Raw genomic sequence first — 72,089 nt, 5'->3', positions numbered from 1 at the left:
GCAGAGGTTCTCTATGAGTGCTCTGCCCCAGAATCAAACTTCTGTCTGGACATCCAGGTGCTTCCATACAGCCTCTGAAATCTAGGTGGAGGTTCCCAAATCTCTGTTCTTCTGTGTACCTGCAGGCTCAACACCACATGGAAGCTGCCAAGGCTCTGGGCTTGCACCCTCTGAAGCTACAGTCTGAGCTGTACCTTGGCCCCTTTTGACTATGGCTGGAGTGACTAGGATGCAAGGCACCAAGTCCCTAGGCTGCATTCAGCAGTGGGGCCCTGGGTCTGGCCCACAAAACCATTTTTTCCTACTAGACCTCTGTGTCTATGATGGGAGGGGCTGCTGTGAAGGCCTCTGACATGGCCAGGAAACATTTTTCCCATTGTCTTGTTGATTAACATTTGGCTCCTTGTTACTTACACAGATTTCTGTAGCAGGCTTGGATTTCTCTGCAGAAAATGGGGTTTTCTTTTCTATTGCATTGTCAGGCTGCAAATTTTCCAAACTTTTATGTTCTGATTCCTCTTGAATGCTTTGCTGCTTAAAAGTTTATTCTGCCAGATACCTGAAATCATTTATCTCAAGGTTAAAGTTCCACAGATTTCTACGGCAGTGGCAAAATACCACCAGTCTCTTTGCATAGCAAGAGTGACATTTACTCCAGTTCTCTATAAGTTCTTCATGTCCCTATGAGACCTCCTCAGCCTGGACTTCATTATCCATATCATCATCACCATTTTGGTCAAAGCCATTCAACAAGTCTCTAGGAAGTTCAAAACGTTTCCATATCTTCCTGTCTTCTGAGCCCTCCAAGTCTCTAGGAAGTTCAAAACTTTCTCACATTTTCCTGTCTTCTTCTGAGCCCTCCAAACTGTTCCACTCTCTGCCTGTTGCCCAGTTCCAAAGTTGCTTCCATATTTTTGGATATCTTTACAGCAGTGCCCTGCTACCCAGTACCAATTTACTGTATTAGTTCATTCTTATGCTGCTAGAAAGAGCTGCCCAAGACTGAATAATTTATAAAGGAAAGAGGTTTAATTAACTCACAGTTCCACAAGGCTAGGGAGGCCTCAGGAAAGTTACAATCATGGTGGAAGGGGAAGCAAACAAGTCCTTCTTCACATAGCAGCGGGAGAGAAAAGTGAGTGCCCAGGGAAGGGGGAAGCCCCTTATAAAACCATCCATTGATGGTTTTAGAACTAACTCACTAACACAAGAATAGGATGAGGAAAACTGCCCCCATGATTCAATTATCTCCACCTGGTCCCTTCCATGATGCATGGGGATGATGGGAACTATAATTCAAGATGAGATTTGGGTGGGAACACAGTCAAACCATGTCATACTCTAAAACTGTCTTTACACTGGGACACATTGCAGTTAAAGCTTCATTAGCCATGAAATGGACTTCACTAGAATTGATTCACTTTTTCTGCTAAAAGAAAGGGAAAACCATAAAAAATACAGCAAAAAATCAAATCATTGGAGAGTTTTGATCTGTTGAATTCATTTCAACACACATTTTTCAGGTTCCTAGCGTGTGTCAGCATCAGAAACAGAGCTATGATGAAAAAGACAGAATACCAGCCCTGGGAGGGATCATACAGACTCCTAATCTGTTATTTTTCCAATTGTAAGAACAGAGACCCTCCCAGTCAACTCAGGAGATAATCAACATTAGAGTATTATTTGGGTAGACAACTGATATACCAAGGAATTCAGAAGATCCTTCAGCCAGCTGTAAAGATAAACATAGGAATAGGGAGGAATTGAATCTCAAACAATTATACTTCAAAAGACTGGATCATATGGGGGCATGGGAAGCTTCAAGGCCTTTCCAGAACACTACATGAGTACTGTAACTATCTCAGCTGCCACCAACGAATTTCTCTTTAAGGCTCAGACACTATGCCAAACGCTTTTCAATTCTAATAATCTTCTCGATTTTTCATATCGTCTACTCCTCCTTGGCTGTTATTTTAGCTTTCTTTACTTACGTGCATTGGTTTCTGGCTCTCTTACTGATTTCTTAGCTCTTTGTGTCTGGATTTTAAATGATCATAGTATACTCTAATTCGTTCACTTCATTGAGTCATTTAATATTTAAAGTGCTCCTCTTATGTATCAATTTTGGGCTAGGTTCTGGGGATTCCAGATGTAGTGAGAGTGTTGTGGGTCCTAGAGTATGTAAGAGAGAATGGAGGAGAGAGAAAGGAGAAGAGAGACAGAGAGAGAGACAGAGAGAGAAAGAGAGAGGGAGGGAGAGAGAGACACCAACCAATAAACCAACATAATCCAGTTTTTGTGTTTTAAGAAGGTTCTGTATGTATGAAAAACACATCAGGGGTGGGAAAGGAGGCAGCAAGAAAGAGACAAGAACAGGCAGGAGCCTATTCCAGGAATGCAGGTGAGAATGATGGCATGAATTACAGTGTTAGCAGTAGAGATTATAAAGAGAGGAAAAATGAGATAGCATATTAGGAGGTAGTACAAGCCACTTACTGGTTGCTTAGATGCTGAATATATGTGAAAGGGAGACTTCTGATTTGATCAACTGAATTGATGGTGATAAAAGTTACTGCAGAAACCCAGAGGAAGAGAGGTAAGTGGAGAAAAGATCTTAAAATAATGAGTTTTGGACATTTAAAATTGTCAATATCAGAAAGAAAATGTTAAATAGGTTTTTTTTTTTTTTTGACAGAGTCTCACTTTATTGCCCAGGCTGGAGTCCAGTGGTGCAAACTTGGCTCACTGCAACCTCTGCCTCCTGGGTTCAAGCCATCCTCATGCCTTCACCTCCTGAGTAGCTGGGACTACAGGAGCACACCACCATACCTGGTTAATTTTTGTGTTTTTAGTAGAGACAGGGTTTCACCATGTTGGCCAGGCTAGTCTTGAACTCCTCACCTCAAGTGGTCCTCTCACCTCAGTATCCCAAAGTGCTGGCATTACAGGCATAAGCCACTGTGCACAGCCAGAAAATGTTGAATAGTTGAATTAGGAAGAGTGAGCTCAGAGGAGTTATCTGGGCTGGAGATGTAAGTTTGGCAGTTGATACGGTTAGGCTTTGTGTCCCTTCCCAAATCACATCTTGAATTGCAGTTCCCATAATCCCCACATGTCATGGGAGAGACTTGGTGGGAGCTAAATTGACCTGGTGGGAACTAACTGAATCATGTCCATTGGATTTGAAAACGTGAGGTTTGTTGATGGATGATTGTAACAAGAGCAGTTTCCATTGGGTGTGGAGGTGGAAGGCAGAGCAGAGAGCATCACTGAGAATAAAAGAATGATGCTGAAGTCCCCATGCTGCTGTTCTCATGATAGTGAGTGAGTTCTCACAAGACTTGATGGTTTTATAAGGGGCTTTCCCCCTTTTGCTTATTCTTCTCTTCCTGCCACCATCTGAAGAAAGATGTATTTTCTTCCCCTTCCATCATGGTTGTAAGTTTCCCAAGGCCTCCCCAGCCATGCTGAACTGTGAGCCAATCAAACATCTTTTCATTATAAATTACTCAGTCTCAGGTATGTCTTTATTAGCAGTGTGAGAACGAACTAATGTAACAGTTGTAGCAGATAGATGGCACTGAAAGCCATGGTCATAGAAGAGATAATGGAAGGTAAAATCTCCAAAAGAACACTAAGTTCAGGTAGATGAGGAGGAGATTGTCAGGTGACTGAGAAAGATGTCCCAGAGAGGTGGTATATGAAAGCCCAGAGAGAAGCATATGCTAGGTACTGTGACAGACACTGGGAGGCTGAATAAAATGAAGACCAAGTGATATTCATTGGATTTGAAAACGTGAGGTTTGTTGAAGGATGATGAGAGCAGTTTCCATTGGGTGTGGAGGTGGAAGGCAGAGCAGAGAACATCACTGAGAATAAAAGGATGATGCTGAAGCCCTCTTCTGTGTCATGCTTCTAGCTTTATTCTGCTGTGCTCACCATGGTGGCAACCTCTGTTGTGCATTTTGTGTGAGTCTTTTTCACAGATAAATGTCAATTTCTTCTCTATTTTTAAGTCTTCTAGAATAACATAGTAAAAGAACAATAAGGTGAGGTGAGAATTTACACATATTTTGTAGAAATAATTCTTGGTGAGTTTGGCCATGAGTAAGGGATGGAGAGATGATACAAAAACTCGGGGGCAAAGATTTGCCTTTTTAAAGAGGGAGGCACTAGAGCATGTTTGCTTGCTGATGGGAGTGGTTTAGTAGGGAGAAAGAGAGGACTGACTCTATTCCAGGAGAGAACATAAATAAGGAGGTACAGACTTTTAGAAGGCAGGGATGAATTCATGGGATGGAATTCAGAGCCCAAGAGGAGAGTTGGCCTTTATTAGGCCTGAGGACACTTCCTCCATCATAACAGGTTAAAAAGCAGAGAAGGTGAGTACAGATATCGTAGGCTTGCGCATGGGTGGTGAGAAGTTCAGTTTGCTTCTGGTGACTTCCGTTTTTTCTCAAGTGTGAGGCAAGAAATGATATACATAGGAGGAAGTGTGAGAGAGAGAACTTATTCACCTTGGAGTGTGGGAAGGTGAGCCTGTCAGAGAAACATGATCAGCTCTCTGGGCAGTGGTAAAATCCTATTAATTCTTGGGATCACAACATTAACATGAAACCCATCATCTCAGTTGTGCAGTTGTTTCCTCTAGCAACATATAGCTGGTCGGAGACAGCCTCGAGGAGGAAGATGTCTGGTGTTTGCAGGAAAGTCTGATGGAGGAGGATATGAGTGAAGGAGTTGGTAGGATTTTCCAGGAAGTAACTGAAATGATTATTCATGAAATCTAGGATGGACAAGAGGGAAGGGAAGTTAGGAGTGCCATGAGAAAATGGTCAGAATCGGAGGTTGACATCAAAGACTTGTGGTGGGAGTGTGGGGCTGTTCTGGAGCATGTGATCTGGAATGATGGAAGGTGGTGGTCAGGGAGTGGGATGTTTAAGCTTACATTTCACAGATGATATTGCTTCTTTTGATGAGAAGATCCAAGGTGTGACTGTGGGAGTGGGCAGATGAGACAGATTGAAGCAAAGGTGGAGTGGGAGAGGCAAAACCAGGCTGCCGGATGTTGAGACTAGTGATGATGATGACAGGAGTTGGGGTGGACAGAAAACTGAGCCAGGAGTTCAGGTTGTCAGGATTAGCGGTTGTGGTCAGGTCAGTAGTTTATAGCAACAAAGGGAGACTGTGAGTTTGCAAGAGCTTTTGTGTTTTATAAGAGCAAGCGGGGAGAGATAGTGTGGAAGAAGAAATGGAGAGCAGGGACAGCTATCCCATCTCAAGACTAGAGGTTGTGAGTTATGAGAGAACAAACGACCTTCCTCTTGAGAGGGCTACAGGAGAAATGCTGTCTCAGAGAACAGCCCGATTTCAACTAAGGCAAAATATGTAAAAAGAACTTACTAAGGAAAGGTTAGCAGTTCAGTGTGTTTGCTGACCCCAGAGCAGGCATCCAGAGGGTTATAGTGGAAGGATTTGTGGGGAAGGAATTGGATTAGGTTAGATGATGTAACAAAGCACCATGGAGATGTAAATCCACTTACTGGTTTCACTGTGGAACCAAGCTTTCAAACTAGACTAACTCATGGGTAACTGGCCATTCTGTAGGACTGGTTAGGAGTAATCTGTCTCTGGTCAAATTCTCTAAAAGTCAGGGAATGATGATGTGAATATAGAGCATAGCTTTTTATGCTTAGGTAGTTACTCAGAACTATTTCCCTCAGCAAGAGCTGTGGATAGGGGAGGTACTCCTAGGGAAAATAAACTCCTGTGCAAAATGTAGCCAGTCCCAACCCCTTTTCAAAGCAGAAGTTTTCTCTATAGCATGGTCAGTATCTTCTGTTTAAACATATTTAGTCAACGTGACATTGTTAGTAGAGTCTAGTTCATATTAGTGTTGGTAATTTCCAGCATAAATATATTATTGCATTATCTTTAAAAGGCCAAATAAAATGTCAGTGAAACACCATTTCTCCCTTTAGATTAGCAAAAGTAATAAAGATTGGTAGCAACCATTGCTGGTGAAGGTGTGGGAAATGGATTCCACTATATACTATTTGGTGGCTCGTGAATTGGTTCAAAATTTGTGGAGAATGATTTGTGATATGTTACAATTTTAAATTCCCATATCCATCAACACTGAATTCCACTTTGAGAAATGTAATCTACAAAATAAAATCTAATCAACAAAATCTAAATCTAATCTACAAAAAAAATCTAATCATTGTATTTTAGGTACACAAAGCTATATTTTGGGAAATCTTGGTTGCAGTACTATTGAAATAGAAAAAATTGAGAACAGCCTGCTTGTCTCTCAATGGAAGAATGGTTTTAGAATTATCATGTCTTTACCAAGAAATGCTAGACAGCCATTTGGAAGAATGAGAAACAACAGCAAAGACAGATCTGTACCTATTGACATGGAAGGATGTCTTTGCTATATAATTAAGCAAATAAATTCACAGACTAATATATACAGCATGATTGAATTTTTTTGTTAAAGAAAATGCATATGTATATGTGCATATATAAATCTGTATATTATATATCTGTATCTATATCTATATCTGATACCATACTTCATCAATTCTAGGACATACTTTTGTCATATATTCATGTCTCTGAAATCCAAAAGTACCTTATAACATGTGATGTGTAATAGTTTAATCAACAATAGTTTTTTTCTTTATTTCTTGATGGTACAGAAATTTATGGTGTATTTTAGAATTGAAAGAGGCTTAGGTGTGATGAAATATGATAGGTAAATAGATGAATAGAGACAAAGAAAGAAATATGAAAATGTATGCGCATAGGAACAAGGATACCCATTAAATAGTTACTAGAAGTTGTCTTTGGGGTTGGGATTGAAATAACAATGGGTGTTCTTTTTGCCTTCTTTAAAATATTCTATAATTTAGTGTTTTAATTGACGTAAAAAGTATCTAAAGCTTAAGTAAACAGCTAGATGAATTTTTATGGTTACATACACAATTCAATGAAAATGAGTTTTATGGATGTAAATTCCCTCGATAACTGTGAGGGATTGGTTCCAGCTCCTCACCCTGCCCCCCACAGATACCAAAATCCATGGTTGCCCAAGTATCTAGTGTAAAATAGTGTAGTATTTGTATATAACCCATGTACATCTTCCTGTATAGTTTAAATTATTTTTTGATTACTTATACCTAGTACAGTGTAAATGCTATGCAAATAGTTGTTGTACTCTATTGTTTAGGAAATAATGACAAGAAAAACGTCTGTATATGTTCAGTACAGATGCAACCATTCATTTTTATCTGAATAGTTTTGATCCATGATGGGTTGTGAAATCCATAGATATGAAGGGCCAACTGTACTTGTATAACCACTACCCAGAACAGATTTAAGACATTTCCATCACCCAAGGGTTTCCTTCATATCCCTTTCTAGTCAATATTCATCTCCACAATGTAAATTCTGTTCTGACTTTTATCAACACAGATTAGTTTTGCTTGTTTTGAACATTATATAAATAAAATTATACATGGATTCCTTTTGTCAAATGGAGTGTATTTTTTTTCTGGCTTCTTTTGCTTAGCAAAATGTTTTTGAGATTCATTCATATTACTGTGTGTAAAAGTAGCTTTATTCCTTTTGTTGCTGCCTAATTTTATATTGTATGAATATACCATTATTTCTTTATTCAATTTTTCTGTTGATAGGCATTAGGGTTATTTTAATTTTGGGGGTACTTGGAATAAAGAAGCTATAAATATTCTTCTATCCATCTTTTTTGTTGACATATGACCTCACTTCTTCTACAAATATGCCTAGGAGTAGCATGGTTGGATCATAAGGCAAGCATATGTTTAGCTTTAGTAGGTATTGCCAAACAGTTTTCCAACATGATTGTACCACTTTCACTTCCTCCAGCAATATATGAGGTTTCCAGTTGCTTCGCTTCCTCACCAACACTTGATATTGTCTGTCATCTCAGTTTTAGTAATTTGGTGGGTGCACAGTTTTAATTTGGTGGTTATGTGGTTTTAATTTGCATTTCCCTGATGACTAATGATACCATCAGGGAATCATTAGCTTACTGGACATATGGATAGTGTCTTTTTTGAAGTCCTATTAAGTTGTTTTGCTCATTTAAAAATTAGATTGATTTGTCTTTTAAATTGATTTATAGGAATTTGTATACATAGTATTATGAATATGAATCCTTTGTCACAGAACAAAGTTCTTTTTAATCTTTTCTACTCACTTTTGTAATGGTATCCTCTGATGAGCAGAAGGTCTTAATTGTAATGAATACCAATTCATTACTTTTTCTTTTATGATTTGTGTCTTTCATATTCTGTATAAAATATTTTATCTATTTCAATATTATGAAAGTACTCTCCTATGTTTTATCTCAGAAGCTTTATTGCCATGCTGTTTGCATTTATGTCTATAATCTATCTCAAATAAATTTTTATGTGTGGTGTAGGGTGGGGTGGTCAAATTTGATTTTTTTTTACAGATACAATTATTCCAGCATCATTTATTAAAAAGGGCATCGTTTCTACACTGAGACTTTTGTCACAATTCAGATGATAATACGTGTGTTGATTTATTCCATTGACACATTTTCTATTCTTAAGCTAACACCCAGACTATTTTGATTACCTTAGCTGCATAGTTAAGTTGACATCTGATAGTAATGTTACAGGCAGCAAATCTATGTGGGTCTATAGCATCCTCAATTCTTGCCTCCTCAGAAGAAAGAATTCAACTGATGGGCATAAGGCAGAAGGAGAGACTGGGGCAAGTTTTAGAGCAAGAGTAAAAGCTTCAGAGCAGGAAGGAAAGAAAGTACACTTGGAAGAGGACCAAGCAGGTGGCTTGAAAGACAGAGTGTGGTTTGACCTTTTGATGTTGTTTTACTTTGGCGTACTTTGGTTTTATGTTTAACTTTGGTTTTATACATTGGCATACTTCTGGGGTCTTGCGTCATTTCTCCCTTGATTCTTCCCTTGGAGTGGGCTGTCTGCATGCAAATGCTTGAGCCCACTTTCCCAGCTCCTGAGATCTTACCAGGAAGCTGCTGATCATTAGTTTCAGATGTTTTTTATTTATCAGGTGAAGGCCTTTCCCTGGCACCAGCTGTGACCAATTATTATTTTTGAGTGACAGTTAACAATGGCCTGACTGTTATTGCCCATTACCTGATTGTCACCTGACATTTCTGATGTGTGTGGCGGGGCTTGGGGGAGAGTGTGAAGTCGGGGAGAGCCCTCTTCTACTCTGCTCATGCCTGATGAGCTACCTACTATAACAGGAAGACTTGTAATTCGCTAATTTTCTTCAAACTTATTTTGGTTATCCTAGGGTCTTTGTATTTCCAAATAGATTTTACATTTTGTCAATTTCCATTAAAAAAAAAAAGCCTATAGTGATTTTAACTGGGATAACATTGATTCCATGGATCAATTTGGGAAGAGTTCACATCATTTTGTATTTAATCTTCCAACTCATGTGTGTGCCATCTCTCTCCACTAGGTCTCTACTTTTTCTCAGCAATATTTTATAATATTCAGTTTAGAGGCTTTTACATTTTTCATTAGATTTATTCCTAGGTATGTGATATTTTTCAGTGCTATTGCAAATGGTTTATTTTTCCAAATTTTATTTTCTAGTTGTTTGCTGATAGTATCAGAAATAGAATTAAGCAAATAACACAGGAGCAGAATAGCAATTACCACAAGTTTTCAGTTATAAGTGGGAGCTGAACATTTAGTCCACATTGACACAAAAAAGGGAACAATGGGCACTGGGGCTTACTTGAGGGTTGAGGGTAGGAGGAGGGTAAGGATCTAAAAATCTACCTTTGTTAATTACCTGGGTGGTAAAACAATCTGTGAACCAAACTCCCATGACATTCAATTTACCTATATAAAAAACCTGCACATATACCTCTGAAACAAAAAGTGAAAAATAAAAGTGAAAAAAGAAACAGAATTTATTTTTGTATATTTACTTGGTACCTAGCAACTTTGCTAAATTTATTTAATTGTTTATAAATCTTTTGTATTATACTTTTTAACTATAATATTTGTGTCATCTATTAATATAAAAATATCACTTCTTTCATCTTTACATAATTTATTTCTTTTTCTTTCTTTATTACTCTGGCTAGGACCTCCATTTCAATGTTGAATAGGATTGATGCTAACAGATATTTTTGTCTTGGTCCTAACCAGAGGGAAAATGGTTTATATTCACCACTGAGTATGATTTTAGTGTAAGTTTTTAATAAATATGTTTTTTTTTTGTTTCTGAGTATAAAATATTTGAAGAGGGATGACTGTTGAGAAACACTTCTGTTTTCTAGCAGTTTCTTTCATATGAAGGAAGCTCAGTTTAACTCCATGTCTTTCTTTGCTTTTGTTCACTCTGTCACAGGGATGGTGGAATGACTTATATGCTTCATAAATCTGGGAGGAAAAGAGCAGGCATATTCCTTTCAGCTACTCTCTTTATCTTCCTGTACTTGTCCAGGATTCAGTAATTCTATGACAGGCAAGCCTATCTAGATCTGAGATTCAGCTAGCAGAGCTGGTCTTTTTGGCCCCGAAGCTAAGCTGCATCCTCCAGCTTAATCTTTCATAGTCATGAAATTGATATTTTAATTTCTTATCTGCCTTAATATTCATTTTACTTGTCAGTTTGTTCAAGAGCCTGAATGCAGAAAGAGGTAGGTCTCACCACTTCTGAAACTTTAATATTTTAATAGTGGTATTAAGAGATACTTTTACTTTTTTTTTTAGTTGCATTATATTCAGTATTTTAACATAAAACAACTTTTAAATAAAACAATCTAGTCACAAAGAAGTTTTAACATCTGTCAAGGAAATATATTTTTAAAGTATGATTACGTGGGCCATTTAAGCCTCCCTCTTCTTCTGCTTATCCAGCTCTCTTTCCATTACCCTTTCCTTCTCCATGTTCTTCCTTCTGTAACTCAGCTGAGCTTCATCCCTGACGGAAAGCCACACAGTACCCTTCCCTCTTTGAAGTCCTAGGCTTTTTTCTCAGCACCATCAGGTCTGCATGGCTAATTTCTTTTATAGATCTTCTTTCTTCCCTGGCTGGCCAAGGGTGAATCCCTCCAAAGCCAAATTCCCCAGGATTGCTCTCTGGACTTACCACAGGAGTTCTACCACTTAGACATTCCCATAACCTTCCCTGAATTAGATTAGCCCCTCAGGTCCTCTTTACCTTATCTTTGTATTGGGAATAATAATAGGACCAATCTCATAGAATACCTGTGAATATTGAAAGAGTTATTTGAACATAAAAGCACTTAGACCAGTGCCTGGCTCTCAGTAAAACTCCTACTACATGTTAGCTATTCTTATTAGCTTACGTTATTGCATCTGTTGGGCTTTTAAATATATAATTTTATACTTTTATCAAGATGTTTTGTGATAAAACATGACTTATTTTCCAAATTAATTTTTAAGCTTCATAAGAACACATCTGGGCCTTGTGCTTTTCTTGCATTTCCTTTGTGCTAGATGGATTTGCTATCTGCAATACCACAGCACAACAATAATATTGAAATTTTAGTATTTTTTTACCTGTGTTTCTGAAATACTATTAGTCTGATACTTTTTGAAGTGCTAATATTCTAGATATAATGGATGTATCTTAATCATACGGAGATTTTACTTCTTTGAGTATTCGAAGAAAGGGATAAAGAAAGTTTCCCTCAAAATATAGAATGTCTCTGAAAATCTGGTTTAGTGTCCTTGTTACTGCATTTATTTAACAAGTAGGTGATTTTCATCTCTGATTCTGTTTCCCTACATCAATAAAATGGAAACAGTAATGCCTCATTTTTAATGCAGCATTTAGTTTTCTCTCTGTTTCAATATTTGGGTTAAAAATACCAAAATAATTGTATTTACTTAATAAAAATACTATTTTAAAATAGTCAAACCACTGTTATACTATAAACTGACTTTGTAATCACTGGTGTGTTCTTGTATATGTGTGCATATACTACATTGTTGAGTTATTAACTGCAGAAAAGAGTGTGGACCAATTTTTAGTAAAGAGGGTTCTCTATAGAGGATAATTAATAGATGCTGCTTGGTGGAATAGGGGTTATATGTAGATAGAAATTTGCAAAACTGGTCAATATTTATAGAGTGGTAATCAGTTGCATCACATGGGGTACAACTTGCATTTTTATGGACAAGAATTTTTTGCATTACTATTAATTTTCTGCAACTTTCAGGGCTGTAAAACAAATCCCAGAGCCAATGACAGCATAAAATAACCAAAATGTATGAGCTAGTCAGTACTGTCACTAAATTTCAAAGTCTCACAATTTTTCCTTATACTACATGTTTACTCAAATAGAAGGCTATTCTTGTTAATCTTTTATTTAAAAGAAGGCTTGAATTAATTATTTAAAAATATGTGCCTATATAGCTCATTTAAAGAGTATTTGGGTACAATATTTTTGTTTGAAAAAGAGCTTGAACCAAGAGGACAAAATTTCAGACAGAAATTTTTTTAAAGGTAATTGCAGCTTCTATTCAAATCAATAAATATTTCAGGAGAGGGAAGTGGAGCAAGATGGCAGAACAAAAGGCTGCACTGATTGTCCTCCCCTCAAGGGCACCAATTTAACAACGATCTACACACCAAAAAATACCTTCATAAGAACCAAAAATCAGGTGAGTGCTCACAGTACCTGGTTCTAACTTCAAATTGCTGAAAGAGGCACTGAGGAGATAGAAGAAACAGCTCTGAATTGCTGATGCCACCCGTTTCCCACCCTCCAGCAGCCATGATGTGGAGAGTGTCTCTGGGTGCTAGGGGAAGGGGAGCACAGCAATTGTGAGGCATTGAACTCAGTGCTGTCTTGGTAGAGCAGAAAGGAAAACTGGACAAAACTCAGCTGATGCCCACTGACCATGGAAGCATTTAAAACAGCCCTAGCCAGAGTGAATCATGAATCCCAGCAGCCCAAACTTGAGTTCCTGCAAACCTCACCACTGAGGGCTACAGTGCTGTGTCTCCAAGTAAATTTGAAAGGTAGTCTAGGCTGTAAGGCCTGCAAATCTTAGGTGAGTCCTAGTGCCTAACTGGGCCCAGAGATGGTGGATTGGGTGGCATGTGACACACTGAGACACCAGCTGAATTAGCCAATGGAGTGCTGGCATCACCCTTCCCCTAGAGCCAGGCTGCACAGCTCCTGGTTCCAGAAGAGACCCCTTCTTTCTGCTTGACAAGAGGAGAGGAAAGAGTAAGGAGGATTTTCTCTTGCATATTAGATAGCAGCTCAGCCATAGCAGGAGAGGTCACCAGACAGAGTTGTGAGGTCCCTGTCCCAAGCCCTAGCTCTTGGATGACATTTTTAGGCACACCTTGGGCCAGAAGGGAACGCAGTGCCTTGAAAAAAGGACTCAGTCCTGGCAGCATTCATAACCTGCTAACTGAAGAGCCCGTGGGCCCTGAGTAACCAGCAGTGATATCCAGGTACTACGTTGAGGGCCTTGGGTAAGCCTCTGAGACTTGCTGGCTTCAGGTGAGACTCAACACATTACCAGCTGAGGTGGTATGTGTTGGGGCAAAACTCCTTCTGCTTGAGAAAAGAAGAGGGAAAAGTAAAGGGGACTTTGTCTTGCACCTTAGATACCAGCAGTTGGGTAGAGCACCAAGTGGTCTCCTGCGGTTCCTGATTCTAGGACTTGACTCTTGGATGGTGTTTATGGACCTGCCCTGGGTCAGAGGAGAGCCCACTGCCCTGTTGAGTGAGTCTCAGGCTAGTCAACATTCACCACAAGTTGACTTAAGAAAACATCGGCAGTAGTCTGGCAGTTCTCCTTGTAGCCTGGGGTGGTGGCGGCTACTAGGTGAGGCTCCTCTGCCTTTGGAAAGGGGAGGGAAGCATGGAAAGGATTGTGTCTTGTGGTTTGAGCGTCAGCTCAGCCACAGTACAATAGAATACCAGGTAGACATCTAGGATTTTTGACTCTGATTCCTGGATGGCACCTCTGGACTCATCTGGGGCATGGGCAACCTTGCCACCCCAAAGGGAAGGACACAGGCCTGGCTAGCTTTGCCACCAGCTGCTTGTAGAGCTCCAGGGCCTTGAGCAAACATAGGCAGTAGCCAGGGAGTGTTTCAGCAGGACTTGGGCAAGACCCAATGCTGTGGTGGCTTCAGGTCTGACCCAGCACAGTCATAGTGGTAGTGGCCTCAGGGATGCTGTATCACTCCAGCCTCAGCTTTAGATGACTCAGAACACAGAGAAAAATATGTTTGTTTGGGAAAAAATAAAGAGAACAAGAGTCTCTGCCTGGTAATCTAGAGAATTCTCCTGGATCTTGTCCAAGACCATCAAGGTGGTACCTCTAGGAATCTGCAAGAACCACAGTGTTACTGGGCTTGCAGTGTCCCCTAAATCAGATACAGCTTAGATTATAACACCCAAGTCCTTTCAAATATCTGAAAAACCTTTCCAAGAAGACATGTACGAATAAACACAGACAGTGAAGACTACAATAAATACCTAACTCTTCAATGCCCAGACACTAAAGAATATCTGATAGCATCAACACTCATTCAGGAAAGCAACTTCAACAAATGAACTAACAAGGCACCGAGGACCAATCCTGGAGAAATGGAGATGTATAATCTTTCAGACAGATAATTGAAAATAGCTGTGTGGAGGAAACTCAAAGAGATTCAAGATAATGCAAGGGAGGAATTTAGAATTGTATCAGATAAATTTAATTAAAAGATTTAAATAATTGAATCAAGCAGAAATTCTAGAGTTGAAAAAAGCAATGGGCATACTGAAGAATGCATCAGAGTCCTTTAATAGCAGACCTTATCAAAAAGAAGAAAGAATTAGCAAACTTGAAGATAGGCTATTGGAAAATATAACAGACAGACAAGACAGAAGAAAAATGAATTAAAAACAATGACATGCCTACAAGATCTAGAAAACAGTCTTGAAAGAACAAATCTAAGAGTTATTGGCCTTAAAGAGGAGTTAGAGAAAGAGATGGGGTAAAAAGTTTATTAAAAGAGATAATAACATAGGAAGTCAAACTGCTGCTATTTGCTGATGGCATGATTGTATACCTAGAAAACCATACTCATTTAAAAAGCTTCTAGAACTGGTAGGTGAATTTAGCAAAGTTTCAGAATATAAGATTAATTAATATACACAAATCAGTAGTCCTGCTATACACCAACAATGACAAAACTGAGAATCAAATCAAGAAATCAACCCCTTTTATAATAGCTTCAAAAAATAAAATAAAATAATTAGGAATATACCTTACCAAGGTGGTGAAGGACCTCTACACGGAAAACTACAAAACACCACCGAAAGAAATCATAGACACAAGCACAGGCAACCAAAGTGAACATGGACAAATGGGATCACATCAAGTTAAAAAGCTTCTGCACCGCAAAGGATACAATCGACAAAGTGTATTTCCCACAGAATGGGAAAAAATATTTGCAAACTACTCATCCGACAAGGGATTAATAACCAGAAGATACAAGGAGCTCAAATAACCCTATAGAAAAAATCTGATAATCTGATCGAAATGGGCAAAGTATTTAAACAGACATTTCTCAAAAGAAGACATACACATGGGAAATAGACATATGAAAAGGTGTTCAACATCACTGATCATCAGAGAAATGCAAATCAAAACTACAATGAGATATCATCTCACTCCAGTTAATATGACTTGTATCCGAAAGACAGGCAATAATAGCAAATGCTAGTAAGGATTGTGCACTGGTGGTGGGGGTGTAAATTAGTAAAACCACTATGGAGAACAGTTCAGAGTTTCCTCAAAAAAAAAACAAAAAAAACACAAAAATTCAGCTTTCATATGATCCAGCAATCCCACTGCTGGGTATATACCAAAAAAGAAAGGGAATGAGTATATTAAAGAGATATCTGCACTCCTATGGTTGTTACAGCACTGTTTACAACAGGTAAGATTTGAAAACCACCTAAGTGTCTACCAACAGATGAATGGAGAAAGAAAATGTGGTATATATACACAATGGAGTACTATTCGGCCATAAAAAAGAATCAGATTCTGTTATTTGTAACAACATGGATGGAATTGAAGATCATTATATTAAATGAAATAAGCCAGGCACAGAAAGACAAACATCACATGTTCTCACTTATTTATGGGGTCTAAAAATTAAGACAATTCAACTCATGGACATAGAGAGTAGAAAGATGGTTACCAGAGGCTGGGAAGGGTAGTGAGGGGCTGAAAGGGAGGTGAGGGATAGTTAATGAGTTAAAAAAAAAAAAGAAAACAATGAAAGAATGAATAAGAACCACTATTTGATAGTACATCAGGGTGGTTTTAGTCAATAATAAATTACCTGCACATTGAAAAACGATGCAGAGTGCCTCCCACCTGTAATCCCAGCACTTTGAGAGGCTGGGGCGGGTGGATCACGAGGTCAGGAGTTCGAGACCAGCCTGGCCAACATAGTGAATCCCCGTCTCTACTAAAATTACAAAAATTAGCCGGGCATGGTGGTGCATGCCTGTAGTTCTAGCTACTTAGGAGGCTGAGACAGGAATATCGCTTGAACCCGGGAGGCAGAGGTTGTGGTGAGCCAAGATCATGCTACTGCACTCCAGACTGGGCAACAGAGTGAAACGAACAAACAAACAAAAAGCAAAGAGTGTAACTGAATTGTTTGTAACTCAAAGGATATATGCTTGTGGGGATGGATACCTCATTTTCCATGATAAGCTTATTTCACATTGCATGCCTGTATCAAAACTTCTCACGTGCTTCATAAATATATACACCTACTGTGTACCCACAACAATTAAAAATTTAAAAAGGAAAATAAATAGATAAAAGTGTTAAGTAAATATTTCATAAGTATCTACCATGTTAGATGAATAAGAATGACAATGTGTCTTTATCGGGCATATCCCATACTTATTGACCCACAGTGTTGTGGTTTGGCCCTATGTTTGAGCAGGGACTAAACTCATAGGATACCTGTGAATATTAAAATTGTCTGATACTATAATTTCAGATGTCTGGGTAATTTAGCCTAGAGACTAGCCATATATGAGGTTTCGTTATTCATGTAGAATTCACTTAAGTTCCCTTTTTTCATATCCTTCTTCTTTTTTTTTTTTTTTGAGGTGGAGTTTCACTCTTGTTGCCCAGGCTGGAGTACCATGGTACAATCTAGGCTCACTGCAACTTCCGCCTCCTGGGTTCAAGCGATTCTCCTTCCTCAGCCTCCCAAGTAGCTGGGATTACAGGCATGCACCACCATGCCTGTAATTTTGTATTTTTTAAGTAGAGATAGGGTTTCACCATGTTGGTTAGGTTGGTCTCAAACTCCTGACCTCAAGTGATCCACCCACCTTGGCTTCCCAAAATGCTGGGATTACAGGTGCGAGCCACCGTGCCTGGCCTCAAATTCTTCTAAGTCACCATCTGGTCTATTCTAAACTCCCTGGGGTGGTTTATTGTGGAAAAACATCTAAGAGCAAATAATTTTCCTGAAACAGTACATTCTGACTCTATATTTTAGAAGATACTTTTTGATTAAATTTTTTTCATTATTATGAAGACATTCAAATCCTCACGTGTCTGGTTTATTGGTTGTAAAGAAAAAAAAATCTCACATCTCTAACCTCCTCATTTTAAAACACAATCTTTTTGGAAGCTATTCCTTTCTCGCTGCTTTTGGTGGATGTGCCTCTGAGGCCTTTTCTTTTTTAAGTTTACTACTTCTTCATATTGTTAGGATAGATATCAAGTCCATGATCAAAAATCATGCATTAGCCCAAAGAACCTCTTACTCAGCAGAGGCACGTTCTATACGTGATTCCAACAACGTTGGTACTCCCCTCTCACAGCTCACAATGTTGAAAAGTTCAGATACAGACAGTGATCATATGGTTCTCTTTGTGGGAGAATTTATGATGTATATGTGCGTGAGTGTGTGTTGTAAGTGTTTATATCTAAATATACCTGGAGTCACCAGCAATATATAGCAGGTCCATCAGACATTTTCTGTAAACAGGTCCTGGATTCTGGGGCAGCTACTCAACTCTGCCACCATAGCATAAAACCAGTCATAGGCTGTACGTACATGAATGGATGTGGCTGAGTTCCAATAAAACTTTATTTTCAAAAGTAGGCAGAGTCCCCTGAGGTTGTAGTTCAGTGATCTCAGAATACAGTATAGTTTTAGACAAGAAATCAGAATACCAGGGGCTCCCACTCTCAGTTCTTCTCAGCTGAGTGCACAGCTTAGTTTTCTCTTGTGCTATTTGAAAGAATAGTGTGTAAACTTTAAAGTACTATGCAGACATCTAAGATGGTATTCATTTAATCTTTCATTTAATCAAGAAATATATATCAAATGCCTGCTGAGTCAAAAACTTTTCTAGAACAACAAAGTGATTGTAGATAAGAATGAGTCACCTAAATTTTGGAAAAGGTATCAATACTAGGCTGTTGCATGATTGTCAGGTTGGGGTCATAGGGTAAGATGACAGCCTGAGAGGTGGGAGTGGGGTTTTCCTCTGAAAGGAATTGATGTTCACACAGTCATACATTTTGGGAAGTGATTAATTCTGGGAAGGAAATGAGTTGGCACTTTGGGTAGCGGGGTGGTCAGACTTCTTTCTCTCTTTGGGCCCAGGAAGTGTTGGGCCAAGATTCCAAATCATGGACAGGTCCAGATGATTCTGTTTGTGGGGAGTGAACTGTTTATTGGCTACGTGGGTTTAAGGTTAGAGTGACTGGTACCGTCAAGTTCATGACTTTCCTCTTAGCAGTGACAGTGACCCGGGGTAGAAGCAGTTCATTTCTGGAGCAGCCAGCATTATGGTTCAGGATTGTGGAGTCGCAAGTCAGAAGCTCCCCTTCCCAGAGTCTAGGGTATGGTGTGAATGGTGGAGGATCATGCCACAATAATCTGGAAGCAAGAATAACTTTACTTTGTAGATACTGGCAGGAGAGGTATAATAGCATTAGATATTGTTTTTACTCAGAAGCCCATAGTCTAGCGGGAGGCAAACATACAATTATACCATCATAGTCAGCGTGGTAAGTTTTTAGGCAGAAGTGAGGATATTAAGGCCCAGGTTGGATGCCTAATTTAGCCTGGGTATGGTTCTTGAGCAATAATGTCTGAATTGAGATTTTATGAATGAGGTCAAATTAACTAGCTGGGAAAGAAGGGCAAGGACCTTGTGGACAAAGGAATCAGCAGGGACCATGTCAAGTAGCCTCAGGGTAGTGCAGTGTAGTGTGGTTAGAAATATAGCTCTGGAGCCAGACTGCAGTGGTTACGTCTTAGCTCTTCAGCTGATGAGTTGCTGAAACTTGGACATACTTATACATTTCTTCCAGGCTCTGTTTCCTCATCTGTAACATGCAAATGGTCATCTCTGTCTCATAAGGGTGAGGATGAAGTAGACTATAGTGTTTGAAGGCTTTCATGTTTGAAACCTGGTAAGCAAACATTCAGCAAGTATTAGCAATTCTATCTATTTATGTAATATAAAGTGGTTTAAGTAAACACATCATAGTAATGAAGGAGGAGCATGAAAAGACCAGATACAATTGAGGACCGTGTGAGTGTAGGAATGTAACATTGGTGTTAGAAATGTAGCTTGCCTCAGTGTTTCCTTGCTGTTTCCTCATCCCATTGTACTGATCCTGTGAAGGATTGTGGCCTTTCTTCCCTTGACTACCATGCCATATGCTGACTGCCTCAGGCCAGCTGGTAAAATGAGACTCATGAGAACGGAAGGCATAGTTAGAATGTCATGGAGGTTAAGTCATCTACGCCCCTAGCCATGGAAATGAGATGATGAAATACTTCAGCTGGTTTTTGCTTGGAGCCTTCTGGTTGTGAAGGAGGATCAGCCTTCACATGTTCTTGACTAGTTCAGCTGATATCCCTGCCTGGTAATTCCCTCTTCCTGTTGCAAGTGAAATCTAAACATTTCTTGAGTGCTGACTTTGTGCAGGACACTGATCTGGCTGCTGGGATTTGGAGATGGATTCTTATTGCCTTCCAAGTGCTCATTTCTAAGTGGGAAAAGTATTTATTTCCAGTGCAATCCGTGCTGCTTCTAGAGAGGCACAGGGAGAGGATCCTGACACTGTATCTCCCAAATAGTTGGTTATCTAGTCCAGTTTTCCCTGCAAGATGAAAGTATCCTTTGAGAGCTGGCGTCACAGAGACCTTTGTTGATCCAATGGCTGGTTTTTCTGAATGCAGATGAGGACAGGCTTCAGTGAGTTTAAGGAATTTTCATTTCTCTCAAACTTGCATTGATTCATTTTTTTCCTACTCCTTTCCCCAAGGTCAAACTCCTTCACAGATGCTGACTTGCTGACTATGATAAAATACCCCAAGAGTTGTATTTTTTCCAAGCTTATTCTACGTGTTTGTTCTCCCAACAGCTTTGGGAAGGATTGATCATCCCATTGTGGAGCTGAGGAAATTTAAGTTTAGAAAGTCCCTGTGACTTGCCAAGGTCATAGAGTTAGTAATTGCTTGAGCTCAGATTCCAACTCATTTCCAACTGCCAAGGCCACCCTTCTTTCCCATCTGCTACCCTGAGATTTGTTTTTTCTCTTTCCTTGGTTATAGGGAAAGTATAGTCCCCATAGATGTTTCTAAACTGCATCCAAAGCTTTCAACATATTGTCCAGATTCTTCCCACTGCTTGCCCAAGAACCCCAAGGGAGAGAGTTGGACCAAAAGCAGTTGGTAAAAATTCAGTTGTGGCCAGACACCGTGGCTTATGCCTGTAATCCCAGCACTTTGGGAGGCCAGGCTGGTCAGGAGTTCAAGACCAGCCTGGCCAAGATGGTGAAACCTTGTCTCTACTAAAAACAAACAAACAAACAAAAATTAGCCGGGCATGGTGGTGGGTGCCTGTAATCCCAGCTACTTGGGAGGCTGAGGCAGAGAACTGCTTGATCCTGGGAGGCGAAGGTTGCAGTGAGCCAGATTGTGCCACTGCACTTCAGCCTGGGCGACAAAGAGTCTGTCTCAAAAAAAAAAAAAAAGAAAAAAAGAAAAAAAGAAAAGAAAAAAAAATTCAGTGGTGATCATTACAAATGAATACCATCATGTTGACCTGATGCTTTTGTAGTGTTTAGACCCTCACATTTGCTTAAGCAGCGGACAAGGAATACAATGTCCGTTCACGAAGGTCCACTTGGGAAAAACAGAGAAATGTAATGCATTATCAGCAGTCTTCTCCACTTAAAAAAAGTCATCCAACTCGTGTTCTTCAGACTGTAAGGTGCACATGAATCTCTTGGGTCATATTAGAATGCAGATTATGTTCCAGTTTTTAGGTATGTATGAGATGCCTGCATTTTTAACAAGCTCTCTGGTGATGCCAGACACCAGGACATAACTTAGACAGCAAAGATTTAAACCCCTGACTCTTATACTTGGCTTAAGTTTGGGAGCTTAAAATAATCCTGATGCCTGGGTTCTAAATCCAGAGATTCTAATTTAATTGCTCTAGGAAGTGGCCTGGAATTTCAGGATTCTAAGATATACGCAGGTTTGGTCTAAACTTTCTAGTGTATTTCAAAATATCTAGAAGAGAGGATTTTGAATGTTCTTACCTCAAAGAAATAGCTGGTTAAAGTAAGGGATATGTTCATTAAAGGGATATGTTTATTATTGCACAATCTATACATGTATTTAAATATCACATTGTGCTACCTAAATATGCACACAAGTTTTGTATCAATCAAAAATAAAATAAAACTTAAAAAACTTTCTAAAATGCCGGCGTGGTGACTCACACCTGTAATCACATCACTTTAGGAGGCCAAGGCAGGCAGATCATGAGGTCAGGAGTTCGAGAGCAGCCTGGCCAATATGGTGAAAACCCATATCTACTAAAAAATACAAAAATTAGCCGAGCATAGTGGTACCTGCCTGTAGTTCCAGCTACTTGGGAGGCTGAGAAAGAAGAATTGCTTGAACCTGGGGGGCAGAAGTTGCCATGAGCCAAGATCACACCACTGTACTCCAGCCTGGGTGACAGAGTGAGACTCTGTCTCAAAATAAAACAAAACAAAACAAAACGACAAAAAACTTTCTAAGGTTAATCTCACTGTTTATTTCTAATCACAAAATGACTAGAACAGCACATAGATATCTCAGAGGTAGGAAGGGCAATGGGTTGTACAGCAAATGTTCCACACCTTGCTCAGAAAAGGGGTTCAGTAAAGTAAGTGAAGATTTATTTTTTTCCCTTCCATGTTTTCATATGGCACAGGTAGATTCTGCTTTCTAAAAACTTCAACTTTCTCTAATAGGCACTCTTATTTCCTGAGTGCTAAAAATTATTTCTAAGAAAAATAGAGGTTTTCAATTAATATTTCCATATGTTGAAAAGAACTGTTTTTCTTTTTTTTTTTTTTTTGGGCATGGGTTATTTGATATCTTTTCCTTAAAATGAACTCATGTTTAAAGTGGTTTTCTTTGATTATTCATTTAAGAAATATTTATTGAATGGCCATCTACTATGTCCTAGGAATTGGGCTGGGCTGTGAGTACCCAGTGCTGAATAAGATTGATAGGATTCCTGACTTCTGGGAGTTTGAATGTTGGAGAAGAATGATAGAGAGAACGAGGGGTGAAGGGTAAAGTGTCATGCAATTAAGGACGGGAGAAGTATGGAAGGAGACAGCAAGGTGTTATGTGAAGCCAGCAGAGTCAGGAAGACTTCTCTGAGGGGGTGACACTGAAATGGAAATTAGAACAATGATAGGAGTTAATCAGGCAAAAGAATGTGACAGGAGTATCCTAGGCAGAAGATAAATTATCTGCAAGCACCTGGTGGCCAGGCAGAGCATGAGAGATTGGAGGAACTGGAAAGAGTGCAGTGCGATTTGAGCATAGAGAACAAGGAGGTGGGTCTGAGCACAAAACTAGAGAGACATTCAGGAGATAGGGAGAGAGCTGGTGGAATGAGCTTAGAGTTTTGGAAGGCTATGTTTGTAGTGACTGGAGCATGGGATGTGGAGTTAGACAAACTGGGTCTTAAATCCCAACTCTACCTTCCATTGGCTGTGTGACATTGGCCATGCTACTCAACGTCTCAGACTCTCAATGTCCTTATCTGAAGAATGGAGATGATGATGCCTATTTCACTGGGTTGCTTTGAAGATTAAATAAGTGAGTGCAGGAAAAGTACGTAACACGTAAGAGCTTGATAAATGGTCATTATCACTATCAATTCCAAGAATAATGGGGAGATACTATTGCTGTCTGAAGATGGGATTTATAAGAAGTAAGATTGGAGGCAATGCTGTGAGTTAGGAGGTATTCATAGTAGTGCCAGTGGGTGGTGGCTGGAAGTAGGAAACTGGAGGAATTGGATGTTAATTGAGTAGGAAGTGAGAATGATCTTCAGAGACTGGGATAGTCCCTGAGATTTGGAATGTAGGAATAGTGTTAAGTTCAGGATGAGTATGGTGGGGCTGGTTTGTAAACATTGGTGAGGTCAGTTTGTACATGTTGTTATTATATTCATGAGGAATCGGTTGCAGAGAACAGACTTCACTTTAGCTTGTTTGGCAGGAAGCAGTTTATCACAGGGTATTAAATGGCTTGTAGATTTGTCAGGAGGGCTGAGGAAACAGAATCAAGACTGAGCTTTCAGGAGCAACCTATAATGCTACACCTAGGAACTGGGCTGCTATAGTAGCTGCTGTCTCTCCAATAATCTTGAAATCAGGAACTTGCCTCTCTAGAACCACAGAACTGTTGCCGTGAACAGGAAACCACTACAATCAGGAAGCCGCTACTGCTGCCGGGCTCCAGAATCACTGTACATCTGCAACAGACTATATCAGCGGAATGGATGCTTCTCCCCAACCACCCAGGCTCACCTCAACTACTAAGCTAGTATCTGAACATTAAAACCTCTGCAAATGAAGCCGCAGAAAAAACAAAAACCTGTGCTTCCTGGGTGGATGGACAAACATTCCAAAATTCTGTCCATTTCAGGCTAAATAATACTAGAACCCAAACTGCAAGGGAATAAGGAAAGTATGTTTTTAGCATTCCAACATGTGGAGTAGGAGAAGGCACACTGGAACAGTGTTTTGGAAACTGTGGGTTGTGACTTATGAGAGCATCATAAAAATCAATTAAAGTGGTCACAGGAAGTTTTTTTTTTTTTTCTTGGTCCTTGTTGGCAACATGACATTTCTTCTTCTGGGTCATGGTAGGAAAAAAAAAAAAAAACACCTGAAAAGTCATTATACTAGACGTTGAGTGGCGATCTTCCATTATAGAGTTCCAGGAGAGAACCATGAGAAAAGCCCGTGAGGAATATGAACATATGATCTTGGGGGAGAAATCTTCTGGAGCTGTGCTTGTCCTTCACACTTTCTGGTGTTTGTTTACTTTCCAGGAAGAGAGCTAGATCCAGGGAAGCCCCAGAGTGCATTGAAAGGCAGGTTTCAAACCCATGCTAACGAGGGTTGATTCTGCAGTGGCTTGGGAGCGCTATAGCACACACCATGTTGGATTGTAAACTGACCTGGCACTCTCTGGCACTTGGGATATGTGTGTTGAATGAATATACAGAGCAGAGAAGTACTTAAAAAGTATGAAGGAGCCATTCAGATTCGAGACTAAGCTCCAGTTCATAAGCTCTGATCACAGAGCCGTCTAAACCCTTGGTAGCCATGGTTAACAAAGTATCTTTGTGACACCATTTATAATTTTACGAGAGTATTTTTGCTGTATAGAAGAATGGCAACTAGGGGTGGGAGCTGTCCAAGAAGATGTGCTTATATTGTAGCTTTGTGCGTAATAGCAAAAACCTAAAAGCAAATTAAATGTTCTTGCATAAGAGAATGGACAAACTATAGTATATTCAAACAATTAAATATATAGCAGTTACTCTACTGTAACTCTACTATCTAATTCCTTCCCCAAATCCCTAGTCACATAAGATGGCTCGGAGAATAGCCCTGTGGCCTAAGAGGTTTTGATATGGACAAATACTAAAGGGAAGAAGTGCTGAGGGAAGCTGGCAGAATCTACCAAACAAGGGATCCTCCCAGAATCCCAGGAATACCACTTTTTTTTGGGATAGAAGGGACAAACTCCTTCAATAAGAGGATGGAGATGTCAGCCAGTATCATCTCCAGAACACTCCTGAGAGATCTGCCAGACTTGATGCAAGTCCCATTGGTTGGAAGCCCAGCAGGGAGCAGACACTTGGAAAGTCTTCAAGTGTGGTTAGTGAGAGAGCTGGAGTTTTAACCCAGTTTCCTACTCCAATCTCCATTATTTCCCACCAGCCTTGATAGGGCCTCCTGTAGCCTTCCAGCAATTTCTCAGGTCATGTCTTTCCAGCCTTATGTTGGACAGTCTTTCACATTCAGAGGTTTCCTCTGCTCTTCCCTGCCCTCACTCCTGTCACTCCAGGATGGTGATTTGAGCATGAGGCACAGGTGGTCTCTATCCTCTACAGACTCAATACATAGTCAATATGTGATTCTGAACAGGGTTAGGAGCCAGGTGTGGTGGCTCATGCCCATAATCCCAGCACTTTTAAAGGCCAAGGCGGGCAGATTGTTTGAGGTCAGGAGTTTGAGACCAGCCTGGCCAACATGGTGAAACCCTGTCTTTACTAAAAATACAAAAATCAACCAAGTGTGGTGGTGCCTACCTGTAGTCCCAGCTACTCAGGAGGCTGAGGTAGGGGGATCACTTGAACCCAGGAAGGGGAGGCTGCAGTGAGCCGAGATCACACTACTGCACTTCAGTCAGGGCAACTCTACCTTGACTTGTTATTTTTCATCGACTCACTCATCATCTTCCTCTAAAAGTTGTGCAAATACACTGAGTGTGTGTGTGTGGTGGGGAGGTAGGGTTCGGAGGGTAGGAGGAAGGGAAGGAACTCAAGTTGGGTTTTTACCAAAGAGGCATATGTTTTAGGCAGCCTGGGTTCCCAGTTAGATAAATTATTTATTTTACTTGCATAGATATCATTTTACTAGCATAGTATCATTCATTCATAACATTCCCAGGGGCTGGTTAACCCTCAAGAGTAACAGAATTTAGTCTTAAACTTCCTGGGTTGCCCACTCCCTATGTATCTATCAGTTGAATTATTAATGATTATTCTCTTTCATTTTCTTGGTTTGGTTACATTATTCATTTAAATGATGTACCTCTTGCGTCTGTAGGTGTTGCTTTTCTGAGCATTGCTTGACAGACACTGAAATTAGGAACCACTCACAGTGCAAAAGTCAGGTACCTCTGCTCAGAGGACAGTTGGTGAAAAATGAAAATGGAATCTTTCTCGAGTTAGAATGTGAGATGGCAGAAAGTTTGCTTAGTTAACCCACAGTGGGTTGCATATACCTTTTCAAGAATACATGAGTTGGTCTAAGCAAGATTCATTTGTCCTGTACAGTTAATGTGTAACTCAAATGCCAGATGTTTCCCTGCTTTTTCTTTAGCTTTGAGTCTCAAAGTATGTTTTTACCACAGACCACTTGGCTTGCTGAATTCAACACCTTTTTCAATTCCTGCTTCTCCCAAAGAATCTACTCACAGAAAGAGTTAAAGAGAAACGTAGACTTTACTGAATATGTCATAGAGGAGACTTAGGAGAAGGTTGACATAGCATACTGCTCAGCAGATGACTTAAAATTTTCCCTTAGCCATTTTTGTTCTCTCAGGTCCCTCTCATCCATACCACCACTGCTGATTTTTTCTTTCTTTTTTTCTTTTAAATCTTTTCTATCTTTTTTTCTGACAAACTTTGCTGGATTCCTACTCCTTTTCTCTCCTTCTTGAGAAAAATGCAAATTTTGCTCCATATTTTGGTCTAGCAGGGAAGCTTCCATCTTTTCTTACCGAAGCATAACCTCAGGGCCTACATTCCATCTCAAATGGCTTGTCAAGGTCCTTCCACAAACAAGATGCTCCTCCAAAGATGATGTACGGATGCCAAGTTGGACATAGCTAGAGAAATCTCATGTGGCTATCCCAAGCAGGAGAGGAGGTTGCTGTTTCTCAGAAGTCCTCTCCACTTTCAGGATCATTATTGTCTGTCAACAACTTTGTGGGAATTAAAAAACTCTCCACGGAACTGGTTTTCTGAGAGGTGTTTGAAGCAGGAATATATTACGCAGGAGATGCAGCAGCCTTTCCTGGCTAGATGACCACATCACTATTACACACTGATTGTTTGCTAAAGGTGCAATACCTTCCTGACAGGAAATGAAAAATGCCTGCTGCTCAATTATTGTCAGTCTAATTGGAATAGAGTCAGGTCTCATCAGATGGCTTCCCAAACACCCAGACGGTCTCTTAGATTCTGGATGGTCAGTCTCTTAGATTCAGGTGGTCAACAGTAAGTTGTTGTTTTTTTTTTCTTAGTCCTCGTTGGCAACATGACATTTCTTCTTCTGGGTCATGGTAGAAAAGAAAAAACCCAGAAATAGTCCTTTCCATTACATTCTTTAGATTCTGCAGTTCATACCATTAAGCAAGGCACCCTGAACCTTGTCCCCCATATTCTGGCTCTGCTGAGATGAGGTGCAGTCAGATCGTACTAGTGTCTTCAATGGTATACTGTGGTAGGGGGGCCTTATTTTGGTTGGAGAGCTTCCAAAATTGTATCTGGAATCTCAGTTCAAAGGGTCTGGTCTTCTGAGATGGAAGAGGTTTTGAAGCAATTCAAACCCAGTCCTTTCATTTGCTAGGCTTGGATCCTGAGTTCCAGGGAGGGGAAGGTATGGTGAATTGTTATAATTTTATGTTGTTTTGGCATTCATTTTGTATACAAGTTTAATGTTCTCATACCAGAAGCCGGGCTTAGTCACCCTTGGTAGGGTTTTCCAGTTCTACATCATACCTCTGGCCAGAGACAAGAACTGAGAGGCATCTAGACTGAATTTCCCACTTTTCTGTTGCATCCTTCAAACAGACCACTCAGGCATTTGCCAGTGAATTGAGAGTGATCACACCCTATTTATTTACCTAGGTTGTTAATTGGCTTGCTCTCAATGCCTGACTCCTCATTCCTGCCTCATGTAACCCAGAGAAGGGTGACTGCCCTTCAGATTCATTATGCCCTCTCTGTCCAGGATCTGTAAGTAAAAGTCGTTGAACTTGTTTTCCATTGTGGTGGTATATTAAATTTGTGCTTTCCATCTCAAGAACGAGGGGCTGCCCCAGGCATGGTTTTCCCTGGAGGTTCCTAAGGGCGGGGTTGTGTGGAACACAAGATCAGTCTCCTAGTGCCAGAGTGATGGCCAGGCAGGAATAAACTGGGCACGGTTCAGACACAAGTCACAAGGGTATCTGCCAGTATAGAGAAGTTTCCTGTGTGAGAGAGTCCTTTATCACAAGTTGGACAATTAAGCATTCTGCCATCTGCAGATAAAGGAAGTATCCCGTGAAGGGTACACTGTAAACACTCACACCCAGCTCCCCTTCATTTCCCATTAGGGCACGGTTGCTAGCTGCTCTGGTACTGGAGCCCCATTTTATCTGGAGGCTCTCAAAACAGAAGAAATAGATCAAGACCATACAGTGAATTGGTGGTTGGGCTGGGACATCCATTCATCCGTTCTGATTCCCACGTGGAGCTCTGCCCACCACACTACATTACTTCCCTGACTGCTATCTGAAAGACACTTCACTCAAAACTCTCTTTTTAACCTGGGAGCTGTCTCTTCCCAAGAGACAGAAGGAGAAGTATACTATTTAATACCCTGTGTAGTTTGTCTTGGTCTAAAGTTTTCTTTTTGCCCAAGTGTTTGGATGGATGAAATACTGTATGGTAGAGAGGCACTTTCTTCCTGAAGGCCAAGAGAAACTGTTCAGTCTGAACTACTGTATAAGAAGATGGACAACACATTCTCAAGAGGAAAGGTGCTTGTGTCTATGTACTGGAATGTATCCACATTGACCGATATGGTGGTATTGACCAGCAGGTAATCCAGCAAGAATTGAGACAGATTCTGGTATACACTTTTGGTTTGGATTCCAGACTCACACACTGTCATCAGGGCCTGTTTTTTGATCTGCTTGTTGATGAGAAGCTCCAACTTCAGGTCAACAGAATTATTTGGGCATTGTACAAGAAACTGCATTTGGCAAATGATGACGTACCAACCAGGGATCTGGACCACCAGATTCCCATCCTGATATCTGACTCCGTGGACAACGCCATCTTTGTTCCAAGACAGCTTGGTTTGGTTTAGATGCTTTGCAACTAGAAAAGTATAAAAAACAGAATTATTCAGAAGATTGTAGGTACACATTGGAAAACTCTAAGTCTTTATTCAAAGTTCCCCATTCGAGACCCATGTTTTCTGTAACATTTCAATCATCTGAATATCCTCCATGTTACTCCCTCTAGAGTCTCCTTATTATTCAAGGCACAGGTATAAAACCATCCCTCTTCCTTTTCTCCAATGTTCAAAGCTGGAGGGTCAGAACACACATGGTACTTTACTTCTACCTCTTATTGGATGGTTTTCCACTGAATCATTATCATATTATATTATTCTATGATGATGGTGATGATCTTTTCCTTTCAGATTATAAACTCCTGGACTGTTCTCTACAAGGTCAGAACTATTGTGTTCATTTATCATGAATGGGCATTGCAGAGGGTATCAGGGATAGGAAATTCAATAATATTGAGTTTGATAGGTATTGCAGAAAGTACAAGGTAAGACATTCAGTAATATTATTCGGTTAATAACCAATTTAGGTGTGATGATGTCCAGGAGAATTGCAATTAATTTTCACATTAAGATGTATCCTCTAACTGTTCATTGTCTGAATTTTTGAATGTCTCCTTTCAATGGGCAGCCAAAAGTAATTGCATAGGTCCCTCATGTGCCTATTACGGGGCTCTTGCCATCTGGGATTTATTGGAAAGCAGAGAATTAGCAGGCCTTCTAAGCTGACAGGTTTGTGCTGGAAGGTGAGTCTCTGAGTCCTAACGTGAAAATCAGCACTGACTGGTAAGGGTGACTTTCAGAGCTGGGAAGCTGGCATGGGTTTGAATTTCTTCCATGCTTTCCCTTTAAACCTTGTTGCAATTCAACTGAAGAGTGAGAACTAATCTAACTGCAAAATTGAATTTTTAAAATGAGCAGGATGGCCATTCAGAGAATCTTGGCCATCTCTGTAGCTCATTCTTCTTCAGTCTAAAGTGCCCCTTAGTGCTTCATTTGTAAGGGACCTCTTACCTGAAGCACACTGCAATATGCAAATTGGGCCTTTGCTGACATATTCATTAAGCTGTCAATCTGGGGACAAGGTAATTTTGTGGATCTCTTGGGAATAACTTCATGGAGGCAAAGATTAAGCTCCTGCCTCCCTTGCATTAGGAAAAGGGCTGTATACTTTGCTGAAACCGGTAGGTAGCTGAATAAGGAGAGGTGAGGGGTGGGGCTGGTGGTGGCAGTAGTGGTGGGGACCATGAACACCCACAGAGGCCAGGTAGGAGACATAAAAGCTTGAATGGGGCTGAGGAAAGAGAAGTCTTATATATATATATATACTGCTTACTAACAGTACACATCTGCAGGTCACATTTGGCCCTGGAACTCTAACTGTGACTCCTGGCTTAGCAGTTGTTGAAAAGCCACAGAGGTAGTTTTCATATGTTTAGGTTTCCTGGGTTTGGTTACTGACCTTGGAGGTAGGCCCATGACTTCTTGAATGGAGCCCTTTTCAGGATACATAAGAGGTCTTCTGAGCAATTTCCTAAAAATAAGGAGACAATGTATTAAAACATTGCTGTTCTGGGATCTGGAAATATCAGATCTTTTTCTATGACCCTTTGATGGAGATGATTACCATTCTGCTTCCATTTTGAGAATCAAGAGAAAACCTCTTTATTTCTCATTTTGGCATCAGGTGTTTTAGGATTTTAATTTTTTAAATTTATTTTTATTGATTGTTTCCACTTGGGCTTTAATGGAAGACTGTGGAAGTCAGGGAAGAAAACAAATATGACATGCATTCCTATAATGTGTCAGGTGCCATTTTTGCCACTATACCTATTTCATCTCCTTAATCTTTGCAGCAAACTCTATGAGAGAGGTATTATTAAGCCCCTTTCACAAATGGGAAAAATTCTTAGGGACCAGGCAGATGAAATACATTGTTTCATGTCGCCTTGCCAGGCAGTGGTAATGAGAATGATAATACTGATAGTAAATACTGCCATCTTACCTACCACACACCAGAAACTAGTCTGGGTACTTTTATGGCTGGGTAATATATCAGCTAAACTAGTTCTCAGACTAATCCTGCAGGGTTAACTTTGATGCCTAGAGATGGTCAGTATCATCACTTAAGGTCAGGCAAGTTTGCATAAATGCTGGAATTGCCCATGACTAATTCCAGAGGCCAGGATCCTTGTTCTAGGCTATTTTGCTAGACAACAGAAGATAGAAACATCTTTGTATTCAATTTTAAGAGGACACAGGATTAAATAAATCTTAGCAGAAGTCCTACTATCTGGAGCTTCCTTGGCAGAGGCAATATAACATTATGTCATTATTGTATTTAAGAAGTTAAAATATTTTTCTTATATTCATTAGTGATGGTGGCTTAGCTTTTTCTTATTATAGTAACTACTTAATATTCCATATGCAAAGATTCACGTTATACATTTCCTGCAATGACTCATGAATTCAGCTTATTCAGAGCAAATCTTTTCTTTGATCCTTGGATTCCCCAGGTGTAAAACTGGGCAATCTTTGACCTGACATGGACATCTTTTCAAAGATGTCACTGGAGATGACCATTCAGTCTGTCCATCAGAGCCTAGGCAACCAAAGGCCCATTCAGTGGAGCGGCCACACCCTGGGATGTTTGCTTACTGCATCTCCGAGTAGTGCCTATTGTGCTCACAACCTTTCCCATTGCAATCTCTGCCCGGCCCTGATAAAGTCCCTCCTGGTCAACCTCATAGCTTCATGGGGGCTTTGGAGTGGTTGAAAGTTAAGTGAAGAGTTCCCTCTGCTGTCTGAACAAGCTCACTGCGAGAGGCACCCCCAGCAGATGCAGGGGGCAGTTTTCCTCCTTATCTGCTGCATCCACATAGAGCTTCTGGTCCGAAGCTCTCTTGGTGGGGAGGGCCAGTGGGTCAGCTGTCATTCTCTTGGTTTCATCCTCATGCATCCTCTGACTGGTGCTCTGGTCCTTCCTGTTGCAGCCCATGGCCCACACTCTTGGGGTGTGTAGTCAGAACCCTAACACTGATGGCTGCTTTTGCTCCTAATGGGTTGTGACTATGGCTAGAGAGGTGAGTTCCCTGGCCTAACCTCCAACTCTAAGCTGTAGAACATCAAGTCAGGGAGACAGATCTGGCTGAGTCTGTTTGCATGGAAGCCCTTTCTAACTCCCTTTGCCTGCAGGATCAGGCCCAGGCTCCTCAGCCTGGCATTCATGGTCCCCAGTGTTCTGACTCCTACTCAACTCTCTGGTCTCACCCCTCACCTTCTCTCCTCCCCTTTCCCTTTATGTTCCAATAGTAATAACAATCGGAGGAGGAGGAGCAGTGATAATGATATGAATGATAATAACTAATGCACGTTGAGTCATAGCCATTTTCCAGGTACTCTGCTGAGCATGTTACATGCATTATTTTGTTTAATTCTCACAACCACACCATGAGAGAGGTTCTATAATTATTTCTATCTTGTACATAAGAAAACGAACCCTTTTAAAGGTTAAGACACTTGTTCACATTCACACATGTAGTCAGGGTGGAGTAGAGATTCAAACCCAGGCTGTCTGACTGCTGCCCAAGTGGATTGTTGACCACTGTCCTGGAGTTTGGGGCTTTGCAGTCCCCCTTAAACGTACCATTTAGGCATGCTGATTTATCATTACACCTTGGCACTTGCTGCGCTCTCTACCTGGACTTTCCCACTTCAACAGGCAAGTTACTCCTCCTTTGAAACAGCCTAGCAGTCATCACCTCCAGGATACCTTCTCTGACTCTTTGCCTATTTGCCTCTTCTATTAGACCATGAACCTTCAGGCCAGAGACTCCTGTTTATATATCCCTCACTGCCCAGCCTAGCAGATGCTCTGTAAATGTTTGTTGAATTGAATCACCTAGTTCCTCTTTCTTGTTTCCCTCTGTGGATACCGAGTAAATACTTAGGGCAACAGAGAGGTGTATGAGGATGCTTGGCTTGACTTTAGCCTGAGGGCTAGAATAACACAGGGCCTCATTCTCCCACTGGCTTTGCAGAGATGGGAAGATAAGATTCAAGCCCTGAGCTGAGGCAAGCTTGAGCCATACAACATCAAGAACAGGCTCTGCTCATTGGCCCAACGCCCTCTCACACTGTGCCCCTTACCCCTTACGGCAGGTGAGCCTCTGTAAAGAGGTGGCTGGAGAAGTGCAAGCCCAGGCTTGCCTCTTACACATGCTGGTTCTTTTGTTGTTTTTTTCCCCTTTGGTCTTCAAATGTTTAGCAGGGTGACCTCAGTTGTAATTCTGAGAAACTCGAGGATGGAAAAAAAAAAAAAAAAACCTTATTTTGAAACATTTGCATTTCCCGAAGTCAAATGACATGGTATGTTTTAGTTTTTCTTTAAAAATAATATAGATGGTTCTAGCAAAAGGGAAAAACACAGGCAGCCCCTTTTAAGAATGATGTTGCCATGGCTCGTTCAGAAAGGGGCTAAGAGTAGGACACTAGAGGAGCTATTGAGGGAACGGGCTGTGTAACTTGGAGAAGACCCCAGAGGAGGGCACAGCCTCTGTCCTTTAATGCTTGAGGAGGCTGTCGGCACGCCATGGCACCCGAGCACTAAGCCTCAAAGTGGAAGCTGAAGGAGACGAAGCCCTCAGCTACTGGCTAACACTGCTGTAATCCCCATTTCTCAGATGCAGCAATGGAAAGACCTACACTCAAAGCATCTATGTCACACTGTGAGTCATAGCACCAGCAGCTCACACAGTGGACCAGTCAGTGCTGCTCAAAAAAGAGATGGGCTGCTTTGGAGGTCATGAGGCTCTCGTAAACAGCTAGATGAACATTTCATGGGTCATCGGCCACGTGGCCTGAGTCTTCTCATCACCCTGTGAGTCTATGATATAACTTTATTTTTTGGTTATGAAGACAGAAAAAAAAGTGACTTATAAATAGTGGCATTACATGCAGCTGAAATCCTGCAATGTCCCTGGAATTTTGAAGGCTGGGAGCAGAGGGAGAAAAGGTGATGTCTGGAGAGGTTTAGTTTGAAGAACAGAGCAACAGAGTAGGGGAAATGAGAACTGTCTGCAAGTCACAGCTGAGTTGATGGCCTGAGAGTTAGAATCCTGGGATTTCTCCTCCCTGGGCTCTAGCGTCCCTATTAGGTTGGTGCAAAAGTAACTGTGGTTTTTGGCATCAAAAGTAATAACAAAAACCACAATTACTTCTGCACCAAGCTAATAGGTGAAGATCAATGTGGATTTGATGACCTATCTAAAAGGGCCTATCTAGCCTATTTCAGCAGGCTGTGCAGACTCAGCCCTCCACTACCAGACCTGCTGGTGGTAGGGCTGGGAAGGTTTGGGACAGGGAGTTAGTCCCAGCTCCACCTGTCTGTCTTTGTGGGCATGTTGCATTACCCGAGGTAGGAGACTGTGTCTTCACACATTCAGCTTTTCAGACACCCGCAGTAGTGGAGCAGAACATTTTAGCTCCGAGGACAATCTACATCATGAATAGTCTGATTCTGTAAGGATTTGCATAGTTAGGAGAAACGAAAGTTCCCTGAGATCACTTGGCTCAGGCTTGGTAAACACATAACTCATGTGCTCCTCAATGTTGCCCCTATGGCAGGCTGGTGCTAGTTCATCCAGAGCGTTAGTGAGAAAGGCAGGGCCAGAGACCAGGGCTCCATACTCCTTCTTTGGGGCAGTCTATCTTTCAGACAACCCAAGCACTTCATGAACTCCCCTGAACACCAAAGCCTTCAGATGCATCAGTTTTATAAAACTGTCTTTCCAAGCTTTAGCCTCTTCTAGAAGGATCATGGAACTTTCTGTGGTTTTGTTCAAGAGGCTGAAGAAAAAGATGTGCTAACAAAACCCTCCTGGCTAGTTTCACACAGAGGAGAGAGATAGAAAGAGAGGTTGCACGAGGTGGCTGAAAGGATCATATTCTAGAAGATCAAGATTATGGCAGCCTTAAGACTAGCTTTCACCTTGAGCTTTCACAATGTTGGACAGAAAGGGCCATTAGATGCCATGCTAACAGAGATCCTAGTTTTAGGAGTAGGGAAACTGAACCCAGAGAGATGAGGGTCTGGCCCAAGACCCCACAGTAAGTAAGTGGTAGAACTGGGTTCAGAACACAGGGCTTTTGACTCCTAGTCCAGGGCTCTTCTCTGCCTTTCAGTTTTCCTGTGGAGAAGGAAGGGTTAAATGCAGGAAGAAGTAGGTTTGTAGCCACCACAGACACTGGAACTGAAAACTGAGGAGACAGATGGAGGTGCTGGGAAAACAAGCACTAATGAGCTTCCAGGTTCTGTCTTGTGGGAGAATGCCAGCAGAGACTTCAGGTCCATGTGCTGAACACTGCCAAATTACAAGTCATGGGCACATAAAGATGCAACGTTGCTCAAGACAGCTTTACCATGGCAAAACAAACCACGCCGATCATCCCGGTCAGACGGTGGGTGGTTTGAGTGCCAGGTACCTTCCAGATGCACAGCAACTTGATACAAGAACAAGGAAGACATAACTCATCGCAAAAATAGCACCTGAGTTCTGGTCAGGGCTTTTAGCTCTGGATCTGTCATTTCCCCTTACTGAGACTCAGTTGTCATCTCCGTAAAGTGACAATTGAAACAGTCAACCCAAATGTACGGATGTCACGCAGATGCAATGAGACTGTGGATATCAAGTGATCAGGGCAGCCCGTGGCTGGAGGAGACATTTAGCAAAGTAGATTCTTTCTGCCTTGCTCCCCTTTTCTTTGCTGTTATAGTGGCACAGTTTAGCAATGCCACTTAGCAGAGTGAATTGGCAGATGAAATGTTCATTGAAATGAAGCTCATGACATTATCTGATGGATGGGAGCTTCTCAATTAAGTACCTAAGTGTTTGAGGCTATCTGGTGCTTCCAGGAATGTGTGCCGAATCCTCTTTACATTTATTGAAAGTGTTTTAATCCTTCTAAGAAGGAAAGGGATTATCCTAAAGACTCTGCATCTGCCATGCCCTAGCTTTTTCCTTCCAGGCTTCAGGGAGAATATACAGGAGAGTCTCAACACTGACATCTAGAGGACAGTCTCTCCCTTCTCGATAAAATTTGGAATCAAAGTGCATCCTTAACCTGAGCAAGGGTCATTTCAACTATTAGGTTGGTGCAAAAGTAATTGCGGTTTTTGACCATTTCCTTGATGTCACTAGGCCAACTGGTAATGGAGAATAAACTGCAGGAGGGGTCATTTGTTAAACAAAGGACGACTAGTTAACCCTGGATTTACAAAAACATGGGGAAATGCCCATTTGAGCATGCTTAGTGCTGAGCACATAGGAAGTGATCAGTAAATATAAATTGAGATCAAGTTGGAATTCATTTAAATAATTTAAATCCCTCCCCATTTCCTTGGGATGTTAAGGTCTTTTCAGTCCAGATTTGTTGCAGTGTATCTGCAACAGTCAGTAAACCTAACTGACTCTATGGGCATTTCCTTGGAATTCACTTATACTAAACACAGGTTGAATTGGCATTACTGTGGGCAAGAAGCACCTTTGAAGTCTATAATTTAAAAGGAAAAGTGAGTCTGGAGTCATAGGGTAAAATCTGCTAACATTTTAATAACCTGAATAAAACACTCCCTAGCTATTCAAGATGCAAACGTATGGCAGCCATTTTAGAAAGTTAGTCTTGGGTTCAAATAAATTTTAGAAAGTTAGACAGACTTGGTTTCAAATTACACCTCTGCCATTACTAGCTGTGTGGCTTTGCAAAAGTCATGCAGCCTCTTTGAATTGTCCTTTCTTCTTCCTAAAAATGAGAATAATAAAATAACTATCGTGGAGAGTTGTTGGAAGGATTAAATGAGATAATGCATAAAAATGAGTCTCGTGTCTACCACCCAAAGTATATCAAACAGTGGTTGAGTCCTACACCCTAGTCCAGGGTTTGTGCTGCTTGAAATGCAGAAACTTAAGCCAACATATGTTGTGTCCAGATAGTTTGAATGATACATAACAAAGACATTTCAAGGAATGGGCCTGCTTTCTCTCTCTTTCCCTTTCCTTTATTTCTTCCTTCCCTCCCTCCCTCCTTCCCTCCCTCCCTCCTTCCTTCCTTCTTTCTTTCCCTCCCTCCCCTCTTGCCCCTTCCTCCCTTCCTTCTTTCCTTCTATCCTTCTGTTTCTCCCTCCTTCTCCAAAGTGCTCTTTGAATTGTGGGGAATTCTGAGATTTCCTCTGGATTCAAAGACTTGTGATTTATACGTGCTAAATTCAAGCATAAATTTTCGCATGTATCTCAGTGATTTATATTTTTGCCTTTTCTTTTTCCTTTTTCTCCTCTCCCCTCCCCTGCACTTCCTCTCTTCTTCTCTCTTCTCTTCTCTTGGTGGCAGGGATGTGGGGATTAGGGGCAGATGGCTTTCGAACTCTGATGGCCTCTCCAGGATCCCATTCTACTTTATTTTGAGTGGCTCATTGTCTAGTTTATTTCTTATAAGAGATTTCTGATTCCTGTTAGCTCTGCTTTAAGAAAAAGTGAGTTTAAGGGTAGGTTCTGAGTGAGTGCGTTTAAAGTAAATGGAGAAGCAAATAGGCTTTTGAGACCTGTGACTTATCTGAAAAGTAATTTTCCCCCTGAGCAGGAGCAGTCTCTCTTTCTGTGAAAAAAGCAAGCAAGCAAACAAGCAAGAGAGACAAAATGATGAATTGGGCATTCTAAATCCAGAAATGTCTCTGTTTGGTAGTTTTCTGTCTTTCTAGGGGAAGGAGCTGTCAGGAAGAGGGGGGTGTTGCACCTCCACATTGCCTCTTGACTGCTTCCAGTGTGGTGTTCTGCTGGGGCTGCTGTCGTGTGCATTGTGATCGTGGGACATGAGGGGTAGTTGGGTCTTGGTGCAAACCTAGTCTTGGTTTAGTGTCATTGCCTTCAAGGCACAGCTTTTATTGTTTCTTTGGGGTGAGTTCATTTGATAAAATTAGAGAGCCAACCTCATTTTGTCTTCTTGAAGGCCATTTTCTTTTTAGCAAGGGGAGGGGGAAGGGGAGTAGCCTGCCACTCCTTATAAAATTTCAAATGTTAGAATATTAAAGTGGTCAAATAATCCTAAGATATTTGATTTATGGAACACTATAATCAAAGCAAAATCCTTCTCAGGGTTAGGACATCTGGCTTGTTCGCCTCACTTCTGATACTTTAGAAAACAGAAAACCCAAGTCCCTGAGAGGGAAAGTGAATTGCTTTCAAGTCCCAAGACTCTAATGTCAGCATTCCAAATTCCAGGCCAGTTATTTGCACCTGGTACTGCAACTTCAGCTGGAGATTGAATTCAGGCAAGGGTGGGGTTGTCAGGACCCACACGAGGTCTATCCAACTTTTTTAACGCCTCTAGGAACCTCTGAGTATTGGAGGCTACATAACATTTGTAGGAAAAGCAAATCGGTTTTAAATAGTAGGCATGGAGAAGGAATCGTCTTAAGGCACATGACCCTCAGCTGCAAAGCTAGAGCTGAAATTCAGCCTGTAGAACCCTCACCATGGATCATGTTTCCCCTCATCACTTCACTTCATTCAAAGTCATGCATGTAGCCTCCCCTAGTGGCCCTTTCTGATCCTGAGCTTGGTAACAGGGAGTACACTTCTGAGACATAAAAGCCAATGGCTGGGGACAGCAGGTGCTGAGGAAGTGACAGAGCTGATAGAGCACTGGAAGGATCTCTAGACTTGGCGAGCAGGTAGGAGAAGGAAGCACAGTACTGGGCTTTCCCAGATGTTCTGCAATACAATCCCGCTAAGCATAAGGGCTGCAAGGTGGATCAGCTGGATTTGAGGTCTCACCCCACTCCTTGCCAACTCTAAAATTTTAGTCAAGACAACAAGCCTTTCTGTGCTCCAGTTTCTTACCTATAAAATGGGGCTAATTATAGTTCCTGGGGGCTTATTGTGAGAACTGCATGAATGAATTACTAAGTACTCAGCCAATTCTTGGCACATAGTGGATGCCTGTCAATGTTCATTATTCTCACTCTGCTTTGGCCTCATACAGATGCAACGAGGGAGTACAAGAAAGAATGCTGTCTACAGAATTCTTCTAGTGCAGGTAAGATATATCATTTAGTGGAGTGTTTTGTTATTAAGAGGTCAGGGGATACTGAGAAGGCCCTGAGGTGAGACCAAAGGACAAGAATTGTTCTGCAAATTAAAGTCAGTACGATTTGAATTTCTGCAGAGTTTGTGAGGGGAAGTAGAAAGTGGCGTGGAAACGGGCAGAAGGACATTAAAACAAGAAGGAGAGTGGGTCAGCTCAGGTGGTGGAGGACTGAGCCCCAGGAAGGAGGCCTGTCCCTTGAGAAATTCCTAATAGGTGGAATAGCTGAGGGTTTGCAAGAACAGAGGGACCTAATATTCAATTCTGTGTCATCTGCTGGCCCGCACTGGGATGTACTACAGTGCCTTACCAGCGTCTCTGCATACCCCAAATCCTTCTGTAGATCTCGCTATTCATAAATGTGGGTTACCATTCAAACTTGCAAAATCAAGGCAAAAGTGACTGACTTCTCTGATTTGGATAAATAAGCCACAAACCATGAGCAGATATGAGATTCAAAATTTGGTGGAAGCAGAAAAGTGAAACAAGAAGTGACGAGGAAAAGGATGAGCTTCGCTCTCTTTACACCGTTCTGCTTGGTTCCACGCCATTTGTGAAATGAGATGGGAATATTTTATCTGGATATGGAAGAACAGAGTGGGTCCTATGCCCAAAGGACATAGGCCCAGCCAGGTATCAGATAAGGGTCACTTTTGCTGTCCCATTTCATCCTTATGGTGGCTTCATGCAAGAGTCATTATTAACTCTGTCTTCTGGGTGAGAAATCTAAAATCCAGAAAGGAGAAGGGTGTAGGGAAAGCTTCTCCTCCATGTGCTTTTCTGGCTTACTGCCTGTGAGGTGACAGTTGGCTGGGGGCTATCCTGGCTGGGAATGGGAAGCTTGTGATAAGACTCAGAAATCCTTTCATTACCAAAAAGGGCTTGGTTTTTGGTGGTTCCTCTGTAGTGAAGTGTGTCCTATGATGCTGTTTCTTTAGCATGTGCACATAGCTCTATATCTCAGGCTCTGAGCCACTGCTGATTTTCTGCTGATGGTGGAAGATTTTCAACAGCCAGTGACAAAGGGCTCCCTAGAAAGTGTCTGGCTTCTGCTCTTTCCTTTTCTAGTGACAAACCACATGCTGCCTCTGAAGCTTCCTCCCAAGAGTAGCTGGAAGATGGTTCCCCTCTGCCTGGAATGTCTTGTAATGGCTTTTTTCAGAAGGGACAATTTGCTACCTCTGTGTCTGTTGGGGAAGGGAAGCTGTGGCTTCAGATTTCCTCAAGATATTTGTTAGGCTTTTTTTCTTCTATCTTTACATATTGGGCAAGAGATTATAGTCTCATAAAGTGTCAAAACTGGAGAAACTCCTCCAGGGCATTTAGTACATTGCTGTTATATTCCAGATGAAGCTTAGAGAGGAGAAAAGGCTTATTCGTGTGGAGGTCAGTTCTGGGACCCAGGGATATTTTTTCTTCCTTGCCCTACTACAGTGTCTGCAGTTTGCTAAGTTAAGGGGAGTGAAGACTTGCACTAAAAGCAAGAGAAAGTCAGGGACCACCTCCAGCAGGTCACTGGCATCTCATGGTGGAAGTTCATCATGGGAGGGGGAAAGAGGGAGGAGCCCTGGATTCTCACTTAGCCATTAACTCCTTGTATGACCTTGGGCAAGTCACCAGGCTTCTTTGGGCCTCAAGCTTCTCATCTGCAAAATGGGAAGACTGTTCCTCATGTTGCTGTGGCTTACTCACAGAGTTGAGGTGAGGATGAATCCAAAGGAAGTGTGGGAGGTCTTCAACAAAAGTTTCACGGTCCCAGTGGGATTATTGAATTGGTGCAAAAGTAATTGCGGTTTTTGCCATTGAACATAATGGCAAAAGCTGCAATGACTTTTGCACCAACCTAATATTATTACTATTAAAAAAATCTGGTTGTGAAAACATTGAATTGTAAACCGAGGTTGGTTTTGATTACTTTGTGTTCTGGTATTCCCATGCATGGTCCAGATAAAAAGAAATCTGATAAGCGATCTAGTCCATGGTTCTTAAAATTCTATAATTTACAGACCTGGGAAATTTCTCCCCAAAAGGAAAATTCAGAGACCAACAAGGAGCAGACAGCTTTTTATTTTGCCTACTGCAATCATTAAAACAAAACAAAATAACTCTGGCAAAAATCAAGCCAGTCTAACTCTTGTGCATATCAACTTCATTTTGTAAAAGAAAGGACATTTTTACACACAAAAATGAAGGACCGTCCCAGAGGAAGAGTGCCTCTTACATTAGATATAATTGGCCCTGTGAAAAGAGGGCTACTGTGTTCTTTTTTGCACTTCACTTTGGACTGATGACAACTTTGTCAACTTTATTATGGGACCAGAATACTAGTTAGAGTCCCTGTACTTGGCAACTTTGGATTGAAGTGCTCTTTAGGTGAGGAGACTGAGATCCAGAATGGCTGAGGTCCCATTACCTAATCAAAACCATCCTTGTCATTGAGACCATGTTCATGATAAAAATCCCTTCTCCCTGTCAAAACATGAGAAAGTTTCCATCTTCTCTTCCTTGGAAAGTCTGGATGGAGGTGGTGGTGGAACAGTGGGAGTGGGGAGGGGCAAGTTATATTCACTCAGAGCCTTTCGGTTTTTACAAAGCTCCGTGTGAATGTGCATTACGAGTTTAACTCCAACATCCGACTCCAAAGCCTGTAGTGACTCCTCCAATTCATTAGCCAAATCCAGCCCAGCATCTCATTTGAGAAATAATGTTTTATGGGAATGCAGCCCTGGCTACTCATTTGCATGTAGTCAGACTGGCTCAGCACTACAATAGCAGAGCTGATTAATTGCAACAGAGACATTGTGGCCCCCAAAGCCTAAACGTTTGCTGTCTGGCCCTTTGTAGAAAAAGTCTGCCTACCTCTGTATTCTACCATGCTCCTTTTAATATTAATGTGACTGTCTGCATAGACATGATAGGAATTGAGGACACATGCTAAGTAATTCCAGCCAAAATGAGATACTGTTGACAAGGTTGTGATTAATTAGTCTGCCTTGAAAGATCCAGAATCCTTGTCTTTTGGGGGCTTTTGCCCCTACTTTTGAAGTCTCTGAGTGATAAACCACATGAAAGTCATGACCAAGAGAAACTTGAAGGACACTCCAAGTGTGATGTTGTGAGTATGAGGAGCTGTGTCCAGTCATCTGTGTCCTCTGGTCTCAAGGACACTCTTGTGTCCCTATGCTGGTGCCTATGTTAACTCACTTCTTTACTTTTTGCTCTGAGCTGTCTGGTTTTCCAGTTGTGTTTGCTATCTAGGTTCTGAAGGTTACAGGACTGAGATCGGGGCTGGTGTTCTTGGGTGGAAAAGACACTGTATTAGAGACGAGGACATCTGGGTTCTAGGCTTGGCTTTGTATGACCTTGGACAAGATGCTTCCCTTTCCCTCTCTGGGTCTTCCTTTTCTTCCTCTGAGCAATAAAAACATTAATCAGATCATCTGAAAATTTCTCATCATCGATGTTAACCGAACTTGGCATATCATCCCTCCGAGGCTAATAGAGACGATGTGTTAATTAGTGACTTCAATGATTGGAAATATGGGGAGTGAGGAGGAAGTCTGTTTTCACAAGTCCTTGACTTCGTTATACATTTTAGCTATTACTAGTTATTTAATGATTACTATGTGCTGGTTACCATACCAAGCAATTTATACATGAGATCTGAATGACTTCTCCAATACCTTGATGAGGTGAGTATTATTATTCCCATTTAATAGATGAGGAGTTAAGGCTCCCAGATGGGAAGTCAAGCCAAGAGTCTTTCCCACATTTATCTGATTTCAGGTTTCAAGCTTTTAACACTGCCTTGCATTCCTGCCTATGCCAGAGGTGGAATTTTCATTAGTGGGAGTGTCAAGGGCTGGTGGGAGACTTGTGGGGACGAGTTCAGGGCCTACTAAGATGAATTCAGATGCATCAGCTCAGTCCTAAGCAGCCCTTGCCTCCACCCCCACCCACTTTACTGCTGGGCCATGTCATAGTGTTGTTTCTGGTTAATAATCAGCTTTCACACTTTATGGCATTCATCTAGATGACTTACTACACATTTACACCTAATTCCAAGATCTTACCTCCTTTGAGGGGGATGTTGTCAGGTGGGTTGGGAATGGAGTCCTGGAAGAGAAGGAAGAAAAAAGAAGCATGAGGTGTGACATTCAGTTGAAACAACTTTTTTTAAATTTCTTTTTCATTTTGTTGTCCTTAAAGTACTGTGCAATTTAGAATTAACCCTCCACCTACTTCTTAAATTTTAAAAATTAATTCACTGAGGTAGTTTCCAATGGGCTTTCTATCCATTTGTTTGACAATGTGACTATTAGAAATGCAAGATAAGGATTGCTGTTCTCATTTCACAGAGAAGAGACATGGGATAGAGTAAGATAAAATGACTTGCCCAGGGCCACATAGTTATAGAAGATCAGAGTCCAGAGCTGGGACTCTTTTTTTTTTTCTTTCTTTTTTTGAGGCAAAGTCTTACTCTGTCACCCATGCTGGAGTGTGGTGGTATTATCATGGTTCGCTGCAGCTTCAACCTCCTGGGCTCAAGTGATCCTCTCACCTCAGCTTCCCAAGTGGCTGGGAGTACAGGTGTACACCACTACATTCAACTAATTAAATTTTTTTTTTTTTTTTTTTTTTTGTAGAGACAGGGTCTCACCATGTTGCCCAGGTTGGTCTCGAATTCCTGGGACCAACTGATTCTCCTGCCTCAGCCTCCCAAAGTGCTGGGATTACAGGGTGAGCTATCATACCTGGCTAGAGCTGGGACTCAACTCTCAATCTTATGCTTTTTCCCCCCCTCCACATGTGTGATTTTTCCCCCTTTGGTCAACATGAGAATAATCAAGTGTATTATAGAAGTATATGTGGTTTTTTTTCCATGTTTGATTCATCTGTGAAAGTATGTTGTAAGCATACCTGGGAAGGTACATCTCTATCTCTCCTGTGGTTGGAAATTCTGAATTGTGTGTTTATATGCCAAGCATTGTGAGAATACCATACATAATTAAATTGGGTCCTCACCCTTATGGATTTATTACATGTTTATATTTAAATATACAGACATGTATACATATGTAGTATAAATACATACAAATGCATATTATATATTTAAACATTTACATTATATTATATATTATTTATTCTATAACAAACAAATATATACATAAATATTTACACAAATAAGTAAGAGGTTAGATAGAAACAGATTGTTTTTTGAAGAAGGGAATCCTGGGCTGAGGACTGAAGAGGATTAACGGGAGGTTCTAGTTCAAGGGCTCTGAACAAGGAGTTAACAGAATCAGAGATGCACAGTTGTTTTCCCCTAATAAATTATTCAGATACTAACTTTCACACCCTAATTCTCCCTCCCCTTTCTCCCCAGCCATGAAGACACTTGTACAATGTCCCACCAATAAGCAATGCAGTGTCTTATTCATCTTCTGACCTGCCAAGGTTGGAATCTCCTATAATCCATTAAATTGAAATATTAATAAAGATCTAGAGAGGTGTGAGCATGTGTATGGGAAAAACCCAACTTCCTAACTTCTACCAAAGCAAGAAATTAGCAGCTCCTCACAGCTTATTTTCTTAGTGTTCTGTGTGAACACTAAGACCATCTGGAGTTCCCCTATTATTGTAACATTTCCCTAGGAGCTCGGTCCTTTGCCTTCCACTGACAGCTTGTTTTTTTATGAATGGATCTCTTCTCTAGTGCAAGAGGATGGTAGTGAGTCAAGGCGGTCTTCTGAAGGCAAAGCCTTGGCATAGCACCAATCTGGAGATGGGAGAAGTCAGTTTAAACATTTGGGCCCCAGCTTCTCAAGGGAAGGGAGGCAAACTTGTCCTGGAAGGCCCTTCCCTCTTTGCTGTAATAGTCTATGATTTTGTTGCCTAAGTTGAAAGCTTTTAACCTGAATAACAAAGCTGAAGTTTTTGTGGTCTTTCATTTATGCATGCAGTTTGCAGGAAAACCTGACATCACAAAATTCCCCTTTATGTTGCCCTTGTGAGAAAAAACAGCATTTTAAAATTTAATAAACAACTTACTGCCAAGAGTGACCACTGATGAGCATGATGTGCAAATGCACTAAGAAAAATATCTGCATAGAAATGTCTTGCTACAGTCATCAAATTCATCAGCTTCCCAGGGACATATACTGGAACAGTAAGAGAAGCTGGAATAGCAAACCTGGTAGGGCCATTATTGTAGAGGCTGCTAGCAGGAAGTCCTAGAGAATCATTCATTCGGCACACCCTGGATGAGCATCTGGTTTGTGGTAGGAACTATGTTAGCCATTAAAAGATATCCTATGGATTTTATGATTCTGTCATTAAGGCAGCCATTAAAAAATATAAATAAATGTGTAATTAGAATTGCAGTTGCAAGTTGTGGGAAGAGCTATGGAGTAAAAGAATCAGGGTGCTTTAAGGTAGCACTGCTTGAACTTCCATGCGCACAGGAATCACCTGGGGATCTCGTCAAAATGCAAATTCTGATTCTGCAGATTTGGGGAGAGTTTGCCTGCCTACCTTCCTCCCTTCCTCCCTTTTTCCCTTCCTCCCTTCCTCCCTCCCTGTCTCTCTGACTCTCTTTAAGATGGAGCCTCACTCTGTCGCCCAGGCTGGAGTGCAGTGGTAGGATCTCAGCTCACTATAGTCTCCGCCTCCTGGGTTCAAGCAATTCTCCTGCCTCAGCCTATCAAGTAGCTGGGACTACAGGTTCCCACCACCACACTTGACTAATTTTTGTATTTTTAGTAGAGACGGGGGTTCCACCATGTTAGCCAGGGTGGTGTTGAACTCCTGACCTCAGGTGATCTGCCCTCCTCGGCATCCTAAAGTGCTGGGATTACAGGCGTGAGCCACTGTGCTGGGCCGACATTCTCTATTTCTGGCAAGCTTTTGGGTAATGCTGATATTCCTGGCTCACAGAACACACGTTGAATAGCACAGCTGTAAGAAGTCATATCAGAGAGGAGGACCTAATTTAGATGGGGGTCAAGGAAGGCCTCTCTTCTCTCTGTCACTTGAATACTTTCTGGTTTCCTAATTTCAGACAGGGGATGTCAAAAGCAAAGCATCTCAAACAGGAAAGAAGCCTGTCGCTTAAACCTTCACCCAGGGCCCCGGGAATCTATGACAGAAGCGTGACTATTCCTATTTTGAAGAGCTCTTGGGATGAGGTCTTTATAGCTTCTTCTGGCTACCCATGGTAGTCAAGATTAGACAATCAAAGCCAGAGGGGAATTGAAACATCTTTCAGTCCATCAAGCTAATTTTATGGAGGAGGAAACCAAGGTACTCATGAGTCAGAGGCAGATCTTGGACTGAAATTCTCTGGTGTACTTTCTACTGCCCCAGGAGAGATGCTGTTTCCAGAAACCAAGGATAGAAGAGCTTTTCCTCCCTCCTCCCCTCTCCCATAAGCAGTCCTTGCATTTGGAGGTGGAGCAGCAGGGTCTAAAGAGATGATGACTGTTCAAATTCAACTAAGACCGTTCATAAACAGGTATTATACTAAGTGTTGTTCACCAACTACTCTTTGGCAAGATGTCCCCCAGTCCTAGAATTCTCTCCCTAATCTTGTCTGGGGATCTGGGTCCTAGCTTGGGATATGGGAACTATCCTGCTCGATGATTTGGCTTTGAGTAAGGTAGTGCCTAGGCTGAACGCAGACACAAACAAATGGACCCTCCCAGGTTTTCATTCTTAGCTCCACTGAGCAGCTCAGGAAACTTTGTCTCCATGGTTATCAACCAGTTACACTTCCTTAAATGTACTTTCTCTTTTTTCTGGCCTCTGTAGATGTCTGATGCGTATTCCCAACAATAATAAGTTCTTTTCATGTATGGAGGGGGGAATGGTCATGTTTAACCTGTTTGTCCCCCCGCAGGTATAAAATGACTCCCATCTCATCATTTTCCCTGCCTAGAATTGTTTTCCTCTCCTTTGATCAGTGATTAGATGACTAATAATCTGTCTTCCCACTGGGTTATTGTGGACATAATAAAATATTATAAAGCGTTAGCAAGTACTTGAAAAGTGTAGCTATTTTGAGCACTGCCTTGATGTTACTGATGTGTTTAATTTGCCCCCAAACTTTGAAAGATTTGTTTCTTTTCACAGAGCAATGATCAGCAGATACAGTCAGCTCCTAAATTTGCTTTGGACACAAAATGCCCTGTTGGACCGAAAATGATCAAAGGCAACTCTGTTTGGAATATGCCAGAGGGAATTCCACATTCCTTCCCTTGCTTCCCTCACATAGTCTTGTAAGGTGGGCTCTGGCTCATAGTCCACAGACACTTTTGCCAAGAATACCTCTTATTCTCAAGCTAACTGATTATTTCAATTTCCAGCTAATGCATTATTTCATTCGGCCTTTAACTTTCCCCCAAGAATTAGGGATTCATCAAGACTTAGAGAAGTGATTTCATAATGTGATAATGATTACAGAAGGTCCCACAGGTGGCGAATAGCATGGAAGGGATTCAAACTCAGGTGAGTTTGACTTTGAAGGCAACACACTTCAATGTCCTCCTGCATTGCCTTTCTAGATGAGGGCAGAATAAAGCTGAGCAGCAAAATCTCCTGAAATTTCATGGAAAAGTGAACGGAAATCAGAAAACCCTCAGGGGAAGACTATTTTTACTGGGAGCACATGGTCTGCCAAAGTGAGAATTGGACCACAGTGGCTTAAAGCAGTGCTCCTCCCACTTTAAAAGACTTATCAACACGTGGGGATTTTGGTAAAAGCAGATTCTGATTCAGTAGGGAGGGTCCCTTAGGTTTTGCATTTTTGATAAGCTTCCAGGTGATGCCAATGTTGCCATGGACATGGACCACCCCTTGAGTAGCAAGGTCTTAAATACACTACTTAGTAGGCAATCAGAACACCTGAGGTCTTGAGTGATGGCTGTAGGAGGCTGAGTGTAGATTTGGGCTCAGATATGGGCTTAGGAAATCTTCCTAGTTTGAGGATGGCAGTGGCATCTTGTCTTCTCAGTCTCTTCTATCAAATCTTTTTGTCACCTAGTTCCATTTCTTCTCTCTGTACAGTCTGGACTGACCTCTGGCCCTGCCACTCCTCTCCTCACACCTGGGCTTGCCTTCCTATGGGTTGTGCTGCTGCTTTTTTTTTTGCCTCACCTGGAATATCCTGCTCTTTCTCCTCCTCCTGCTAGCATCTTTCCATTGAGGAGCTCTTCTCTACAGAAGAATGACAGCTAATAAATTTGGAAGGAGTAAGAAACTTAGACATTCACTCTTTTTCAACCCTCAGTGCATTAGCTGATTCAGACAAGGATCATCAAGAAATGGCAAAACCACCAAGTGAAGCATATTTATGTCTTCAGAGTATTATCTCATAGATTACTTTTTTTTTTTTTTTGAGATGGAGTCTCACTCTGTCATCCAGGCTGGAGTGCAGTGGTGCCATCTCTGTTCACTATAACTTTGGCCTCCCAGGTTCAAGTGGTTCTCCTGCCTCAGCCTCCCCAGTAACTGGGACTACAGGTGTGGGCCACCACATCTGGCTAATTTAGGTATTTTTTGTAGAGACAGTGTTTCACTATGGCTAGTCTCGAACTCCTGGCCTCAAGTGATCCACCTGCCTCGGCCTCCCAAAGTTTTGGGATTACAGGCATGAGCCACTGCTTCTGGCCAGGTTACTTATTAATGAGAAAGAAAAAATGTTTTATAAAGGCAAGAGTTGGTGGTCACTGCCTTAATCGAGTAACTAAACATATAGTCATCAAAAATGGGACAAGGTGACATATGCCTCTAGCTGTGCTACAATAAGAAGTGTATAGCATTACCTATATACTGTTCTTACCAAAAATGTTTCATCTGAGTATAACCATGAGTCAGTACTAATACAAATCCAGGCCATGAATGGACTTCTACAACAGAATTGGCCTTGACCCTTAAAAAATGCAATGTCATTTAAAACAAACACCAAAGCGTAGGCCAGATTTTAGTTCAGAGCGTCTCAAACTTTAGTGTAGACACAGATCACCTGGGGAGCTTATTTAAATGCACATTCTGATTCAGGAGATCTGGGGTGAGCCCTGAGATTCTGAATTTCTAATAAAACTCCCAGGACCACACTTTAAATAGCAAAGTTCTAGATTAAAACAGGTATTACCATAACACAGTATGTGACCCACCCTGGATTGGTTCAAACAAACTACAACACCACAGCCATATGAGACATTTTTGAACAAGTGAAGAAATTAAAATATGGACCATATAGTATTGAATTAATATTAACTCTCTTGGCTGTGATAATGGCATTGCAGTTAGTTAAGGGATAGGCACTGAAGTACATGTGGGTGAAAGGTCATGCTATCTACAGCTTACCGTCATATACTTATATAGAGAGAGCAAAAATACAGCAAGATATTGGCACACCAATCTAGGTGCAAGGTTATATGAGCATTTGCCATCCCACTTTTCTGTAGGTTTGAACATTTTCAAAATAAGACCTTGGGAATAAGACATGACTGTTCTAATTCTTGGAGGCCTTTTTTTCCTAGCTTTTCTGCAAACCCCTCCTTCATCCCAAGAAGGAATGACTTCTCCTTTGCTCTGAGACATTCGGTGCCATTCTGCCCAGAACCCAAGAACCTGATGTTTGGGCTTCATCTGCTCAATTTAACAGAGTTCCCAGAAGACAGGGTCTTGCCCAGTCCACTTGGGCCCTCCCCGCATAAGCTCACACAGGGCTCACACCTGGGCAGATTTTCAGTGGGTTTTTCTGGATTGCAAACTGGAATGAACGCCAGGTGGAGGGAGCACGTGGGGTAGAGGGAAGTGTCATGGAGCATTCCAGATAACTTCTTCTTGTGCTGAACTCCTATTAGCCTCAACAGGGAAGGAACCACGTTCAAGAGGCTAAAGAAGAGGCGTAGAGTCAGCAAACAAGACATGGGGTTTTATTAGGGACTTACATACAGGGGAGAGAGTCCAGCGGCAGCGAGCTGAACAGAGAACTGCCTTACATACAGAAATAATCTCATGACAGCAGACTGGACAACATAGTCACCTTACACACAGTCCAGTGGGGGTGGGCTGGGCAGGAAAACCACAACCACTTGCAAACAGCATCCAGTTTCTATAGTATGTTCACTTAACAGCCTCCCCTCACAACGTCCACCTGGCAGCCTTCATGTAACCCAAAACTCAGGCCTCAATCCCCTGGATGGCGTATGTTCCACTGGATGGACTGGGGGCTCAGATGTTCCTCATAGACAAGGAATGTGTCTCCAGGTTGACCACTCCTGGATGCTCTAGCTCGGGACACACATTCAGACGTGTCTGCCATTCATGGTTATTCTAAGGGTATGCTTAAGTTATTGCTGTTTCAGGTATGTTTACCTTACACTTTCCTTTTGTGTCTGAGCTTAAAAATAAACTCCAAATATGAAACCACCACCACCACCACCAATCACTACCCTTAAACAGGTGTCAGCTCCACTGCTGGTGTGGAGATAATTTAAAAAGAGGATAATTTTTTTTAAAAAAGGGTTTTCTTTGCTTATAAAGGGAAAAGAAGCAGCTGCTTTCTCTTTCTTTCTAGAAATGATCTACTTGAAAACCTACCAATCCCTAAGTCTTTACTCTAACCTTTTAGAATGTAACTATTTACATTTTCCCCTGGGGCTAGAGAAGTCCAGTCTCCTGGTTAACAAAACAGGGATGTCTCAAAGAGCCTTTTTGAAATGTAAACATCTACCTCTGGTGTTAACCTAGGAGTCCATCTTATTATGTATTCCTCTGTCTCTTGAGGAGATAAGAGAAGTTTTACTTTTTGTTCTTTTGCTTTGCTGGATGAATTGTGTGAAATTTCATCCTGACTTTGTAGTCTGTTGCAGGCTGCCTGTATGCATGCACTCTTTCGCTTACTCAACAATAAATTAATTTTTTCTTTCCATATTGATGTAAAGAGGTGTCTCTTTGTTGGTAGGACTTTTACTTCCTCAAGGGTACACTAGTACAATCTCTTTGGAGACAGATTGATGTTTATTGAAATGAAAATGCACATTCCATTTCTATCACTAAAAATTTATCCCCTAGATATTCTTGCAGATGTGCACAGAGGGCAAAAATTCTAGAGAAAAAATTAATGTCTCTTACCAGGCACAGATAAATTATGAAGCATTTACACTTCATACTATGCGACTTCAAAAAAATGAAGTGGACTTCTATGTACTGAGGATGGAAGGATCTCTAAGATATACAGTGTCAAGTGAATAAAGCAAGATACAAAATTACGGGTTTATTATAATGACGTGTGCACTGTGTATTTGTAGATGCACAGATATTTGGAAGGACACATAAGAATCTGTTAATGGTGGTTATCTTGGTGAAGAGGGATTAGTGGTTGGTGGGAGGGTGTGACAGATTTTTACTTTTTTTCCTCTTATTTGCTATTTACTTTTCTTAAACCATGTAAGTATATTTTATAACATATATAAAATATATCAATGTATAATATTATAAAATATTAAATGATATAAGTATTATATTATAAAAATTTAATGGGCTTATCTACATTACTAAGCATAAAACTCTTGCAGGAGGCTGAGGCAGGAGAATTGCCTGAACCCGGGAGGCGGAGGTTGCGGTGAGCCGAGATCGCGCCATTGCACTCCAGCCTGGGTAACGAGAGCGAAACTCCGTCTCAAAAAAAAAAAAAAAAAAAAAAAAAAAAAACTCTTAAAAACACTTTATAATATTTATAAACTTTGTATTATAAACACTTTATAATATAAAATAGAAATGTTTATTTTATAAAATAAAATAGTATTTATTTTATAATATAAAGCAATTATTTTATAATATGAAATAATATTTTTTAATATATATACTGGCTTAAATGTAAATAAAACAAAATACAACCACCACTGAGACTTTAAAAATATCACTGGAAAGTAAGTTTCATAGCAACACAAAGACAGGGATTTTGTTGGTTTTGTTCAAGGCTATAGAACAATGTCCTGTACACAGTAGATATTTAATAAATATTTGAGATAGAAACCTAAGTTCCTCCTTTGTCTCTCCCAAGGAGTTTGAGCTTGGAGTTATCTGATCTTCAAGTCAAATCTCAAGGCAAGCTTTGATGATTTCCTTACACTCTCTGTATCTTCTCTTCTCTGTCTCTTTGCTGATGCTCTTCCATTGGCTAGGAGTGCCTCTCCTATGCTTTCCCTTCCCTGCCTGTTTGAAATTGTTCACATTTCTCAAGCCAACCTGAAACTCTATCCCTAGCAAAGTTTTTCTTAAACCTGTCTGGAAAAATACACTTTCTCCTTAACTTGGGGTCTCATGGTATCCCTTCCATCACTTAATATACATTATGACTGAGCTCTTTTAAATGTTGTCTATACATGTGCCTTGGGATAAGAATTGCGAGACTTCTTCTGTCAGTAAAACCATTTTTAGGGTTCCCTACCTCTGTTCCCATCGTATACAGAGTGCTAATTGGCCATCAACTCATTCCATTTTTAATAATGGGGATGTGAGTCTTGGCTCCTGGGCTTTCTCCCGTTGATTTCTTTCCTAGAGTTTCTTTTACAATCTCTTCACTTGTCTAAGTTCTTCCTGTTTTCACGTCAATCTACATTCCCACTTCCTATAGGAAACTCTTCCCTATAACTCAAGTTAATGGGAATAACACTTTTTTTTTTCTTGTTAGGTCTTACAATCATTAATGTCGGAGCAATTTATTGGAAATGATATGCGCAAGGCATTTGACACTTAATATACCACAGCTACTATTAATATGACAGGCCTTAGTTTTAAGGAAGCAACTAGTGTTTCCTGGGCTAAGAAATCACAGCACACCAAATCATATAATCAGATTGTGCAGTGAATATTTTCATATCCAAACATGAGGGGTAAGTCAAGGACATGGATGCACAAGATGATAAAACTCTCAAGGGAAGAGTGGTGCAGTGTTTCTTAGTGCTACTGTGGATGGCTGTGTTGGCAAAGGGGATGCTGCTGGCATCAGTCAAGCAGTATTGGCTCTACCGCTTTCTCAGGGTGACGTCGTGCAAGCCCTGTTCCCTCTCTGCTCCTCATTTTCCACATTTACAAAATGAAGCAGAAAGATCTGCTCCAGTTCTTTTATAGAAGAAATCAATTCAGCTACAAGTTGGATTTGAATTAGCTCTCTCTAGCTTTATATATCACCATTGCCACCCACTCCTCCACCATCTCTCTCTCTCAGCAGTTCTAGTTGCTTCCTTTCACTGAAGGACTTCTTAAAGGACACTTCCATTTCTTTTCTTTGGCCATTGCTACAAAATGACACACCCTTGGCTTACTCTAAATTAGAATTACAGAAATTTCAGAGCCCTTACAGAAGATGCCCTAAAGTGTTTTCAAGAGTCTTAGACTTAATAGATGTAGATAAGCCCATTAAATTATGGGTTTTAAGAATTCCACTATCTAAATCAAATATTTGCAACTCGTTCTTTTCACTTTTGTGGAGATATGAGCTTCAAAGCTTTATGTAATTTCAAAGCTTCATGACACTTCAGAAACAGGTATCAAAGCCTTTTAAAGCCTAGTTCCTTCCAGCAATTTATAAGCTATAGAGTATTTGGCCTAAGAAAACTGAAGAAAAACCAGAACAGATTCTGCAGGATTATAGTATGATGAAAAGTAGGAGCTATGAAGTAAGAAACAGAAATATTCTCACTTTGGCAGGTCATGTGGGTGGGTGCAGTTCTTAAATTACCCAAATTACAGATTTACAGATGGGAAAACTGAGGCTCAGGGAGGATGAAAACTGTCTCAACCAAAGTCACAAGTGTTGATCACTGAAATTAACAACTTCACACACACACACACATACACACACACACACACACAAATCATGAGCAATATAGGCTATGACTACAGTATTTTTTATACAATCCATACTGGTGGAATCTCTGTAAACACCAATTTCCTAAAATATGAAGAAGCTTCCTCTTTCTTCTCCTTTTCTGTTTTCAGAAACAACTCTTACCATTTACTTCAAACGAAGTACGTTTCCCAACACAGTCTGACCCTGTACAGTGTGTACCCAACAATTGCTTAGTATCGTGAGGAACCGCAGAGAGAACAGGTGCTAAAAACCTTTCTACTTTCTGCCTCTATGTGCTGTTTCTTGTGACGCCCTAACTTCTTCAAAGTGGTGGCTTCAGAGGAAGCTTTCGATTAGTCTTGCTGGCTTTAACACCAAAATGTCCAAGGTTCTAAGGAGCCGTGGACTTCTCTTTTGCCTCCTTTCCTTCTAGACCTTGGCCTCTGAAACTTACCTCTTTCTATAAAACAAAAGCAAAAACAAAAACTCTTGGCAACGGGTGAGGCCTCAGAAACCTGCAGGACACTCGGACTTAGGATATAGAACCTCAGACTCCAGTCTGAAGTCCTTGAAGACACGATGACAACTTGCGCAAAGTCTTACCAGGTTTCTTTATTGTTTCTTTCTTTGATATGGGTCTTTGGCTCATTAAGATTTAAATCTTAACTTCACAAGGCCAATAGCTCTGCTCCACTGTTTTGCTCAAACAGGTCTGCAAAGTTTTGAGATGATGATGGTCTAACAATATTTCTCTCAACAAGCCAAATTATTTCAGAGAGTTAAGTTCCTCTTTCTTTTCTCCCTTTCTCAAATATATGTATATATAGTATAGTATATAATATATAATGTATATTATGTTATACAGTATATACTATATACTCTAGATATAGTTTATTTATTTATTTAATTTTATTTTTTGCTCTTACCCAACAAATGAATATCATTTGTTCCCAGGGCTCTTTCTCTAGGGAAAACAACAAGAAAGGGAAAGGGAGGAAGAGGAGTCCACTTACCGTCCTCCGAACTACCAACACCATAATGGTGGCCACCGTGAAGACAAGGCACAGAGCCAGCGTGGCTGTGGTGAAATAGAAATAGCTGCGGCTCGTGGTCCCCAGGTGGCTGGCCACGGAGCCTGCCGGCACATGCATGGCTGTGTCTCCAGGAGGGGCCATTCCGTTGAGTGCTTGCTGCAGCCCTGGGTCCATTCTTTTTATAGTCTTCACCACATCACACCTTATCTCTCCTCATCTGATTCAGTTCTGGGCTCATCTCTGTTCCAAGAAGGATTCTCCCCCTGCATCCTGAATCATGTGACTTGGAAAAAAACCTTCACCTGCTGCCCGGCGGAGAAACTCTTCTCTGGGGGCGTGAGGCGAGAGGCGGCAGCAAGGGTGGGGGAGAGGTTCATTTTTCATTGCCAGGGATTAAGTTGAGTGCAGAGAAACTAGCTACAGAGAAGGTGGCTGATGTCAGAGGGTGCGTAGGAAAATGACGGTTCCCCTACACTGTGTGTGTGTGTGTGTGTGTGTGTGTGTTTGCATGCGTGCGCACACACAAAGCAACTTCTGTTTCGTTTAGACCCAGCCACAAAACGCCTTCCTGTTCAAGAAGTTGCACTTTCTTTCAGTGAGGCCTGCGGCTCAGAAGACCTCCCCAGATAATGAGTCCTTGCTGGGTTTCAGGGAGGCAGGATCCCTCGGACTGCAGTGGAATAACTCCAAAGGGATCATTTTGATCATATTGGTTCCTGCCGAAAACAGGACATGCTGCAGGGTCCCTGGGGAAAAAAAGGGCCCACAAATGGGAGATTTCCCACAAAGGGGGACTGGCTCATGGAAGTATAAAATCTGGGGTTCAGAGATACTGTCAGAGAGCAGGAATCTGGAAACATCCATCCTTTGAACAAACACTCCTGCAGAATGTTTTGGGATCTGTTAAACCATTAGATGAACCTGGGCCTGCCATAAAACTCATGAAAAGGGGAAGGAATTGGCAATGAGGTGGTGTGGTATGGGGGCTGTGTGTGTTGTGCGTGGTGTGTGTGTATTTGTGGTATGGGGGTATGTGTGTGTGTTGTGTGTTCTGTATGGTATATGTATGCAGTGTGTGTGTGATGTGCATTTGTGATCTGAGATGCTGTGTGTGGTTTGTATGTGTTGTGTTGCATGTGTGTGTGTGGTGTGTATATGACTGCTATAATTGAATCTCTACTGTCTCAGGCACAGTGCTAGGAGTTACATGTGGCCCCAATCCACTTTCACCTCCACCCTCCCAGGCAGGCAACGTTTGTTTTTTACAGATAGGAAAACTGAGGCTCAGGGAGGATGAACATTGTCTCAACCAAAGTTGCAAGTGTTGATCACTGAAAGAACTTGGGTGCACTTTGCAGCCTGCCTGGCTGAAAGCTCGTGCTAAGTCACTCAATCTTCACTGCACCTGAAGGCTGAAAACCTGAGGTCTGGTCTCAGCCCTTCCCTTCTTAGCCTTTGGTCCTTGTACAAGTCCTTATGGCTTTCCCTGTTCCCTGTCTGCATACAGTCATCAGGAAGACCAAGCGAGATGATGTCAGAGTACTTCATGAATAAAAATAGACTTGGGGATGGCTTGGACAGTTCCTATTAAACATTCCAACGGGTGTCCTAAATTCCAAGTCTGGAATTTAGATACAATAGACAGATTATCCGGGGGACAGAGCTAGGTCACATTTGTGGTTACTAATGATCTCTATTTCAAAACATTATTTATAACGTGAATCACTGTATAGCTGCTGCCTCCAGATGTGGCTCTTTGAAAACTCCACTTGGTATCAACCTGGAAGGAGCTCATTCTGTGTGGCACCCCCTTTCCTTTCTGCTCACTTTTTGGCTGCAGCGCATCACTTCGAGGCAGCAGAGATCCCAGATGCCCCTAAGGAAGTGTCCTGTGTCGAAAGCCAAGCTTGGACGATTACCACTGCTGTTCTTACACAGATCCAAAACTTCCGAGTTTCTCCCAAATTAGGTCAGGCTTTAGGAGTTGGTCTGGATATTTCTTCCCAGTGAGTCCGTAAGAGCATAAATCTTGGAAGTGAAAGAGACATCAAGAGATAAATTGTTTTCTTGGGCTAAGTAGAGTCGGGGGCGGCATACCCATTTTCCAGTCAAGGAAACTGAAGCCCCTGTGATCCTAAGTTGAGTCTGGTTTTGAAAACAGTGTGTTTACATTCATTTGGTCTGGTAATTAAGGTGGGAAGGAGGCAGACCAGTGTTTTCTGGAGCATGTACCTGGCTGATTTGGGGAGAAGGCTGTGTCCTCTGGTAGGCACGGACATGAGTGGGCAGCAAGGGTTCTGTGGTCTGCTCAGAGCTGCTGAGAACCAGCTGCTCCCTTGGCCCTCTTGTTCAACCTCTTTGATCAAAGTGGAAAACTTCTGATTGTTGAATGGAAGCTGTGGGTGTTGAAAAATAAAAAGGCTTTGCTTGAAGTTCGGGTCTTCCTGAAGGCCTGTGGGGCTGAGAAGGGCAGTGGAAAAAAATGTTTGTCTTACAGTTACCCGTTTTGCATACAGTAAAATGACCTGGGAGGGAAGGCTGACAACAGGGAAAAATCACCCTTTGTTTTTACTCAGAACTTTCTGAGCAGTTGAGATTTTCAGATCAGTTTCTAGTACAGTAGTTTGTGGGCTCAATTTCTTTTGCTGTGGCACTCCTCTACTCACAAACCTTCAATGGCTCCCTATTTCCCACTCCCTTGCTCTAAGGCCCTCTCTGCTTTCCAGCTGTTCTAGAATCTAGCCTGGCCAACATAGAAACCCATTCCCTGTGCTAACTGGCTTCTTTCTGTCTTCTACTCAAGCCATGCGATGTGCAGATGGAAGGAGCCTTTATAGAATTTCTTGTTGAGTAATTTTTAAATCCTTTTGGAAGCAAAACTGTATGAGTATAAAAACATAAGAAAACAGGGATGCTCTGGATGAAGTACAGGTGGGACAGAGAGAGGCTCCACTTGCTCATTTGCCCTTTTCTGGCCTGGGGTCTCTCCAAGGCGAACAAAATTTAGAAACTTCAGAAAATTTGGTCTGAATCCCTCATTCCACGAAAGGAGGAAACTGGGACACAGAAATGGGAACAAGGAAAGGAAGTACACACCGGCAGGGAGAGAGCCAGGCCTAAGAGTCCCCTCTGCTCATTCGCATGCCTGCTCTGCTAATATTCCAGGTGCATCCACGCTTCCTCTCCCATTTTACTTGCCTTTCCACTGCTCCCGTTCTTCCTCTCCCTTTCAGCCTTTGCCAACCCGCCTCACTGTCCCCAGGAATGCTTGCCCAGATCTCTCAAATCCACTGACACCCTCTCTGCAATGCCTCTATTTTCATGCCCCATGACCTAATTGTCTAATTATCTACTTCTTTTGATGTGGAACCCAAGTGTGTGAACACATGTAAATTTTGCCTTGCTCATAAGAGTCCTTGAGGGCGGTTTGCACTTTCCCGGTCTTCTTAAGTCCTTGCATCCCACCTTGCATTTCTTGCTGCTGGGCCTCTAGGTGGGGTTGCCCTTCAATCAGTGCTTTGTGTTTATGGAAAGAGAAAGTTCTAGAAGGATGGCTTATGTGGTGGCATTCTTGCCTTTCTCTTCTCAACAGTACTCTGTGTCTCCATCCTTCTCCAGAGAATGGCACCAAGAGGGGACCACCTCAGCCTTCTTTCAACCTGGAATTTGTTGCTGAGGTGTGGCTGTGGTGCCTTAGACTCAGTGAGCAAATAGAACTAACCTCTCATCCCTTTAAGAAGGAACCCCATTTTGAAAAAGTAAAGAGAAGTCAGCTGTAGCCATTCCCCCAACATTTCTTTCCTGTATAAGGGACTGAGAGATCTCTGTTGTATAGACTAGAGGCTCTCAGGTATAATCCAACACCAGCAGTGGCAGCAATAGCACCTGGGAACTTGGTGGCACTTCAAGACCCGCTGGACCTACTCTAACTCAGAAACTCAGGCTGGGGTCTGGTAGTCTGTTTTCACAAAACACCCCAGGGAATGCAGAGGCTTGAGACCATTTGAAAAATACTGATTTAGGGAAATAATCTCCAAGGGATCATCTGGTCCAAAATTTGACCTTTGGGCAGGTAAACTTTCACCTCCATTGTGTAGATAGGGAAACTGAGGCATAATAAAGTTATTGTCTGGGGTCACGTAGCTGGGTCATGTTGGTTTACAGACTAGTTTCTCTGGTCCCTTGAGTGAGCCCTCTTTCTAACCTTGACTATGGCTGCAGGCTCTAGAAATACTTTCACAACCTTTCTGGAATGCAGATATTTTGGTTGGCGCAAAAGTGATTGTGGTTTTTGCCATTAAAAGTAACTTGATAATTTTATTCATATAAGGTTCTCTTGTGGTGATCACTGTTAAGTAGTAGAAATATCTATATCTATATCTACATCTACATCTATATCTATATCTATATCTATGTAACTATGGGTGTATGTGAGACAAGGACAGACTCACCCAGGGTATATTCAAGCAATAACACTGTAACTTGAAAAGATTGGACGTTGGAGTTCAGCCACAGTGACACTTCATTGAGAGGCCCCAGTGAGGACAGGGACAGTGTGGGGAAGGTTTGGAGCAGGGCTAGTAAAATGGCCCACAGACAATATCTGGCAGGCACCTATATTTGTAATTGAAGTTGTATTGAAACGTAATCATGTCCACTTGTGTATACATCTATGCCTTCAATTCCACTACAACAGCAAATCTGAGTGGTTGTAACAGAGACCTCATAGCTGGTGAAGCCTAAAACATTTATTATTTAGACCTTTACAGAAAAAGCTTCCTGACCCTTAGTTTAGAGTATTAAAATAAACCCAAAGCAGGTTAACCAAAACAGATTTGGGAAAGAGAACAGAGATGCGTTTCCTAAGACACCTCCATGTGGTGAAAAGGGAACTCATTCACTGTTGGTGGGAATGTAAAATAGTACAACCACCACAAAAAACAATATGAAGAGACCTCATAAAACTGAAAATAGAACTACCATTTGATCCAGCAATCCCACTATTGGGTATCTACCCAAAGGAAAACAATCAGTATGTCAACAGGATACCTGTACTCATATGTTTACCGCAGCGCTATTCATAACAGCAAAGATGTGGAATCTACCTAAGTGTTCATCAACAGACAAATGGATGCAGGAAATGTGCTATATATGCACAGTGAAATACTATTTGGCCATAACAAATAATAAAATCATGTCATTTGCAGCAACATGGATGAAACTGGAGATCATTATCTTAAGTGAAATAAGCAGGCACGAAAAGACAAATATCACGTTTTTATTTACGAGTGGCAGCTAAAAAATTAGGTCACGTGGAGGTTGAGAGTAGAAAGACGGAGAACAGAAACTGGGAAGGATGAGTGCCGGGGGAGTTGGGGGACAAAGAAAAAAGGGTTAAGGGGTATAAATATACAGTAGGATAGAAAAAGTAAATTCACTGATAGATAGTAGAGTAGTGTGACTATGTTAAACAAAAATGTGCTTTACTCAGGAGATGGACATCCTAAATGCCCTGACTTTATTGCTGTGCATTATATACATGTAACAAAATTTCACATGTGGCTTATAAATTTGTACAAATTTTAAAAAGACTCCTCTGTAAAATCTTCCCTGATGTCTAAATTGTTAACTCATGCTTCATGTGAGAAGATTGTTTTTGGAATTCACTAATTGTAGAGAAGCTGTGTGTTCTGGTTGGTGGGTGAAAAAAATCGATTACTGAAGAAGACAGCTGATAGAAAGGTAGGACAGAAGCCATCTGGGAGATAGATAGAGATACTTCCAGTATTGGTGATATATATACGTGTGTGTGTGTGTGTGTTTAAATCATTATCTATCTATCTATCTATCTATCTATCTATCTATCTATCTATATTTTATCTATCATCTATCAATCATCTATCTATGTATCTATCTATCTGTCATCTTTCTGTCAACCTTAAAAAGGTTTTGAGACAACACAAAATAAATGCACAGGTATATACTGAAGCCATTAACACAAGGTAAAAGGTAGGAGTCAAGATATTAAAGTAGAGACTAAAGTGAATGTATTAAGAAATCCTATCTGATGACAGTTTTAATAGTTAAGCATAACATTTATACTTATGAGCTTCCTGGTAACCAGGGAAAAGAAGCAAATACATTGGATTGCATAACTCTTTTTGGTCATAAAAAGCAGATGAGCTTAAAAGGAGAAATGGATACTTTGCTGGTTGTATAAGTGCATTGAGATATACAACATATTCCAAAATACCAGATGAATGTAATCTAAGAATGTAAAGCATGTCATTGCAATGAATTAGGATAATGGCAGATCTTACCAAATGGAAATACTGAAACTTTTAAAAATGTAGTTTTATGATTTTCAGTGATGCAGAACTAATGATAAACTGATACTAGGGAAGTAGGAGATTCAAGGAAAGAAAAAATAAAGAAGAACATCACTTTTCTGACCTCTGGGGGCTTCCAGTATAGCGGAATAGCTAGAACACTCTATTAGTTACATGGTCTTTAATAACTCCATTGTCATTCAAAGAAGAGAGATGAGTCTGCATTCTTTGCAAAGCTAGGGAAAGGTCCTTCCATGTTGATTAATAATGGATACAAGAAGAGACATCCATTGGGTATTTGAGGGCTTAACATGTGCTGGGCACTGCCCATATAACAATGAGCAAGTCAAACATTATCTCTTCTTTCATGATACTTACAGTAAGGTGGGTAAGACAAGAAGTTAAATAAGTAATTATTATATAACATAATTTATATACATAACAGACAATTCATGGTGTTATGTGTACACAGTAGGGAAATCTTAAGCTGATCTGTCATTCTCTAGGGGACTTCATTGAGGTTAACTCTTCTACCTCTACACTAGCTTAATGAGTAAGACTCATTAAGACTCCCCAAATTCTTACTAGGTCATTTTACTCCCTTCCTCTTCCAGTTTAAAATCTTTCAACATCTCTCTGTGCCCGCAAAATCCTGGTCATGTTTCCTTGGAAGGCCTCCGTGGCCTTCCCCTTAGTTTCCCCAAGCTTTGTTTTCAGCCTCTGATTCCACTGCCTCAACTCCAGGAGCAGTTTTTTATTCCAGTACCCGTGGCTGACTTTACTTTTGTGCAGGTGACGTCTTTATTGTGAAATCGAATGCCTTTCTTACATCTTTCATTAAAAAAATAATAAGTTCCTGTTTACATATTGTCCCTTTTCTGTGCTCCCTCTCTCAACTTCCAGTAAGAAATGAATCCCTCTTTCCTCTGTAGGTTTTCATAGCATGCTTTTACCTGCAATCAATAATGATGAGAGCATTAATGATTACTTTATGGTTACAACCACCACCAACGTTTAGTGAACTCATATTACGAGCTCATGTGTTAAGCATATAACACTCATAATTTCACATAGTTTTAAAATAATCCCAGTAGTGCTATTATTCTCATTGGACAGATGAGGAAACTGAGACTTGGAGCTGCAAAACGGCTTTTCCAAGTTTTTACTGCTACTAATTGATGGAGTTGGAATCATGGCACAGGTCTGCCTGATTCCAGAGAAAGTTGCTGTAACCACTATGTAATTACATGACCTGTATTCTAGGTAGCCATGTAGGGCTCTCCCCAGATCCACTGTAAGCACCTTGAGAATACAGCATGTGGTTTGTACATTTCCATGCCTAGCAGGCTCCCAATAAGTGTACATTTACCTAGTGTACAACTGTACATTTACCTAGTAATTTTAAATACATAATATCAGGAAAAACACGACTTGTTTTAAGGCTTTTTTTTTTTCACTTTACAGAGGTCCAAAAGCATAGGACCATCCCAGAAAAGAGATCTCAGCTCAAGCCTGGCTTTTTCTCTGGTTCCCTCTTGCTGACTTCCATCCTCCTAATACCTGTCTCTTCTCACTCCATTTTTTTTGCCTGTAAGTGAATGTACTCACGCATGTTTTTGAAACAAAAGCAGTCAGAGTGTTGCACATAGATGTCTAAGGGGACCGGTGCCTTCTTGGAATGGTTCCTGAAACATAATTGATGTGCAGAAACTTTGGATGAACAAATGCTATTTCAAAAAGAAAAGAGAGAGAGAGAGAGAGAGAGATCCGAATCTTAGTACATTTTAGAAGTTCAAGATCTGAGGTTTTTTGAAAAGAAGAATGGCTCATTTCTGAGTTACTCAAACTTTTCACACGTAGAATCAGTCAAGCATCTGTTCTCTGGTTATGCTAGATTTATGGGCTTTGTTGGGGGTGGAGGCAGGTACTGAAAGATCTAAAGCTTTGTTTCCTGATGTTAGCAAAATCAGGAAGTGACCTTTTCTCTTTAAAGTGGGCTAACTTTTTTTTTCAATTTCTAGGAAATAGGAAGCTTGGTGGTGTTGGTTTTGAAGTAAAAATCAATGTATCTCTGCATTGTTAGGGCAACTGAGTAAGCTATATCAGATTGGATAGATATATTAGCTGTGCAGCTATGGATATATTCAGTTGTGAAAAGATAAGCAAAGGAGAAACAGGTGAACCACGGCATAGAGCATAATTCATTTTTCAGTGATTTTTTTTTCTTTTACTTTTAAGAAGGCAATGTTAAGAACTTTGCCTTTTTAACATTGAACTTTCAGCTATGCAAAGAAAGGGAATTAGAAGACAATAATTGCCCAAGTGTGAGTGTTTGCTTGATGCCCATGGGCAGAGGGACCAGAGAGGGGATAGTCAATGTGGGAACACAAAAGCTATTGAAAATGGAAAGGTTTTGAGTGGAGCACCTCTCTGGGAAATTTGTCCGCATTGAAGCTATACAGGACTGTGAATATTTGAAGAACAATTCAAAGAGGTATCCAGGAAATACAGATCTGACTTCAGTCCCCTTCCCCTTCCTTCTATTCCAAAACAAACATCTATGAAGCCCTACAATAAGGTAGGTGCTTGCAGCCTTTAAGGAAGCCATTTAGTCACCCTAAGTCTCAGTTATTTTCACTGGTAGTGTGACAACAATCATTTTCACTTTTAGAGTGGTTAAAGGATGGTTATTGTGTGCTTAATACGCCTTAAAACATCTTGTATAATACACAGTGGGCACTTAATTTATATTTGTTGAAAGGATCTGAGCCTTTCTTTCTTTTCCATTTTTACTGCTACTAATTGATGGAGTTGGCATCATGGCACAGGTCTGCCTGATTCCAGAGAAAGTTGCTGTAACCACTCTGTGATTATATGAGCTGTAGGTAGCTATGTAGGGCTCTCCCCAGATCCACTGTAAGCACCTTGAGAATACAGCATGTGGTTTGTACATGTCCATGACTAGCAGGCTCCCAATAAGTGTTTAAACTGTACATTTTTTTAAGGCAGGGTTTTGCTGTGTTGTCCAGACTGGAGTGGAGTGGCATGATCACTGCTTGTTCCTTACTGTAGCTTTGACCTCCTGGGCTCAAGCAATCCTCCCACCTTAGTCTCCTAAATAGCTAGGATTGCGGGCATGTGCCACTATGCCTGGCTAACTAAAAAGTAATTTTTGGAGACAGCAGGTCTCACTATATTTCCCAGTCTGGTCTTGAACCCCTGGGCTTAAGCAATCCTCCTGCCTTGGCCTCCCAAAGTGCTAGTATTACAGATGTAAGCCACCGTACCTGGCCAGGTCTGAGCCTTTCTTATGTTTACTTGAAGTGTGAGACTCCAAGCTAGCCAAATAAATCACTGGGCTACATCTCCAGACAAGAAAAAGTCTCCCTTCTTTCTTCTTAAATCACCTGAGACAATCTTTTCACTTTTCTCCCATTTTCCACACCCTCAGCTATCCATTTGTAAGCTGTTGATTTCTTTAGGGGCATTGTCCCATAAACTTTCTGTAAAGCATCATCGATTTCATCATTCTTCCACTCAAGCTTCACCAAAAATTTGATGTTTGTTCTTGCTTCAATTTTAGCAGAGTTCACTTCACTTTGAGATGGGAGCTTTTCAAACTATATTATCCTTTTTAGTGCCTCAAACTAAATCTGTGTCAGACATGTTATAACAAGTTAGCATGAGTTTATTTTGGTGCAAAACATTTGTGAAATCCATGTGGTTTGTTCACAATTTGCATTTTCCATAAAGTTTTTGAAGACTTCTTGTATTTATCTCTTTTGTTTTTGTATTTTATATATTTTCATTTCAAATTAAAAATTATTTTATTATTTATGATTGTGTTATTTTTATAATATAATTGATTATATTGTATTGTATTTTTTTAAAATAAAGAAGATACTCGAAACAACTCATAATCCTTACCCATAGAGAATACAAGTAGTATCTTGGGACCATATGGAATATATGTTATACTGTTGTTTTCTTTTTTAATATATGTAGTTTCCTATGTCTCATAGGAAAATCTAGTATTTCCTTATCTAAACACCATGCATTATTTTTCACTACCTCTTTCCAGGGAATGTGGAATATATAGAAATAAAATTAAATGTCTCCTTCTGAAGCCAGCCCACAGAGTCATTGACCCAGCCCTGTGTGACCTTTTCTTTGTTCTCCAAAAAGTTGCTTTCTGGGGTAGCCCATTCTGTTCTTCACTTCAAAACATGTTAGTGTAGCTGATGAACAGCTGGACAGAATGAGAACTGGGAGAGAATAAAGTATCAGTCTGAAGGGCTCACTGTGCCAATTTGGTGACACTATGGAAGACAATTCCTCTGCTCTCAGAGAGCTGAAACTCATGCATGGCTGGAAAAGCAGGAAGGACTCTCTTGGCCTTGAGCTTCTCCCATGAAGTTCTACCTTTAATTTCCCTGTGGATGTTTATTGGAGGGTCCAGGCTGAGCAAAACTGGCCCAGCTCTCCTCGACTTTCATGGGACCAGAGAGCCCTGTGTTCTAGGCTACATGGATTTTCACTTATTGTCTTTTTCTCTTGCTTTCATGTGATGGAGGTTGGTAAACATTTTCGAGGAACAGTAATAAACCCTAAATGTTCATACTTTTAAAACACTGAGGGAAATTATTGTCTAGGCTATGTTGGTACTGAAGGCTAGTTAATTAATTATAACAATAGAAAGACCTAATCTCTCTTACAGAGTCCTCTGAAGAATGTCAGTAATGTTACGATCGAAGGATTACAAGTAGAAACTAGAAACAAGAAGAAAATATACATGAATTGATTCCACCTGGCAATGTGTAAGAGCTTCTTAAGAGTGTCATAAGTTGGTGAGTGTTTACAGCTGTGCTCATTCTATGTGACTGCTGGTTCTGGTCCTGGTTCATTCATATCGCTGCCTCTCAAACTTTAACTGTGCATAAGAACCACGTGGAGATCTTATTAAACTGTAGATTCTAATTCAGTAGGTCTGTAGGGGAGGGGGTTGACAGTGTTTCTCACAAGTCCTGGGAGAATGCTGATGCTACTTCTCCAAGATGCATACTTTGAATAGAAAGGAAAGGTAATCAAACTCACATGACCACAGTGGTCGACTTCACTTAGAAGAGTGTTCCAGAGGCAACACAGCAGGTCGAAAGGGCAGCATCAAGTATATCATCTTTCTGGTGTGAGTCTTCATGGCAGTTCAAGGGTCAGGCTCCTCCTTTCCCCAGCAACACAAGTGGTGTTGATGTAGAGACTAAAGGATTGAGTGTGGGAACCATCCTAGCTTAAAAACTCAAAGCTCCGTAGCAACCAATACCTGTTATAACAGCTTTCAGGTCTTGCACTGTGGGAAGCCCAAATCTATGCCTTCCCTCCAAATATTCATATTCATCCACAGTTTGCCCAGTGTAGAGTCAGTTTATCAATCAGAGGTCAGAGGTCGTTTTCCTCATTAACAATGCCATTCTACCTTTATCAGGGAATAGATTCCAGGGAATATGCTATAAGGTTAACCCATAGTCATTTTCCTATAGAGAAAGCAAAGGCATTTTGTTAAAACTTTACATATACCTATGTCTTTATTAGCAAGAAAATAAAAATATAATAATAACAAAATGAAACAAAAACTTTACATACACAAATTTGTTTTAGGTTCTTGAGCATACAAGGCCACCAGGAAGTCTACAATAACCTGTCTCCCTTGCAGTTAGAGTGAGGCCATGTGGTCAGTTTGAGGCCATGGAATATGATTGTGAGTTAGGTATTTCTCTGAGCAATTTCTCAGCTAGCTAGATGGCTGCAGGCAGATGATCCAGTAAACTTTACTGAGTAAAGGACTCCAGGGAAGACTTTTGGGGGATGATGAAGCCTCAAAGTGAAGGGAGAACAATAGAATGGGCAGAAAGGTGTCTGGTAAGAATTGTGTGTGATATAACTAGTTTAACCCTATAATTTATTGTTTAAACCAGGATAACCAAGAGGCAAAGGGGGGCTCTTATATTAATAACCACAATGATTACACTGAGATAACAGGTATAAATGGATATTGCTCTAGCCAAATCATGACATATATGGTCATTCTAGCTGTAATCCCTGTTGTATCATTCAAGAAATTCTTCAGTGAAAAACAATGTGATTTATCATTGCTTTTAGAACTGTGTGTATGTGTGGGAGGAAGGGATATAATGAAGCATTGAGTCTGGCTCCCAGGTAGATATGGGGCGAAATCAGAGACTGTTCATGGTGATCTACCCACATTTGAGTAGCACGAATGAAAAAAATCAGGGCTAAAGAGGAGATGAAGTTCCAATGTCATATGATAAGCTGATGGTTGAACCAGGCATTAAACCCTTGATCTCTTTCTTTCTTTTTCCACTGTTCACTCTACCTCTTTATATTAGTCAGGAAAATACTAGGATATGCAGCAGTAACAAATGAGCCCTGAAATATCAGGGACCTAATAAAATTAAAATGTATTTCTCACTTGTTTGAAGTATAATAGGTGACAAGTAGCCCTAGTAACCTACAAGGTGGTAATAGAGGGGAAGACTGTGGAATATTGTACATGGGATATTTTTGGGGCCAGGCATGGGAATGACATATTATCTCTCTATATATTTCACATCCCTTTTCATAAATACCTTAAGGCTGGGTGGCTTAAACAACAGACATTTATTTCTCACAGTTTTGGAGGTTGGGAAGTCAGAGATTGAGTGCCAGCAGGGTGAGGTTCTGATGAGGGCCCTCTTCATGACTTGCAGATGGCTGCCTTCTTGCTGCATCCTATATGGTGGAAAGAGAGGGAGCAAGCTCTCTGGTCTCTTCTTATAAGGGAACTAATGCCATCACAAGAATCTTCCCCTTATAACCTCATGTAAATCTAATTACCCCCAAAGACCCTACCTTCAAATATCATTACATTGGAGGTTAGAGCTTCAACAAGTAAGATTTGAGGGGAAACAATCATTCAGTCCACAACGGATAGCTTCTTTTGTCTCCTTCTGATGCCCAGGATACTCTGCAATTGGAACTATGCACATTTGGGTTGTGTCCCACCTGTGAATCTGGGAGCTGGGACCTCTGGTCATGTGGCTTCTTGATGCATCAGCTTCTTGAAATGTCTCCCTTTAGAGCTCTTGAAATAAAGAGGATGAAGGAAATTTATGAAAAGGGATATGAAATCTATGAAAAGTGATTACTATGACACAGAGGGTGAGAGGTCTGTTCATTCATTTAACACGTTTTTTGAGCGCTAAATGGAAGACATTAGACACTAGAGACACAAGGGTGAACAATAATAAGCATGCTTGCTGCACACATCCTCAAGGACTTTTTTTCTCTTAGTTGGCAACATATACATTATTTTTGTGTTTATTTGAATAATCCCTAATTATGGGTTATAATTAGTGCTATGAAGAAAAGGTACTAGTCATATGAATGGGCATGATCAGGACATCCAATCCAATTTGGGGCATGTAAAAGCTTCCTTGGGAGGCTGAGGCAAGTGGATCATGAGGTCAAGAGATTAAGAACATCCTGGCCAACATGGTGAAACCCTATCTCTACTAAAAATACAAAAGTTAGCTGGGCATGGTGGCACGTGCCTGTAGTCCCAGCTACTTGGGAGGCTGAGGCAGGAGAATTGCTTGAACCTGGGAGGCAGAGATTGCAGTGAGCTGAGATTGTGCCACTGCACTGTAGTCTGGTGAGAGAGCAAGACTCTGTCTCAAACAAACAAACAAACAAACAAACAAAAAAATTCCTGGAGTGAGTAGTAGTAGCTTGAGATCTGGAGGATAATTTGGAAGCAAAGTAATAATTGATGATGTTGTTGATGATGATAATGATGATGGCATTTATTGAGATATTACTATGTGTCAGGCTGTTTTATGTGCCTTACATGTATTATCTTGATTATTCCATGCAGCAGGGGTGTCCAATCTTTTGGCTTCCCTGGGCCACACTGGAAGAAGAATTGTCTTGGGCCACACAAAAAATTCACTAATACTAACGATCAGTGATGAGCTAAACAAATTGCAAAAAAACCTTGTAATGTTTTGAGAAAGTTTACAAATTTGTGTTGGGTCACATTCAAAGCTATCCTGGGCTGCATGTGGTCTGTGGGCCATGGGTTGGACAAGTTTGTCTTACAGTCATTCTACAATCTGGTTATTAATATTATCCACTTTCTGTTTTTGTTTTAAAGACAAAACTAGCTGGAGAAAAGCAAGGTGCATCTCCTACCAAAAAGGAACCAGTACAAAGACCCTGCGGTTGGAGAGAACATGGCATATGACACATTTGAGGAACTGAAGGAAAGTATTTGGAATTATTCTGTGTACAATGCTAAAGGAAAAAGACTTTCTCCATTTCCATCAAAGTGAGAATGTGTTGGGGAAGGAGGAGAGAAGGAAATGTGGAAGTTTGTGTTTGGGTGTTACATGTAATGGTCTATAAAATATACTTACCATGTAATAGGAACTTATGGAAAATTTGATTTAAAGAGGTTGTGTCTGGATTCCTTGTAATGTTACCACAAGATCTCAGAGAAATGTAGGCTTTTGGAAGATGTGCAAAACCAAAATTCCAAGAGAAAGGGACTCAGGTTTTGCTAGTACTTTACATCTTCTTAGTTATAAAGTTGGGTGTGGGAGCTACTGAGGTTTTTTAAAGAACAGAGTTCAAGGAGAATAGTTCCATTCAGCCTCATTTAAATCTGCAATGTGTATTGGGCAAGATAACAATTTTGTATAATACAGTGATGGCTTATCCAGTCTGGCTCAGCATATTTTCACAGGAGGTTAATGGGAAAGGCTTTTTCATCTCAGAAAATGACCAGCTCTCTTTGAAGTTAGAATTTGAGTCTCTTTGCTAGGCAGTATTTTGTTTTCATTTAATTGATTTAGATGTGAAAAGTCCTGTAATTCCTTAATTCTGCAGAGGAGGTTTGTTTCTTTGAGGCTGAGATATATATGTGCATAATTATATGTTTCACACTTGTATTGACACGTCTATATATCTGATGGATCCACGTGTTCACTCATTTACAGCAAGTATTTATTCAACATCTACTATATGCCACATTCTGTGAGTGCTTCAGTGAGCTCACTAAATAAGGTTTCTGTCTTCATGGAATTGACAATCTGAAGGTGCTTATAGATATAATCAAAAAGAGAAATGTAGAAATAAAAATGTTACTGACTACTAAGAAGAAAAAGAACAGGTTGGTATGTAAGAGGCAGAATAATCAGAGTGTCTACCTAAGAATGAGTAATGTGTTTGGTAGCTTCTGTTTGTCCCATCAGTCCCTCTTCCCACCCTTCCTCATTCTTCCTGGGTGCCTTTCTGCATGGACTGCTTTAACGGGCTCGTCCGCTTCCAGTGAGGATTGGCCACTGAGATGGTGGGAGAAGAATGACGCTGGGTTGTGTACTTTGCTAGCTCTCTCTACACTATATATCCCTATTTGATTGAAACTCTCCACTAAAGGCCATCAATTCTTTAAGGTGGCCCTTACACTTATACTCTCCAGGTTCTGGTACATTCCCTTCCTCCCACTTCTGGCCTCTCCAGCTGATGATGCTAGCTATGGGGTACTGCACTATCTCTTGTTGGTGTCACTAAACCCTGCCCATAACTTGGTATATGAACTGTTTGTGAAAATTTTACCCCATTTGATATATGACACCTGTTTCCTGCCGAGACCCTGACTGACGTACATCCAAGAGGGTCTTTTTGAGGATGTGGCTTTTTAGTTGAATCCTGAAATGTTAAAAATTGTGGACCAGATGATTTATGACAGGAAGTTAGTTTTAGAAGGAAGAAAGAATGTGTATGAAGGCTCCAGGACAGAGAGAACTTTGTATGTTTAAAGGACATACAGAAGAGGGACCTATATATAGGAACAGAGGACAGGTGGTGCTGGATGAGGCTGGAGAAGTGAATAGGCACAGCCACACCCAGCTTTGTAGATGCTGTTAGGGAGTATAAGCAGGATAATCAATGACACCGTCTTTAGCTGAGCTGAATAGAATAGGGAAGACTTTCTGGAGGTGGTGGACTTGGAGTGGAACTTTAATGGACAGATAGATCTTAGGTATTGGTAATGAAAAGGTGTTTCAGAGAAAGAGAACTGTATTAGGCAGTGCTATTCAAAATAGCTGGTCTGTGTCTCAGTAAGATAAAAAACTTGTGCCTGAATATAAATCAACACATTGCTTTCTTCATCATGGCAGCCTTGCAGTGGGCCACCTGGCATTTGTAGGTAGGAGGTAGAGAACAAGAGAGAGATAGAAGGAGAAATTTGTAAGTGGGTACAGTGAAATCAGATAACAGAAGGATACAAATACCAGGGTATGGAGTTGGGACTTTGTGCTGTGGGCAATGCTGGGAACACTGAATATTTTTATAGAAGAATGGCAAGATTAGAGCTATA

At 41.0% G+C, this 72,089-nt stretch overlaps 1 protein-coding gene across 1 annotated transcript; it reads right to left on the bottom strand.

The window, feature by feature from the left end:
• Positions 1-26,029: 26,029 nt before the first annotated feature.
• TNFSF8 (TNF superfamily member 8) lies at positions 26,030-55,809 on the bottom strand. The gene is made up of 4 exons (XM_012461906.2): positions 55,302-55,809; positions 43,499-43,541; positions 30,751-30,822; positions 26,030-29,314 (listed from the first exon to the last, which is right to left on the bottom strand). Exons 1-4 carry the CDS (start codon positions 55,494-55,496, stop codon positions 28,920-28,922), a joined length of 705 nt encoding a protein of 234 aa, XP_012317329.2. The 5' UTR covers positions 55,497-55,809; the 3' UTR covers positions 26,030-28,919.
• Between the last annotated feature and the right edge of the window lie 16,280 nt (positions 55,810-72,089).

This window comes from Aotus nancymaae, unplaced genomic scaffold (assembly GCF_030222135.1).
Source record: "Aotus nancymaae isolate 86718 unplaced genomic scaffold, 86718_ANA_hifiasm-v0.15.2.pri h1tg000003l, whole genome shotgun sequence".
Classification (NCBI taxonomy): Eukaryota; Metazoa; Chordata; class Mammalia; order Primates; family Aotidae; genus Aotus; species Aotus nancymaae.
This window is presented reverse-complemented; position numbering and strand designations above follow the sequence as displayed.

Coding starts and splice junctions, on each gene's coding strand:
- TNFSF8 (XM_012461906.2), bottom strand. CDS start 55,496: ATGGACCCAGGGCTGCAGCAAGCACTCAACGGAATGGCCCCTCCTGGA. Junction 43,542..55,301: donor TGTTGGTAGTTCGGAGGACG/GTAAGTGGACTC, acceptor CTTCTCTTCCAG/GACTCCATTCCCAACCCACC. Junction 29,315..30,750: donor GTCATGGGCCTACCTCCAAG/GTCAGTAACCAA, acceptor ATACTTTTCTAG/TTGCAAAGCATCTAAACCAA.